General features: G+C 47.2%; 1 protein-coding gene across 2 annotated transcripts; it reads right to left on the bottom strand.

Moving 5' to 3' along the window:
- Positions 1-20,027: 20,027 nt before the first annotated feature.
- On the bottom strand, positions 20,028-65,609 carry TUNAR (TCL1 upstream neural differentiation-associated RNA). 2 transcript variants are annotated; one of them, XM_064486411.1, is made up of 2 exons: positions 65,444-65,609; positions 20,028-22,423 (listed from the first exon to the last, which is right to left on the bottom strand). In XM_064486411.1, exons 1-2 carry the CDS (start codon positions 65,453-65,455, stop codon positions 22,238-22,240), a joined length of 198 nt encoding a protein of 65 aa, XP_064342481.1. In that variant the 5' UTR covers positions 65,456-65,609; the 3' UTR covers positions 20,028-22,237. The 2 variants fall into 2 exon arrangements, with proteins under 2 accessions (XP_064342481.1, XP_064342482.1); XM_064486412.1 differs by lacking the exon at positions 65,444-65,609 and adding an exon at positions 49,589-49,620.
- Between the last annotated feature and the right edge of the window lie 6,480 nt (positions 65,610-72,089).

Below are 72,089 nucleotides of genomic sequence, written 5' to 3'. Positions count from 1 at the left end.
ATTTCTCTCAGGCATTGTTTCAAATCAATTCCATTCAGTTAACATTTACTAAGCACCTACTAGGTGGCAGGCACTGTGCTGGGCACTGAGGGCCACAGAGGGAAGTTGAGGTGGCTGTGCCGACAGGGACCTCAGTCTAATGGAAACCAGAGTAGTCCTAAAGTCCTGATAGACCAAGGCATATGTACCACTGCCCCCACCAAGGCATACAACATGATCAGAGGTGGGTGTCAAGGACAACAGCCTGGGGTGGAGACCAGCATGGAGTGGGTGGGGAGAGACTGGAAATGGCAAGGCCAGTTGACAGCCCCAGGAGCAGGGTGGTCGATGAATGTGTACTCCAGGGTCATTTGACTCAGATTCAAATCCAGTTCCACCAAAAATTAGCCGTGTGACTTTTAGTGACTCTCTTAACTTTTCTGTGCCTCAGTTTCTCTATCTGTAAAATAGGGATAATAGCAGCACCAATTTCATACAGTTGTTAGGAAAACCAGTTGGAGCAACGTTCCTGAAAATACCTGGCACCTATGCTCACTTGGCAACTGTTGGCTCTCAGTATGATCACCTGTGGAGTGCCTGAGATGTGACAGGCATTGGGGAAAAATGTGGAAAGACAGACACAGTCACTGGCCATGGTTCCTGGGAGAGAGAGCTCAGTAACCTTGTCTGACTAACATCTGTCAATTACTTATCACTATCCAAAACTCTAACATGCTTTATTTATCTCAGCATCCTATGAGCTGGATACTATTACTTACCTGCAAGGCAGAAATGAGGAAACTGAGGCACACAGAAGTCAAAAAATCAGCTAAGGTCACAGAGTTAGGAGTGGAGGCAGATTTCATCCCAGGTCTGTTCTGACTCCAGAGCCCAATTCATTTTTTTAATTAATTAATTTTTTAATTGAAGTATAGTCAGTTTACAATGTTATGACAATTTCTGGTGTACAGCATCATGTTTCAGTCATATATATACATCTATACACACACACACATATTCCTTTTTATATTCTTTTTCATTATAGGTTACTACAAGATATTGGATATAGTTCCTTGTGCTATATAGTAGAAACTTGTTTATCTATTCAGAGCCTAATTCTTAATCATTGCATTGGCGCAGAGGGCTGTGTTTGCACAAAGGAGGGTCCCCGGTAGGGGCTGGGAGCAGGGGAGGTTTCTCAGAGGACGTGGTATTTTGCTCAAATTTGCATCCATTCTAAGTGACTCGTTTCCCCACGTTACAACTTCTCCAGATTAGGGGTGCATCTATAAATGATGGCGTGTGATAAGTAACGGGCAGCTTTTTTTTCTTTCTAGGAGGCACATAAAATGATGCTGCCTAGAAATACTGGCCCAGTGGGTAGGGGTGCAGGTGGGAGAGGAGAGGGGGATGAGCTTCAGATGAAGGAGGAGCTTAAGCAAAGGCCCTGAGGAGGCGAGAACTGGGCCCCACAGGAGGGGCTCTACAGACACCCCTCTCATGCCCAGGGCTGGAGGCTTCTCATTCTGTTACAGACCAAGCCAGCACTAACTTGAGCTTCCACATCAATAAATTCTGCTGAGTTGGGAAAAAGGGAGGGTTACTCTTGGAACCCCAATATAGACTGGCAATGAGAGGGCCTGGGCTGCCTATAGTGATTGTCATTCTCTCTCCGAATGGGTTTACAACACTTCCCCACCCCACACCTCTGCTCCCTGCCCTCCCCATCCTGCCCTGCAATCCTTATTCCCCTCTGTGGCCCGCATCTCTGTCTGCCTCAATGTACATTTATTCCCCTACTGTAGACAGATCCCTTGGGAGTTGGGGGCTCAATCTTATTCATTATTATGACCCCCCTACCTGGCCCTGCACTGTGATGCATAATACCTTGCATACAGTCAGTGCTAAATAAATGTTTGCTTCACTGAATCAGATCAAAGGAAACCTGAAATCCTATTCTGGGTCACTTCACTTTACAGTGAATCTTCACACTGACAGTTATGAACAACCTGGTTCAGGGGAGTCCTAATCATGACGAAGCCATTGTGGTTAATTGACTTTATTTTCTCAGCCTTCCTTCATTCCTGTACTCAGAACCTGGGGAATTATAAAAAATTTCTCGGATCCCACCTCAGAATTGGAGATATCATCATTTCTATGAATACAGCTGTGAAATAATAATAATAATGATAATAATAATGATAAGAAGAAGAAGAAGAAGAGGAAGAGGAAGAAGAAGAAGAGGAAGAAGAAGAAGAGGAAGAAGAAGAAGAGGAAGAAGAGGAAGAAGAGGAAGAAGAAGAAATTCATTGAAAATTGCCTTAAAGAAATTTATTAGTTCTTGTAAATGAAAATCAGAAGTTCACTGTCATCAGGTATGGTTGGATCAGGGGGCTCAAATAAGGTCATTTCCAGTAGGCTTCCTTCACACAGTGCCCCTTCTTTAAATTTAAAGGGTCTTGAATGAGACACTGTAACAGGTGTTACTCGCTTCCAACCTGCAGGAAACCCATTTTACTCTCTGAGACATTTCCTTGAAGGCCATCTTTAGAAGTAAAGGGGGAGACATTCCCTGATCTCCACGTCCTTTCCAAAGAAACTGCAAGCCCTTCTCCAAACTCCAGACTTGACTGTTTTATACCCTCAGTGTAAGCAAGGGGCTATCTCAGCACGCATTTTGACATCTAATGTCTGTTGCATCTTGGTGCTTCAGTCAAAGCTATTGGATGTTCCATTATATAATTTCTGTGCAGCTCTAGGGAAAAGTTGGAAATGGAAACCAACTTTAAGAGCCTGACCGCATCGCTTTGCTGTACACCTGAAACTAACATTGTAAATCAACTACACTTCAATAAAAAACAAAATTAAAAAAGGAAATATAATATAATACAATGTCATATGTCAATTATACTTATATATAAATGCAATTGTGTGTGTGTATACACACACACAAAAGATAGCTTGATCTCAAAACTAAGATAACTTAGGATCAGGGTGAATGATGGAGACTTGGAATGTCTGCTCATGGGATTGAGAGCAAGGATATCTCATTCCTGAGTCCCTGTTTTCTCACCAATATGCCTTCAAAAGCACTTCTCAGGGGGGTGATTGAGATTGAATGAGGCAGTGAGTTGCACAGAGCTATAGCAGCTCCTTGATCATAACAGTGAATCACTGTTCTTGGTTATTCACACATATGAAAACTCACTCACTTCTTACAACAAGCTTATCTGACAGGTGGTGTTAACACTCCCATTTCACATGGAAGATCATTAAAGCACAAAGTTGAGGAACTTGCCAAGGTCTTCTGGTTAGTAAGTAGTAAAGACAGGATTTGAACCTAGGACCTTGGTCTTCATCATTGTACCATCCTGATAAGTCATAGCTCCCTTGCCCCTGCCCCTTGAATTGAACTCAGCTTGCTTTGTGCCAGTCTTCCCTGCCATGTTGTCCACACCTAGTTCCATCTCCATTGTAACTTGACAAGTTACACAGGCCTATGGGGTCAACTGTGCCAAAAATTTGGAGTTATAGTCTAAGAATGGATGTTTGGAAGAGTTTGCACAAATCTGGGTTTTGGAACAAATTCGGTTCTTTATATATGTGACAGTCTGAGAGCCAGATTTATGAAGCCAATATATATTCTCCATTTGGATGCGGATTCTCAGGGTATAAAACCTAGTGGCTGGCTGTTAACAAAGAAAACAAATATATCACATTTCTTGGCAGGAAAGAGTGCTATACTTCCAAATGACATCAGGAAAATGGGCTGTGTCTTTTTCCTACTGGCAGGCAACCACACTCTCTACAGAGGTAGCCAGTCTGTAGCCCAAAGCAGCCTGTAAGGCAGGAGACATGTCAGGTCAGGCCCTCCACCCTGTGTCATTAGGGACATATGCAGCTCTCATCTGGTCATGACACCTCCTCAGAGTCTGACTTTGGGCAAATGACTCCCCCTTCCTGAGCCTGTCTCCCCACCTTAAAACAGAAAGAGGGGTGAACTAGAGGATGCCAGAGGTCCCCCTGGCCATGTTTGATTGTCAATTCATGGATCCATACATATCGTACAGTGAGGGGTTCGGATGCTGAGGATGGTCCACAGGACATCAAGCAGAATGGTAATCAGCATTTTGTAATCATATGTAAAGGATGTTATGGAGGGGAAGTGATGTTTGGGTTCTCAGGATCTCAGAATAGGTTTATATATTTTCTTACTCCTATCCCGTTGCACACAGATGCTGACAGAGTGTGAGAACAGATTCTGGGCTGTAGTCTGGAGTTGGGTTCTTTTGATTTCTAGTGACAGGTAACACAGGCTTTTTTTAAGTTCCCAGGGCCACAGCCTAGGGAGGGAAGTGATGCACCTGGGCCTGAGGGACTCCCACTTATCTCTGTGTCTTAATGGGTGGAGGCTTCACTCTCTCAGACCAGCTTCCTCCCACAGCTGGAAATCAAACAAGCACTGTCGAGTCGTGGTTAAGCATGCCAGTCTGCCTGGGCTCCAACTGCAGGACGTTTACTTATTAGCTCCATCCCAGCAGGAGGTCTGTTAACCTCTCCAAGCCACAGTGTTCCCACCTGTAAAACGTGGATGACCTCAGAAACTACTCCACACAGTGTTGCAAATGCTATTGAGAGTTCACTAATTCTGGCTGTGATGATAACGATGGTGATGACGATGGTGATGATGATGATGACAATGTCACAGTTTTGCCATTCAAGGGGCTGATACGCTTCCTAATCTTTAGTCTAATTGTCCCAGCTTGGTTCCAGTGACTATTCAATGCTGGCCATGTGGGAGGTTACTCTGATTGACTCACCCATGAGCCAATCAAGACTAAGGAGGAGTGCAGAGATGTAGGATCTAAAAGAACATGGCAGCTCCTGTTTAGAATCATGTCATCTAAGAGAAGATCACCAGGCAGAAGAATGAGTTCTGTTTTTGCAAATAAGATTGTAGGCGTTCATTCCAAGATCCAGTAGCAGATTCCCCCTGAACTATCAAAGCCAACATTTCCAGACCTCTCAGATCTGAACTTGCTTTTTACAAGGGTAGGACACTAGCAAATGTTCACAAGGTCATATGTTTTGGTAAAAGTGAGATATTTTAACCACAATTGGTTAATACCTCTGTGTCTTTCCAATCTGATTTCCCCTCTGTCACACCTTACTCTGTGGCAAGTGACATTGGAGTGACTGTGAGCATCTTCAGAATCTGGCTAAAGGCATGTTGAATTAGAGACACATTTATTTTTAGTTTTGTGGAATAAATTTATGTTATTCAGTTCCCTTCATACATAGTTAAGCTATTGCTAGCTCACCCAGTGCAGGAAGAGCATCCAGGAAAATTTTCACTCATTTAACTGATTTAACTGGCATTATGACCAAAAGTACAAGGTCAGAGATGGATTCCTAAGATGAATATGATCTATAGCACCCAGCACCAGAAATGTGTGCTTGACAGAGGAGGAGAAATAAGACTTGAAATATGCAAGGGAGAAGCATATCTGGAAAATTTCTGATTTCCTTCAAGCTTCCAGAGTCTCATAGTTGGATGGTTTCAAGCACACATGACAACTTGGATTTTAGACTAGAAGCAATATGAGAAGATGTGCACATTATAAAACTATTTAAGCCTTGCACTGTGAATGACTTCTTAAAGAGCCTAGCAAATATTTTGGAGACTCGGAAGACACAAGATGCAAAGACTTTGAATGTGGGTGTGTAGTTGGCATTTAAAATTTTCATTTTCCTGATGATTAATGAAGTTTTCATATGGCTATTGGCCATTTGTACCTCTTCCTTTGTGAAATTGCTGTTCAAGAGTTTTGCTCATTTAAAAAATATTGGTTGTCTTTCTTTTTGTTATTGAGCTGCGTAAGATCTTTGTGTGTTCTGATAACAAGTCCTTTACCAGATAAATGTATCACGAATATTTTCTTCCAGTCTGTGTCGGTTTTTCTAATAATGACTTTTGATGAATAAAAGTTTTAAATTTTATGGAGTCTAATTTATCAGTTTATTGTTTCCTTTTTTTAAAAAATTTTTTTAGTGAATTATAGTCAGTTTACAATATTGTGTCACAATTTCCAGTGTAGAGCACAATTTTTCAGTTATACGTGAACATACATATATTCATTGTCACATTCTTTTTTGCTGTGAGCTACCACAAGATCTTGTATATATTTCCCTGTGCTATACAGTATAATCTTGTTTGTCTATTCTACATATGCCTGTCAGTATCTACAAATTTCAAACTCCCGGTCTGTCCCTTCCCACCCCCTCCCCCTTGGCAACCACAAGTTTGTATTCTTTGTCTATGAGTCTGTTTCTGTTTTGTATTTATTTTATTTTATTTTATTTTATTTTATTTTATTTTACTTTATTTTATTTTATTTTATTTTATTTTATTTTATTTTATTTTATTTTATTTTATTTTATTACTCTTTCTCTTTCTGACTTACTTCCCTTAGAATGACATTCTCCAGGGACATCCATGTTGCTGCAAATGGCATTATGTTGTCTTTTTTTATGGCTGAATAGCATTCTATTGTATAAATATGCCACATCTTCTTTATCCAGTCATCTGTCGATGGACATTTAAGCTGTTTCCATGTCTTGGCTATTGTAAATAGTGTTGCTATGAATGCTGGGGTGCAGGTGTCTTTTTGAAGTAGGGTTCCTTCTGGATATATGCCCAGGAGTGTGATTACTGAGTCATATGGTAAGTCTATTTTCAGTCTTTTGAGGAATCTCCATACTATTTTCCACAGTGGCTGCACCAAACTTCATTCCCACCAGCAGTGTAGGAGGGTTCCCTTTTCTCTACAACCTCTCCAGCATTTGTCATTTGTGGACTTTTGAATGATGGCCATTCTGGCTGGTGTGAGGTGATACCTCATTGTAGTTTTGATTTGCATTTCTCTGATAATTAGTGATATTGGGCATTTTTTCATGTGCCTATTGATCATTTGTATTTCTTCCTTGGAAAATTGCTTGTTCCGGGCTTCTGCCCATTTTTGGATTGGGTTGTTTGTTTTTTTCTTATTAAGTTGTATGAGCTGCTTATATATTCTAGAGATCAAGCCTTTGTCAGTTTCATCTTTGGCAAAAATTTTCTCCCATTCCGTAGGTTGTCATTTTGTTTTGCTTATGGTTTCCTTTGCTGCACAGAAGCTCATAAGTTTAATTAGGTCCCAATTTAATGTTTCCTAATGAGTGTTTTCTGTGTCCCATCTATGTCATGTTTGCTTATCCTAAGGTTGAGTAAATATTCCCTTGTGTTTTCTTATAGAAGCTTTATAGATTTAGCTTTTACATTGGTCTTTGACTCTGTCAAATTACTTTTGTATAATTTGTATGAGACAGGAAGTAAAGGTTTAGTTTTTTTTCATATGAATATTCAACTGTTTGAGCAGTATTTATTGAAAAGATTTAAATTTCCCCATTAAATTGCACTAGAACTTTTGTAAAAAATCAATTGTCCTATGCGGTATGCGTTTATCTTCTGGCTTTTCTATTATGTTCCATCGACCCCTTTGTGACTTTTTACACCAAATAGTACAACATCTTTTTAATTGCAGCTTCAGAGTGAGCCTTGAAATTAAGTGATACAAATTCTCAAATTTGTTCTTTAAAAAAATTTGGTTTTTATATGTCCTTTGAATTTCTATATAAATTTTAGAATCAGTTTGTCAGTTACCACCCAGAAAATCTACTGAAATTTGATGGAGACTGATGCATACATCAAACCTAGGGAAACTGAAATCTTAACAATATTAGCTTCTGAGTCCATGAAAGTACAATATCTCTCTGTTTATTTAGAGCTTTAAAATATCTCTTAGCAAATATCAATAGCTTTGGTGCACAGATCTTACACATAATTAAAAATTTATTCTCAGTGATGTCATATTTTTTGCATTGGTATTTCAGTCCAGTTTTAGTGGGGAAAGCATTCAGTTTTTCACCATTAAGATAATTTTAGCTATAGTTTTTCTGTTTAGATATTCTTTAGCACAGTGAGAAAGTTTCCCTACACTCCTAGTTTGCCCCCCCCCCTTTTTTTTTTACCATGAATGGGTATTAAATTTTGTCAAATGCTTTTTCTGCATCTGCTGAGATGAGATGATCTTATGTTTTTCCTCCTTTTTTTCTGTTAGTATGGTGAGCCACACTGATTGCTTTTCTAGGATCAGCCTCACTTTATCATAGCATATTATTCTTTTATGTATTGCTAAATATGATTTGCTAATTCTAAAAGGATTTTTTTTAATCTATGTCTGCAAGAGATAATGGTGTGTAGGGTGCGTTTTTGTTGTTGTTTAAACGTTTTTTTCTGATTTTGGTATGAGGGAAAGGTTGGCTTCATATAATGAGATGGTAACTGTTCCCATCTACTTTATATTCTGAAAGCTTTTGCATAGTTTTTCTTTTTTTCTTTGTATCTTTGACAAAATTTACCAGAGAAGCTATCCAGGCCAGAAGTTTTATTGGTGGAGAAGTTTCTAATTTCAAATTAAAAATTCTTAATAGATATAAGCCTTTTAGGTTTTTTTTTTCTTCTTCTTCTTGAGTCAGGTTTGATAACTTATGTCCCTTGGGGAATTTGTGTATTTCATCTAAGTTGTTAAATTTCTTGACATGTAATTGTTCATAATATGCTACTATTATCATTTAAATTTCTCTAGGATATATAATATCCCCTCTCTCATTCCTGATACTGGTAAACTGTGTCTTCTCTCTTTTTTTCTTAATCAGTCTTGCTAGAGATTTATAATTTTGTTGATCTTTTCATAGAGCCAGCTCTAGCTTCATTGACTTTGTTTCCTATTTTTCTGTTCTCTATCTCATTGACTTTGCTTTTACATTTACTGTTTCTTTCTCTCTACTTACCTAGATTTTTAAGATGCTCTGCTTTGTATAGTTTCTTAATGTGGATACTTATATTATGTGAGAGCTTAGATTTTCTATAGAAGCTTATTTTATGTTTTCTGATGCAAACGTTAATGTTATGTTTAATGTCATTTTCCGTTTGTTCACTTCTAGCCTATAAAAGAAAATTTATGTTTGCACATTGACGTTACATTCCATAACTTTGTTAAATTCAGTCATTAGTTCTAATAGATATTTTGTGAATTCCTTACTAGTTATATTGTGAATACACGATAGTAATATTTGTGAATAAAGATGGTTTTACTTTTTCTGATCTAATTTTTCTAACTTTTATTTGTCTTTCCTTATTGCACTGGCTAGTACCTCCAGTACAATGCTGAATAGAATTGGTGAGAGCAGATGTTCTTGTATCATTTCCAATCATAGTGGAAACACAGTCCATCTTTTACCATTAAACAGTATTTGGCTTTCAGTTTTCCTTAGATGTGCTATCTAATGTTGAGGACTTTCCCTTTAGTTTCTATTTTTATGAAATAGAAATAGGGTTTTTTTAATGCCTTCTTTTGAATTGAGTATTTTTGTAGTATTTTATTACATTTCATTTATTGGCTTTTTGTCTATATCTGTTTTTAAAGAAAAATTTTTGAGGTTGTTCTAGGAATTAAAATCTGCATCTTTAACTTATCACAGGTTATCATGTATTAATATTACACCACTTTACATGCAATGTAAGAACCTTACAACAGTGTACTTCCATTTAACCCTCCACATTCTTCATGTATTTTATTTCTACCTGTGTTATAATCATCTCACTATATAGTTATTATATTTGATTTAAATCGTCCATTATATTTGAAAAGATTAAGAAAGGGAAATTTTTTAAAAAATATACTTATCCTATATTTACTATTTATGGAATTCTTCATTCCTTCATGTGGGACAGTTTCCATCTGGGATAATTTTCCTTCAGTCTGAAAGGGTTTCTTTAACATTTTTTTGGTGTAATGTAGTTTTCTGATAGGATTCTGATGAACTCTCTCAGCTTTTGACTTTCTAAAAAGTCTTGATTTTTGTCTTGAATTTTGAAGGACATCTTTGCTAGACATGGAATTTGAGGTTACCAGTCTTTGCTTCTTCTTTCAGCATTTTAAAGATATAATTCATTGTCTTCTCTCTTTTATTCTTTAATAAGAGAAGTTAATGGTATTTTTTATTATTATTTCTTTGCAGGAATGTATGTGTTCTCTCTTGCAACCCCCAGTTGCTTGAAAATGTTTTCTTTTATCACTGACTTTCAGCAATTTGATTATGATAAATCTTGGTGTGGTTTTGTGTTTGATCTGGTTATGATTTTCTGAGATTTTGGGATCTTGGAGCTGAATATTTTCACATAAAATGGGAAATATTTTTGGCCATTACTTAAATTTTTTTGTGCCAAACTTTCTCTCTTCTCCTCCTGTGACCCCAATTATCTGTATGCTGGAATGCTTCGTTTTGTCCTCAGTGAGGCTCTGCCATTATTTCTAAGCCATTTTTCTCTTTATATATCAGTTTGTATAGTTTCTATGGCTTTGTTTCCAAGTTTAGTGATCTTATATATGTTCAAACTGCTGTTAACTGTATTCAGTGAATTACTTTTATTTTAGACATTGTATTTGCAATTGGATTTTTAAGAATAACTTCTACTTTTCTACTGAGATACCTCATCTGTTCACTCATTACATCTGTCTTTTCCTTTAAATTCTCAAATGTATTTACATAACATCTGCTTTGAAGTCTTTTCCTACCAATTCCAAAATCTCTGTTATCTTGGGGCTGTTTTCTTTTTTGGGGAGGGATCATGTTTTCTTGTTTTATATTTGTAGCAATATTTTATTGTGTATTGGAAATTGTGAATGCTACTTTGTTAGGAGTCTAAATTTTATTGGCACACCTTATATATACATATATTTATTTATTTTATTGATATATATTTACAGGGTGTTATGTTTTGTTCTATCTGGCAGTTAATTTACTGGCAGAGTGGTATGATTTGTTTTTACAGGCTTGTTTTTAAGCTTTGCTTGGGGGTTAGAGCAGTCTTAATCCTATGCCATGAGTTTTTGGTCCTCAACTGAATTCCTGATGCATTTAGTAAAGTCTGTCTACTCTGGGCAACAGGAATTCCTATACATCTCAGCTCTATTTGACAGACAGGGTTTCTGTTCAGCTCACAAATTCCCAGTAGTGGCCAGACGCTCTGTTAGTCATCAGAGAATCTCACCCTCCCCATGCATGGCATATTATCTGACAAAGACAAAAGGGGACCTCCATGCAGATTTCTGGAGCTCTTTCCCTGGACAATTTCCCTTTCTCCAAGTCCTGTATAGCAGATTCCAGGTACCTCAGCATTCCCAAACTCTGGTTTCCGCCTCGTCAGCTCAGTGAGATTACCGTACTATGCCTCAGCTCTTCCTCCCACACTATAGTCTATAGTCCAAATAATTCCTACAGGCAGAAAACCAGAGAGATCTTGGGACTCATCTCATATGTTTCCTTTCTCTGGGAATTGAAGTCATATGCTGCCTGTTGACTAATGATGTTGAAAACAGTAGCTTCAAATTGTTTGTCTAGAGTTTAGTAGTTTATGGCAAGCAGGGAGCTCTGGTATGAATTACTCCACCACGGCCAGAAATGAATTCTGCTCAGATTTTTAAAATCCAGTAATTTGTTGTGATTTTTTCTTTTATTATAAATAAGGAATCACTTTCGTACGTAATTTGCATTCATAATTTTGTATTCTTTTTCTTAAGGAGGGTCCCAAATTGTAAAAACTGTAGACCCTACAAGACTGAATCTGTCTCGTGAGAAGACTACTTTTTGAATAAAAATAAGAGTTTATTGCACAAACAAAAAAGCTTCACAGAAACAGGAAAGGAAGAATAAGAACACTGCTGGATTCAGGAAAACTCAAATTTAGAAGTGTTAGAAATTGAAGTTTCTCCCTATCATGAAATTTTCACCTCACTTTGCCTGTATTAGTCAGCTATTCCTGGAAAACAGCCATAGAATTTCAGTGGTATACAGCAATAACAATTTATTTCTCATTCACACATCTCCAGGTTGAGAAGGGGCTCAGGCTGCAGGTGTGGGCTGGCTGAGGAAACTCTGATCCTGGTGGCTCATTTTCAGACTCAGGCTGCAGTGGTGTGCTCATGATTATGTCAGAAGCTCAAGAGGGAAAACCCAAAGGCAGAAGCACATTCCAAACCTCTCATTGCAACATGTTCACTAGCATTCCTTTAGCGAAAATAAGTTATGTAGCCAAACTCAAAATAAAGGCTGGGGAATTAACCACAGGAGATGGGAAGAGGGAGGAGAATATACACCACTCTTATACAGGAGTTAAAAATTAGAATCAATAATTCAATCTACCACACTGTCTATACACTTTATTTGCCTCTTCTGTTCACTGTCCTCAAGCCTTCAGGCTGGGCATGAACCTTAAGATTTTCCCAGCCATCATGGAAGCTCTCAATATATTTATCCTTCTGACCTAGATTCTTCCTGAAAATTTCTATTTACATCTCCTAAAAATTGAATTGGCCCGGTCCACCTCTTTGCGTGAGGCTACATATATCAAGGTCCTTGGCCTGTCCATGGAATGGGCACCCTTGGGTCAATCCCTGGACCAAACAGTGAGCTAAGAAGAGTCAGTACTGCTTTCCTGCAGAGCGCTATTCAGCTAGAAGAGGAATTTAGGAATGGACAGTATTATAACTGGCATCTCTTGTGATAGGGAGCAATGGTGGTGGGTAAATCATAAGAACTCCTGCAGCAGTGTTTGTCTCAAAGATTCTTCCACCTGGCAGGAAGCAGGGAAAGTGATGGGGGCTGATAGATGTTGAGGGGTAGTGGTGGAGGATGTAGCAAAGGAAGGAGTACACTGACCTCTTCTAGGAAGCCTGGGGATAAGGTAATAGATGGAGGAAAAGTTTTATTCAAAATATCTACTCATCTGTATGGTATGGGAACTAGCTAATGAGAATGGGGTACCAACCATGTTAAGGCTGAACAGGTGTCAGACTTAACAGCATGGATGTCAGCTAGTACATTCACGCTGGTGTCTACCAGCTAATGACCAGCTCTGGAAGGAGGAGAAGAAACAGGAGGGAGGGTCTAAGATGAGACTCCCAAATCATCCTGCATCCAAATTATTGGAGACATAGTTAGAATTTCATAAAATATAACTGAAGTATTTTAAATTTAAAGAGGAACACTAAGTCTTAGTATGTTACTATCCATCCCTGGAGATTCAATTCAGATATCATTGTCTAAGAAAAAAAAGTGCTCAGACAAGTAATTTGTCTCAGGCCATACAACTAGTAAGTAACAGAACCCTTCACTCCTTACACTTTCCAATGCCAGATCACTTAGCAAGAGGGGTCTAGAATGTCATGTTGGAAGAGGTGGTTGTTAAGGCTGATTTCAAAGGAGCTGAGTGGAGCCCCTTACTCCTATGTCTTAGGGAAATAATGATAATAACTTCCACTCAGTAAGAACCTTCTATGTACCAAGCACCATGCTAGGCATAGGACCTGCATGATCTGCAAATCCTTACCAACTTTTTGCAAGGTAGCACCCTGCTTTACAGATAAGAAAGCTGAGGCTCACAGAAATGATGTATCTCAGAAATATAAATGCCATCTGCTGTAGGAGAGTAACAGAGACCAAGAGCAGTACGGTGATGTCTTCCAGCAGCCATGACTACAGCTCTGTCTTCTGAAAGATTGAAGAGGCAGCACAGGGCACATGAGCACTGGCCTGGGAGCTCAGGAAGGATGCAGTAATTCCCAATTGTGACTGGTGATTGGTCTCCATCGGCTTCATCCATGCCACAAAGATTCTTCAGAGGATCACCTGGAATACACCGGGTTAAAGCACATGGCAAGTTCTGTCTACGTGGAGGACTCTTAAAATTTCCCGTCCTGCTTTTTTATTCCCAACACACACAAACATCTTTGTCTTCCTCATAAACATTTCTCTTTTCATTTTCTTTGTGAGCAGAAGACAGAACTAAAATTTCAAATTACTGATGAAGATCTCATTGTGCTCACATGTCAACAGGGAGCTACTGCCAAGTCCCTAATATTTAGTTTTCCAAATAAACAGACCTTTGACACAATCCCAGGTGAAGCGGCACACTTAACTTTGTCAGTAAAAAGATTCTGAAACACCATAAGCTCTGATTCTTGTATCCTTATTGTTACTGGTTAAGTGGAAAAAAAAATTTGAAACTCACACTTTTTAATTGCTGTTATTAATAACTAATGGAAGCATCCATTTCTTAGTTCCCAAAATGCTATTTCATAAAAATGTAATCTATATACCTACACTGAGAAGCCAGATTTATTAAGTTCATGAAATGAGAATGAAATGTTCTTTCAAGATTATTGAGGATCTTGTCCAAGATCAATAGCTAATCAGTGACAGAATTGGGACTTGAACACAGATTTTCTGGTTTTTAACCCTGTCCCCATTTTTGGATGACTTCCTGGTCCCCCCCAAAATAGCATGAAGGTGGTCAGCAGTGAGGAGAGAGTGATGGACTTTCTGCACATGCTTATTGCCCAGAGACTCACAGGCAATGGAATTATCCAACTCTCCTTGGGGAAAGTGTGGGAGGAAAGAACCATCGCCCAGCTTGGGTGGCCAAGCCAACATCAAAACAGAACGCCACACTGAAGCTGAGTTCACATGTCCCTTTAATATGGAGGCAGTCTTTAGAACTTCAGAACCCAAAGCTCTACAGCGGAGTCTTCAGAACTAAAAAACACTAAAGTGGACTCTTTAGAGCAGAAAACAAAGTTACCAAGGAAAAAACGTGGCCAATCTTGTCAGGTAATGACCTCAGAAGCCGGGACAGTAGGGGCTCAGATGGCGAGAAGCGGGGTGGGTGATACAACCAGGAGAAAGACAATCACACTGCCTGGTTCTTGTTCCAAGAATTATAAATATGAGTCTCTGGGAACTGGACAAGGGATTAGATAAGCTAACCATGTACAGACTTCAGTGGAACCTATAAGCATATTCTGGAATATGCAGTTTGTGTGGAAGTGTCTGAGGTCCATCTTTCCTGGGCTGGAGGTCCCAGAGATTCAGTGACCTGCGGGCATCTCAGCAGCTTTGGTTTGTGGCTGGTCCGCACCAATGGATCATCAGTCCACGCCTTTGACCTTTCATGGTAGAAGTGGCCTCCTCCTGATTACGAGGAAGATGTCAGCTTATGGGTCAGTGATATTTCAGGAGCAACCTTTGAATCTTGCTAGAATTAAGGCTGATTCACCTCTGCTTGATCTCACTTTGAGTCCTTTAGTCCCAGTGAGACAGATACTAGTTAAAAACATTGTCCTTTGCTGCTTACTAGCTACAATGCTTAGGACTGTTCAGCTGTTACACCTTGGCTTCCTGCCTTCAGCTGGGGGGAGGGGGGAAGTGGGATGCCTCTACTTTCTGAACAGAACATTGGGTAGTCCTGTCCTCCAGTGATTAGGGGCAGGTGACAGAGTTGAACGTCCAGCTTTGGAGCCAAGTCTCTGTATACCTTGCAGGCTGCTGTCCCAGGTAGGGAGAGGTGTGACCGTTTATCACCTTGCTGTAGAAACATCTGATCATAAGTCTCATCGCATTCTGCAAATGTTTCCCCATTATTCGGAGACATAGACAGAGTAAAGCAGCATGTCCCTTAACGAAGTCTTGTAGTGGAAAATTTAGATATTACACGGTCTTATTTCTTATGGCAATATGCAGCTCTTCTGTGAAGAGTATACACAATTTCGTATAACTTGTTTACAAACAAGAGGAAATATTGTCTGCTCATTCCACCTGCTTCCCATGAGAGGGTAGAATCATTACAAAGTGATGTCAGAGGGTATCCCAGCCCTCAAGGAGATTCTTCACTTAGCAGGTGGGGGCCACAGGGTCTTCTAGGAGAGTTCTCTCAGGAGAGAAAGCAGGAATTTGGCCTCTGGAACTCCCTCTTCCCAGTGTGTGACATTATCAAGCCAGTCTGTGCTCCTGAAGTAGCTATTAGGAAAGTGCTTACATGGCCAATGGGAATATTTCTGTGAAGACGACAAGGAGGTAGATGGGCTTTCTGATGTCCTGCAGGCAGTTGATGTGAAAAGAGCCCCAAGTCTAAGCACGGGGATGGCAACAGTAAGGGAAGGGAGAGTGAGCTGGGGCCTTGGGGCTTAGAGGAGAGAGAGGGAGAAAAGGATGGAGGAAGGGAGAGCAGGAAATATGGGAGAAAGAGACAGACAGACAGACAGGTAAGAATTGTTCCCATATTAGATATACACAGGTGTTTCTTAGAAGCAATATGAAAAAAGTTTTGGCCCAATGTTTCTTCAGTAAGCAGTGTGTAATGCATGTAGCGAACTGTTGATCAGACATGTAACTCCAGTGTCTCTACCGGCTCCTTGCCCCTGCACTGAGCAGAGTTCTGGTGGTGAATGGAGGAGCCAGCTAACCATCTGTGATCTTGCCACCCAGCGATGTACACAGCTTTCTGCCGGGAGCTGTCTCTGCCTTGCCTCAACTGACTTTCATAATGACCTGTGATCCAGACGTTACGATCAGCTTTTTATAGATGAGGAAACCCAGGTGAAAAGGGATGAAGTGACCCGCCCAAAATCAGCACAACCACAAGGGTCCCAGAGCCTCAAATCAGGGTCTGAGCCCAGGTGGTTATCCTGGGTTCATCTGGATTAAGATCTCCAAATACGCCTGGTCACCTAGGAGACTTGTTCAAAAGACCCCAGGCCAGGCTCCACTCCAGAGCTACTAACCAGAGATCGGGGGAGAGACCTGAGAGAATGCATTCTTTTTTTTTTTTTTAATTTTTTAAATTGAAGTCTAGTTCATTTACAACGCTGTGACAGTTTCTGGTGTGCAGCATAGTCATTCAGTTATATATGTCTATCCTTTTTCATATTCTTTTTCATTATAGGTCATTACAAGATATTGAATATATTTCCCAGTGCTATACAGTAGGTCCCCGTTGTTGATCTATTTTATATATAGTAGTTCGTATCTGCTTATCCCAGACTCCTAATTTATCCCTCCTCCCCTTTACCTTTGGTAACCATAGTTTGTTTTCTATGTCTGTGAGTCTCTTTGTTTTGTAAATAAGTTCATTCGTGTTATTTTTTTATATTCTACATATAAGTGATATCATAAGATATTTGTCTTTGTCTGACTTACTTCACTTAGTATGATCATCTCTAGGTCCATCCATGTTGCTGCTAATGGTATTATGTCATTCTTTTTTTTATAGATGAGTGACAGTCCATTGTGTGTATGTTTGTGTGGATATGTGTGTGTGTGTATATATATTCCACATCTTCTTTATCCAGTCATCTCTCAATGGACATTTAAGTTGCTTCCATGTCTTGGCTATTGTAAATACTGCTGCTATGAACACTGGGGGGCATGTATCTCTTCTAATTAGAGTTCTGTCCGGATATATACCCAGGAGTGGGATTGCTGGATCATATGGTAACTCTATTTTTTACTTTTTAAAAGGAATTTCCATACTGTTTTCCATAGTGGCTGTGAGAATGTGCATTCTTAAAAAGGATTCAAGTGATTCCCACCTTCAGTTTGGTTTGGGAGACAATGACTTACCGGGTACCGCCCTTGAAGACTATTGTAAGGGGTACTGCCTCAGACCGCTCTAAGGGGTCCTGGGGAAGGTAAGGGATGCTTTAAAGAGCAAGGCTGAGTGGTTCACAGCAAACACAGACAACCACCTAAAGGCCCAACAGTGAGAGAAGGGGGAGATGTGTGTACATCTAACCATGAAGTACCACACGGCCCTTACAGTGGCCTGCTTACATAGACCGATGAATGTGGAAGCTAATTCACAGCTGTTAATGAAAAAGTACCTGAGAGCAATGTTCACAGCATGCAACCATCTGTGTACATGATGATATTCAACCTACTGTTTATGGGGAAATGTCTAGAATGTCTTTGGGTCCAGTAACAGAAACAAGGGAAGCTGTCCACTGTCACAGGAAATGTGAGGACAGTAACCTAAAGAGTGGGTCCTGCCTAAAGGCAATGGAATTTCAAAATTTCAGGGAAAATGATCTCACCAGACACATCTGCAGGCCACCTGGTCTATAGTTTCCTTGCCAAATACTAACTGTGGTTGCCTCTAGGTGGCGGTGTTTGAGGATTCTTTTAATTCCACAGAACTTAATTCTTTTAATTCTGTAGAATTTTTTAATTGTAATTTTTTTCAACTGTAACTATGCATGTGTGATTTATGAAAAGACAAGTCAGGATGGGAGAGAGTTGCTGTGTCCAGCAGCCCCTAGTCGTTGGCATAAAAGGCCTCTCTCTGGCCCCCTTGCAGGAAAGGCACCCCTAAACTATGCTCTTTGGGGTCAGCCTACCACATTCCTGACAGTGACGCAGGGGCAGAGTGCTGGATTCTTTGAGAGGACATTTGCTTTGCACAGAAATCCCAGAAACAAGCAATGGAAAAGGCCTCGTGGTCCAGCCCCCAGTAACCAGAAGCCCTTTTTATTAAAATAAATTTCTATGCATTTCCCTTTCCCAGGCTACCTTTGAGACCCCCGGACTACTGAGCTATGTGACTTTGGGACTTGATCTTGTTAGGGCCTCAGCTGGTTATTGGTGAATTAAAAGGAAAAGAAAATCATAGAAAAAGGGTCTCTCTGCCCTGTCCTCACCCCATCCTGTAGAATCACAGGGTCCCTAAGCTCCCTTTTACCTTCCTACAGTCCAGGTCCCTCGCACTGAACTTGAAAGTCTCTGAGGTATCCTGTTCCCCAACCACCCTCATCCCCATGCTGGAACTCAGGCCCCCTGGAGATCTTTATTTGGGGGCTTAAGTTGGGCTGCAAAGGTGAAGGCAGCTCCTGGAACCCAGGCCCGATACCCCACCACATGACTTCATGGTCCCAGGGCCTCTGCTAAGTCAACTCACCTTTCCAGGTCACTCTTTTCTGTAACAGTTAAATGAGCCAAAGATACCTACCTGATGGAACTGGGGGCTATTATCACACCCCATTTACAGATAAGGAAAACCAAGGCTCACAGAGCTGGTGTGAAACGCATGTGGTCACCTAGACCATACGAGGCAGAGATGGGATTCAGGCCTGGGCTGTTTCCAGCCATCAGCAAGCATCTGGCAGCCGCAAGCCCCCAGGCCACACTGCCATGCATGCCTGGCCCTCCCCTGCCAGACCCCTGGCTTTCTGAGTCCCTTTCCAGGGTAGAAGTTAAAAGCATCAGTTCAGCTGTGCTGACCAGGCCAGGTGCGTTGTGATCAAGAAGAGGCAGGCTCGGCGGGAAGCTGTGTGCTGTGACTGAACTAGCCAGACGGCTTCGACAGAGCTCAGACCCACAGCCTGGACCACACAAGGTGTGGGCGGCACACGGACACGGAGCCAGAAGGTCTGATTCTGCTGGTTTCCAGCTGCGCGACCTTGGAAAAGTCAATGAGTCTTTTTGAGCCTTTCCTCCTCATCTTGTAAGATGCGGAGAGGCACATGCATCTCATGGGGTTGTTGTGAGGGCCCTGCAGGATGGGTGGGAAGTACCCAGCCCTCGTGTTGTTTTGGGTATTGCTCTTGGTGCCAAGGCTGGGCTGGGTGCACTTGGACTCTGAAGACCCAGGGTCATGGGCAGCCTATTCCTTCCATGTGCCCTCAAAGATGCCTTAGGATTCTGGGGGAAGCCATGAGTTTGCCCAGTGCGGGCTTGCAGGCTGTGTTAAATTAGAACAGAAATAAGACTCTCTCTGTGGGAGGGAGCACTGCCACTTTGGTTGGCAGTCATAGAACGGGCAGCTTTATTTCCAGGCTGTGGATTAGGACAACCTATATGAACCATCAGGGAGCTGTTGAGAGGATCGGAAAGGCAGTTTTTCCCCTCAATAAATTTCAAATTAGTACACTTGAAAAATCACTGGGGCTTCTACCGTCCAAACAAAACAGTTTCAGTTTAACAGAGTCACATTCAGTTTTGTACGTGTGCGTGTGTTTAATAAAGTAAAAATATGTTTAGGTAAACAAAGGACGCAGAAGTTTTAAAACACCAGAAGACTGGGGGGGAAGAAAGGATATCAATATTTTTTTTCCATCGCACCTTTATTGTTTGTTCATTGTTCAGAATTTTCATACAATCTTTCTAGAACCACACAGAAGCTGTGAGACAGCCCCCTCACCCGACAGTCCATTACATTCCTAACCAGTCTCCTTCCTGTGCCTCGTCCTCATGTCTATGGCCTCCTGCCCGTGTGCAAGGAGTTCCCAGGGATTGTTCATTTCTTAAGAGGGAGGGTAGGAAGGTGTGCAGAGGCCAGCAAAGCCGTGGATTTGTATCTGACCCCCAAGGGCCCTCTCCTGGACCGTCCTCACCTCTCCACCTCCTCTTTCCCCAGCATTTACCAACCCTCACTAGGCCAGAGAATCAGAGAGATCGGGGGTTTGCATCTTGACTCACCACTAGTAGCCACCTGACCACAGGAAAGTTTCTGGATCTCTCTAAGCCCTCCTTTCTCTTCTACAATGTAGGGCAAAAACTCCCTATCTCACTTACCATGAGAATTCAATGACTTAAAGAATAGAGTGTCTGGCACACAGTGTGCCCTGAATGCACATCAGCCTCCTTCCTTCTGGTGGGGAAGACACCTGATGAGAGCCAGGTTCTCAGGGCATTTACTGCATAAAAGAGCCTGGTCCCTTAGAAGAGCCCAAGAAATGACTCTCTAATGGTGGAATTTCAGACACCACAACATCAGGAGGGAGAGATCTGGCAGGAGAGACATCCTGGGCAACCTTTGAATCCAACTAAGAAGACTGCTGCTTCTTTGGCCCACAGGCAAGGCTGGCGCTGGCAGAAGGAATTCTAACCCTCTTTCTAAGGCCACGCCACTGCAGCCAGTCAAAGGCCCGTCTCAGGGAGCCAGGAGCACAGGGCAAATTCAGATTTATTGAACTGTCCCTGCCAGAGAGGAAGTAGCAGGTGAGTATAAACCAGGAGCTTTAAGAAACACAGCAGTCTTTGAGGGTGATCATTGCGTCCCCTTCTAGTGACCTTGAAAAGTCACCTGTCACAGGGGTGTTCTCATAGCCTGAAACACCCAGGTGAGCTCTTACAGTGGGGAGTCCTTGTGCCATTTGCACCCCACCTACTTTGGAAAGGATCCCAAGTGGCTTGCTAAGGATGGAACTAGGCACCTAATGCTGAGCTTCCCCCCTGTTCTCATCTCTCACGGTATGCGGCCATTAAAATCAAATCTGCTCAACAAATGATCACAAGAATGAAATAATAATGTTGCTGTTAAGAATACTCCATCCTACAGTTGATCTACAAAGGTAGCTGCGCTCTTCCTCCACGGTAGTCCTTGTAAAAATTTTTTAAAGCTGATCTATCTCTCAGCCCTTGTTCATGCATCATTCTTAGTAAGGATACAGTGCATCCAAGGTCCACATGCCCACGATCGTTTGGTATCTCCGGTATAACAACAAAAAGCCGCTCAATGGACAATCTTGAAACATGCACCAACCAAGATCCTGGCTGGTATATTACAGAAAAACATCCTCCAGACCGAAAAGAGCAAGGAGAGAGGAGGTAAAGGATTCAAGAGGAGCGAATCAGGACGAGAGTGATTTCACAACGTTCGTCTGCAGTCTAGGGGTTTAAGCAGGTAAAACCAAGGAAAGCTCTATGGATCCGGGGGTGCCTCCCCAAGTATTTGGTTCATGCTAAAAAATAGAGCACATTTATTAAAAATATATATTTATAAACCTTGATATGAACAGATACACACGTCAAGCCAATGAAAAAAGAAAAATAAGTTATCTCCCCGGTATCAAATAGTCAGACACTTTTGATGAATGGGATGCTTGTCAAAGGATTGTCCCTGTGGTTTTTTGTACTAAACAGCTCATCGGATTAGGAGGAAACGCGTGTCCTGGGAGACATGGTGAGCTGCATCCACTTTGTTCCTCTCTTTGAATACGTGACATGTGTCAGCGATCTGGGATAACGAATCTCTGCACCCATCCGCTCCCCGATGGCGTCAAAGGCTGGTCTTCCAGGCGTTCTTTCGGGCCCCCTACCAGCGACGTTGAGTTCCTTGCTGGGTGAATGAGTTTTGTTGGATTCATTGTGCTTTAGTGTCTGCTCCTTGTGTAGCAGGATCGGTTTATTTTGGTGACCCTTTATCAAGTTTGAAGGTGCATTTGACTGAGCGGAGTATGTAGGTCAAGGTCGCTTGTTGGTACAGCGTCCAGTCACTGATCTGCCGACAAGCAGGACTCCTGTCCTTCGGCCATCCCGAGGCCATTCAGAGAGTGGTGTATATGTATACAAATATGATGACGATTAGGTTCAGAATGGTCCCAATAATCCCCAGCATCGCCAAGACACTCTCCTCTTTACTCTCTTTTTCTTGGCCTCCTCTGTCCTCATCATTTCCACTCGTGATTACCATCTTGGTTGCAAATGTCTTTATCTTCCTCCCCAGGCTAACCTGTAATTGGAAAGAGGCACAAAAGATGATGGTTTATAAGCATCCTCTCCACAGCCGGGCAGATCAAGTTGGGCAGTGATTTCATGCCTGGGGACTCGATCTCGATTGGGAGTGAAAAATCACCCATGGAGCCAATCTTGGGACACACTGCTCTTGGCCGTGGAGAAATGGCAGAGCATGACTGATCAATTTCAAGGATGAATGTCCTGACATTGGTATAAAGAGATTAGCCCAGGAGTCCAGCCTGGGCACCACTCACTCTACTGAGCTTGTTTTAGATCTTTTCCTTGAAGCAGAAATGGAGACAGCTGCACAGTAGTCAAACCAAACACATGGGCTCTCCCGCGGCAGCAGGGATTTGACACACGTTCACGTGCTGGATCCTGCCCTAGAAAAGTGCTGTCCTGCACGTACACACAGTGGGTAGGAGGGCATCACAATCACACCGTGAGCAGGGTGAACTGAACCCAGGGGAGGCGATTTACTGAGACCAGAGAGGATGCGGGGTGGGGAGAGCATCATAAGAAACCTGCATCACCTCCAGCAGGAGCATAAATTGGTATAATCATTCTGCAAAGTTCCTTGACATTCCCTACAAAAGCAAAGAGACATCTCTTCTAGAATTGGGCTGAGCATCTGATCTCCAAGGTGTCCATCCTAGAGAAATCCCTGCATCTCTGCACCTGGAGGGGACAGGAATGCTCCTTTGAGCTTTGTTTGTGACAGCAGAGGACTGGAAGCAACCCAGATGTTCACCAAGAGTAGGACAGACAGACACGTGGAGATGGCCCCTACGATGGTCCCATCCACATGAGAAAATACTGTACAGCAGGGAAATGAATGCACTGAGACTACACGTGACAATGTGGATGAGACCCTAACCCCTCATATAGAGTAAAAAAGCATGTTGCAGAGAATATTGACAGCATGCATCAATTCATGAAGGCTCAAAACAGGCAAAACCAAACCAATACATTGTTTAGAGACATATACTTATGAAAGGCAAGAGAATGATGAACATGAAATTCAGGAGAGGGGCATCTTATAGGGAAGGACAGACTGAGGAGCCACTGGGAGGAGCAAGAAAGGCCTTCAACGTACTGGTTATTTTCCGTTTGTTAAGCTGGGTGGGGAGTACTCATGGGTTCATTTTTATCCTTACCCTTTCAACTGTTTCAGAGATTCTTTTGTACATATGATGTATTTTGCAATAATTGAAATCGTTTCTTTTTACTCCTTAAGGTGATAAACATGGCCATCCAGGGGGCCTGGCAGGCAGCTGAAGCCTTCTTTTCCACTGATTACTAATCCAAACAATATGGAAGGAATGACCAATGTATGTGAGGTGGCTACAGCCTGTCTACTTGATGGGATGTGACACGGACCAGGCCAGGGCCCCCAGCTGCAGCTCTTCCATTAGAGAGCTCTGCTGTTAGGGCTGGAAGGCTTTTCATACTCCAGAGTGTGACAGTTAATTTTATATGTCAACTCGACTGAATCATAAGGTGCTCAGACCCTTGTCAAACAGGATTCTGGGTGTGTCTGTGAGGATGTTTCTGGGTGAGATTAACATTCGAATTGGTAGACCAGGTGAAGCAGATTGCCCTCCCCAGTTGGGTGGGCCTCATCTAATCAGTTGAAGGCCAGAATAGAAGAAAAGGGCTGAGTAAGAGGGAATTCCTCCTGCCTGCCTGCCTTTAAGCTGGGACATCAGCTTTTCCCTGCTCTCGAATTCAAACTGAAACATTGACTCTTCTTGGGTCTTGACCCTACTGGTCTTTATATTGAAAGGAAACCATCAACTCTCCTGAGTCTCCTGTTTGCTGACTCACCCTGCAGATCCCAAGACTTGCCAGCCTCCATATGACATGAGCCAATTTCTTATCATAAATTATCTATCTATCTATCTATCTATCTATCTATCTATCTATCTATCTATCATTGGTTCTGTTGCCCTGGAGAACCCTGACTAACTAATTCAGGGGTCAAAGGATATCTCAGGACAAATACGTGGGAAGAGTCCCAGAAAGGAATCCAGGAAAGGGAGGAGTGTTGCTGCAAGGGGAAGCATCTGCATGCCTCTTCCTCTGGGCACATTGATCCCTGTAAGGGCCAGGTCATGCCTTGCAGATCAAGTCTGGATTGGGAACACAGTGCGTGTGGATAGACATCTGTGTGAAGGAGAAACAGGCAGTGAGGACTAGGGGAGTTGATGCAACAGGAATGTGTGCACAAATGAACAAACAAACGTCTTAGAGGGAAGTTTCATGCCCTTCACAACTTTGGTTTACTTGATAGGCTTAGAGTGGGCTCCTACCTGCAAAGCTCAGCTAGGCAAAGCTGTTAGTTAGCTCTGTTTGGTTTTCTTCCTTTTTTCTTCCTAGTGCAGTTTTTAAATGATGTATAATACACATACAGAAAAATGCACACTTTAAGTAGACAGCTTGATAAGTTTTTGCATCTGCTTAGCTATCACCAAGATCAAGAAACAGAACCTTCCAGTCTCCAGGAGGTCTCTGGCTCCCTACCTCACTCACAATCCTTTCTTCCTTCTCGTTGAAAAACCATTACCCTAACTTTTAACATTCTAGGTGCATTTTGTCTGTTCATGAATTTTGTAGAAATAGAATCACATAGTATGTCTTCTTCTGAGTCTGTTTTTTTTTTCCCCAGTGTGATGTTGGTGAGATTCTCTGGTGTTGTGCATAGCTATGACTCAGTCATCCTCACTGTGAACAGTATCCCATACACTGCAAATATTATTACACGTCCCCTGAAATACTGCAGCATGCATGTATTAACTAGAGTTCAATATTTGTCCAAAATGCTTTCTTTTGATGTAGAATTTATATGTGTGCCGTTTCCTCCTGGCTACCTACACCCCGGAGGAGAATCTGCATGTGAAAGTGATTGTCTCCGCTTGCTTGTCTGCGACTACTAGATTGGTCCCCTCTTTTATTTTGGTGATTTCATGGCCAAGCCCTTGCATGAAGTCACAAGAAGGCACAGGTGCTTTAGAAACCCATTCCCTTTTCTGCCTTGGCCAGACATCTACCCGGTTAACTCTTTAATGGGTCTCTTGTTCCTTGCAGTCTCCTCAGCTAGACTCCAAGCCTTGAGAAGGCGAGCTTTTGAATCTCCACCTCCAAGCACAGAGCTTGACAGGGACCAGGCACTTCGGATAAGCATGCTGAATGAATGAGTGGGGACCGCGGAGGGATCTAGCAGCCCCCTGTCTCTGCAGGGCAAGGAAGAGATCACCAAGGTCGGCCTAAAGAGATGCAATTAGTGCTGCTCTTAAAAATCAAAGACCCATCATCACAGTCACTCAAGCAAAACAAAGTGCCTGTCACGGAGGCTGCTTGGTTTCAAGGCTTAATTTAGCCTCTTCCCTGAGTTAACCCGAGATAGCTCTGACTCAGGAGGAAGCGGAGAAGAATAATCAGGTCGACTGTGTTTACTTTCTGAGAACTCTGCAGCAAATCAAGAGCCCAGAAGAGGCCTCCTCCGACTCACAAAAGAGACGCATCCCACAAGTTTGTTTCCAAGATGCTTGAGTCATCAGCCTGAATTTCCCCAGAGGAACAGTGTTGGGAGTTGCAACTGGCTTCCCAAGGGAGCGACTGAGGGCTTCCTAGGAGAGAACCTTGAACATTGTTTTCTTTGGAAAAAGTTAGCTGGCCAAGAGAGTAGAGGGTAAGGCGCAGTGGAGGAGAATGAAAGAGGCTGGAGACCAGCTTTAGGGCAGTAAAAGGGATGGGAGGGGAAAATAAAACCAAAATAAAACAAAAAGCAAAAGCTGGCTTGGGCGATGTCTTACAGGAAGCCCACTGCACAGTCATAAATTCATTCACTCACCCACTCATTCCTCCTTGCCAGGAGCTGGGAGTAGGGGGCAGTGGGAGTAACTGCTATGGGAAAGATGTCTCTTTGGGGGAATGATAAAAATGTTCTAAATGTAGATATTGGTGATGGTTACCCAACTCTGCATATACAAAAACCACTGAATTGTATGCTTGGAATAGGTGAATTTTGTGCTTTGTGGATTCTCTCTCAATAAAGATGCTGATTTTAAAAAGACAGCACTTGGAATAATATCTGAAATATAAATTATCTAGAAATTGAACACAAATGTGTAAAACCTTTATAAGGAAAATTAGAAAAGTTTACTAACAGACATAAGGGTACACCTACGTAAAAAGAAAGACAGACCAGCTTCAAGGAGCGTGAGAGTCACTATCCAGAGAACAGGAGTTTTTCCTAAGGTGATCTACGTAGATTTATCGCAGCCAACGTTTCCGCAGGGTTTTTGGTGCTACTGGATAAGCTGATTCTAAAATGTGTATCGAAGTGCAAAGGGATGGTAATAGCCAAGTTATTTACTGAAGAAGAATAAGATGGGAGAGCTTGCCTAAGACATCATGAATTATTACACAGGTTCGGCAGTTAAGCTTCAGACTATTAGGCCAAAAGAACAGACTGGAGCTACACATACATGGACACCGCTGATCCCTGGGGGAAACGGGCCTTTGGAGAAACAGCTGAAATAACTGAGTATCCATATGGAAAAATAAATGAAATCAAACCAGTGTTTCACAATTCCAGATGGATTCCAGACAATTGTGAAAGGGAAAACTTAAGGACTTTTATAAGACAACATAGGGAATATCTTTATGACCTTGGGGTAGAGGATACCTTAGTAAGACATAAAAGTTCAAACTATAAAGGAACATATTAATAAATTCAACAACACTAAATTCAATGCCTCTGTTTTCAAAGAATGTCATAAAAAAGTAAAGAGTTAAGCCACAAGCTGGAATATATATATATGTGTGTGTGTGTGTATGTATATATACATACGTATTGTGTGTCTATCATATATATGTTATATACGCTATATGTATATATCATACATATTATGTTAGTGTCAAGGCAGTAAGAAAATAATGAACAATAAAGAAAACTGGGCAGGGGAAAGGTGTAACTCATTGGTAGAGCGTGTGCTTAGCATGCGCAAGGTCCTGGGTTCAATCCCCAGTACCTCCATTAAAAAAAATAATACAGACATAAATAAATAAAGAAACATAATTACCTACCCCCCCACCCCCAGAAAAAAAGAAAACTGGGCAAAAGCCATGTCCAGGCACTTCTCGAAAGAGAAAACAGCCATAAAGAAGCTAAACGTCAGGAATCAGAGAAACGGCCACTAAAGCACGAGTTACTGCCCACCAGCCATCTGACTGGCAAGAGCTAAAAAAACTCGAAGAAATCACTCAACACTGACAAAGGCTGCGGAGCAACAGGGACTCATACACCAGCCGCAGGAGCACTACTTGGTTGCTGCCACTTTGGAAAACAGGATGATATCAACTTACGAAGATGAACATACCCAGACCCTGGTGACCTGCTATCCCGCCCGTGGGCACACACCTGGATGCACCTATGTTGGCGTCCTGAGGTCTGCAGCCAAGAATGCGGACGGACGGCAATGTCAGTGTCGGCGACATGCTGGAAACAACATGAATGTCCACCCAGGGTGGCCTGGATCTGCTGTCATATATTCATACACTGCAATTCTGCACAGTGTGAAAGGGGACAATAACGCGTGAATGAATCGCTAATACATTGCATGAAAAAGCAGGCCGCCAAGGAGGACATGAAGGATGTTTCCATCTGTATGAAGCTTAGAAATGGGGAAAAACCTAACAATATGTTGTTGAGAGATAGAAATGTGATCAAACTACAAAAGAGCAAGAGAACAAGAAACCCCAAAGTCAGGGGAGCGGTTACTACTAAGTGGGGAGGGGAGTGGGTGGGCCGGGGTGGGGGCACTCCGGGAACCCCTGAAGTACTGGTGATACTTCTCAAGCCAGGGTGGTAGGTGCATGGGCGCCTTTTCTTTATACCTTATATTTTCTAAATAAGCTTCTGTTCTCCATCCAATAATTAATACATCAATTAATAAATAATTATTACAACTGAATACTTAATAAATGGTGCTGACAATAAAAATAAATTAATAATTTATTAAAACTACTTTTAAAAAAGAACTACAGGGTTCTAAAAACTAGGGAGATGGCGTGCAATGCTAAATGCCAGGAGGAGCCCTGTGCTGGGTAACCAGGAAGAGGGCCACCCTTTCTGCAAGGACGGAGCATCCCTAGAGTGCCAAGGTGATGGACAACTCGGTTTTGAACATGGTTCTCAGCAAACTGGTCCTCGGCTGGGCTGCTTCCAATAAACACGCTTGAGAGTTTTTAATAGTTTGCCTATTGGGATGGATGTCTTGGAAAATTAGCCCTATGGGTACAGAGTGCTGGGTGTGGCCTGGGTTAGTGGTTGCAGGACAGGTGGGCAGAGCCTTGGACAGAAGTCAGGGCTCAGCGTGGCTCCTGGAGTCGCAGCGGCTCAAGGCTACCGGGCACCCAGGTCACTGCCCAGCGCCCATGCCCCGGGTCTGAGCCTTTTTCAGCATCAGTGTCTCAAGTTCCCGCTGGAAAAAACCTCCTAATGGATGCTGTCAATCAGGGCATCAAGGAGATGGGCTTGGATCCAGGTCAGCCCTGAGTCTTAGGTGAGGTGACAGAGGGCAGGGTAACTCTAGACGCTGATCATCACGGCCACGGCACTGGATGAGAGCCTCTTAGCTGCCGCCACCTGGGTGCCTGGAGCCAGCCTGACTTCTGCCCTTCTTCTGCTTTGTTCGCCACTTCCTTCCACCCCCTGAACCCCACATCCCTGCAGTGTGCTTTTGCTTAAGGCAGTCAGAGCTTGCTTCGTTGCCACACCTGCTGCTTACAATCACAGGTCCTTTACTCGTACAGAAGAGACATTCATGTTTATTTTGTTTGCTTCCTCATTTGACCTTTGAATTCCCCCAGAAGAACCCTACTGCTCACCGAGCCTCCTCTTCAATCCTTCTTGTCATTCTGGAACTTCCCACCAGTCCGGACGGCTTATTCCACCTGCTGACAGACCAGTCAGGAAAGTTCTTCTTTCCTTTAGAACAAAATATTCTTGTAGCTTGCATCCCCTGGAACTACTCCCACAGCCAGGGACCAGCAGAAGTAAGTCCTTGTCATCTTCTGCAAGGCAACACTTCAGTTCTTGAAAAATTGATATTCAGTGGGAAGAAATGATGACTCTGGCCTCAAACACATCTGACATCCAATGTCGGTGGTGTGGTTACACTCGCTGTGTGACTTGGGCAAGCCACCTCACCTCTCTCAGACTCAGTTTCCTTATCTGTAAAGTGGGGGCGATGCTTAGCTTGTAGGATTAAATATAATGGTTGTGGATTGCCTAGCTCAAGGGCTGGCCACTACTATGATTACATGATAACAAGGCTGATGATGATTGAGGCTTATTCTCATAGCCCCATGAGCCTCCTTTTCCCCCGCTAGGCACCCCCTGTTCCCTACATGTCCATATAGCCCCCCCACCGAATCATAATCCTTCTCCTGGAAAGGCCCATCCTAAAATCACAGCATTTACATGAAAAACATTATTCCAGGAAAGCTTTTCCCAGCCCAGATGGGGCCGGACTGTCTCCTCCCCCATGCTGAGGCAGCACACCCATTAATGCCACCCAGAACCACACTGGCCTTGGGTCCACCTCACTGTGCTGTGGATTCATGATGCTGCGGAGCCACATTGACTCCTTCTTGTTAGAGGGAAGTGAGTGTTGTGAACCCAAAGACAGGACCGAGTATTTGGACTGCGTTCCATGTCAGCGGGCTGATGTCTGCCCACAGTGCCACCTCCTGAGGTCACCCCAGCTCTGAGATGGTCCCTTCCTCCTACACGGTCATTCTCCAACGTCAGATCATCCACAAACGATGTGCACACCCTCCGTGCTGTTGTCTGCGTGACTCACTTCCCAATTTGTGACTAGGTTTCCAGGTTAATGCAAACTCCTTACCAAGCACTAGGAGTTGTTCGCCTTCTATTGTTTGCCTTCTCCCCCTGCCCACGTTTCTCCATCTTTTCTACAAAGTACCACAAAGTTCAGCTAAGATTTCTAGGTCTATAGCCAGGGACCTTGCCAGGGCATGCAGCCCTAGGGACCTAGGCAGGGTGCCCTCTGCCCCCTCGGCTCACCCGCAGAGTCTCCCTCTCTACACCAAGTTCTCAGAACTGTTTACTAAGAGTCACCGATTTCCTTCAACAGCCCCTCAGGGATAACAAGAGGGAATGAAAGAAACCGCAGGAGCACGACCCCCTGGAACACCACACAGCAGTCAGAAATGACGATGAAATGACCAGGTGGCCTGAAGGAAGATGCCCAGGCTATTAAAGGGAAAAAACACAGAATATTACAATTCAGCTTTACCTAGGATTGCAAATAATAGTTTTAAAACCTCACTAGAACAGGGCAAAAAAAATGCCTGGAGGAGAATATTCAGAAATTTTCTGTAATGCAGTTGATTACATTCTTCTACTTTTATCTTCAGAAACACACATGGACATAAATAAAACCATGAAGACTCCACGTGCTTCTGTTTTCCTACAAGCCTGGGAGCATCTCACCACCCAGGTGACAAGAGCAAAGCATTTGATGCCAGCATGCAAGTGGCCACCTCTGTGACAGCAGTTTCTCTCTGCTGGGGACGGCGGAGATTGGGGGGTGGCAGAATTCTTGCTGGGAAAGGGGCGTGGCTGCATGCGAGAACGACAGATGACAAAGGTTCTGGCAGCCTTTCTGTTACAGCAGAGCTATTCGGGCTGAACGGAGTTGGCTCCAGGACCCTTTAATTCTAGCAGAAACTTGTTTTTCAAAATAACGCCGGTCTTGGGACTAAATCTGTGCTCCCTGTGCTGAAAGGTTCTACACATTCAAGACAAGGAGGGGAGGGACTATTTCATCCAAATTCTTTCCGTGAGTCGCTCGCTGACTGCCTTCTCTGGAGTGGCTCTGGCTCAACCGTCCTTCCGAATGTTTCTCCATCTCCAGAACATTTCGATATTGTGGGGTGCGGAAGATTCATTCTGATCCTATTTGTAAATAAGACAAGCCCCTGTCTGGAAATTCAGAGACGCTGGGTGACAAATCCAGTGGATGTTGCTGGAGCATTAAGGAGACGAGAGCTCAGCGGTCACTTAAAACACAGCGTCCCGAGGGAACCCGAGGCCCAGGTTCCTAACGAGTATTCCCCAAGCAGCCCCACACAGAGCAACGTGCGCCTGCCAGGGGAAGACGAGGCCTCTGGGCCTCTAGCATCTCGTGGCCCAGGGCGGGGAGACACAAACACCACTGTGACGATGTGAGTGAGCCCAGGGCACCAGGGGAGCTCGGGGAAGGCGGGCCAGACGTGCCTGGGAGAGCAGGCAGGGGATCTTCCCTGGAACATTCCAGGTAGGGGAGGAAGTGGGGGCTAAGCTGAGACCTGAAAGACTAGCAGGACGAACTCAACCAAAGTTAGGAGAGGACTAGGTGTTCGGAGACTGACAGGTGCAGAGAAAAAGTGAACGTGTGGATGGCTGCACGCGGCGAGTCTGGGTGGCGAGGCTTCACGCTGAGTGTGGTGAGAGATGCGGCCGCGGAGGAAGAAGGGGCCAGAATAGGGGCTCTCGTAAACCACTCAAAAGAGTTTCAGAGTTTATTCAGAAGCTACAACGAGTACATGGAAGTTCACTTCATATTTATTTTCTTAACCATACACATACACTATTTATACACGAGGTACTTCATAATAAATTAAAAAACCCATTTAACTCCTGAGATCAGACGCCAGTAAGTCAAAGCTGGTAACTTGCTCTCCAAGATGAATTGTCTGGACCAGGTGGCCTTGAGTTCTGACAACATTCCATAGAGATCCTCACCTTCCGAGGCCTCGGGAGATCCCCTGGGAGCCTTTCTCCCGGTGACAGACACGCAGCCGAGGCTGCGCAAGAGTTCTCCGAAGGACAAGCTCCTCCCCAGGTGCCCACGCCCAGCCCAGGTGGCCACAGAAGGGCCTAGGTTTCGTTAGATGCTGCTGGAGGGAGATGGCAGCCCAAACATGCCTGTGAATTTACCCCAGGAGTTCCCAAGAGCCACTGGAGAGAGAGCATCCATAAAGCGTTTAATCGGCTCAAAGAAAGCTTATTATTATTCTTATTATTACTGTTAACAAGTAGAGTGCTGTCCCTTATTAACTGCCCAGCTATTGTTAGATCCAGCTTTGCACAAGAGACCTGTCATGATGTGACTGGTAACCACCCCGCCAGCTACCCATGATGACAGCAATCATAGCTGCGAATCAGTGAGTACAAGGTATGGGCCAGCTGTATTGTCAGCCAGCAGCCAGCCACTCGACAAACATCTACTGAGCACCTACTGTATGCCAAGCCCTACTCTGGAATACTAGGTCGCAGTAGCGGCAGCACAGACAGACAGTAGTGCTGGTCCCCACTGAGGAATAAGGAATAGAGCCTCCGAATAGTTACTGACCGCCTACCACGTGCCAGGCATGGTCGGAGGTCCTAGGGGTACAGCAGTGAATAAAATAAAGAGCTCATCAAAAACTGGGTCAGGATGGAAACTGGCAGCCGATGTACCGCCCACCTCCCGCCTCCTTCTCATGCCCCCTCACTCCAGTCCTGCAGCCCCACCCCCAACTCCCGCTGTGTTCTCTAAGCACAGCGCACCTGCTCACTGTCTCCTCCTGGATTGGACAACTGCCCCTCATCTTTCCACGCTCAGCTCACCTGGCAGCATCTCTGAGGACCCCTTCTTAATGTCAGGAGGCCCACTGCAGGCCGTGTCTGAGCATCTCCAGCCCTATTCTGTAAGCATCCCTCTGTCTGGGTCCTTTCCCCACTAAACTGAATTCTTGGTGGGGTGCAGGGCTGGGTCTCATTCATCTCCATGTCCCCCAGCCCCACACCTGGCCTGGAGAACCAATGGTGCTCAGTGTATGGAGAAGGCAAGTGAATGAATGAAAAGATGGACCTCGAGGGAGCCTGGGGAAGTCAAGCTTCCTGGTTAAGGGAGGAAAAGTCAGGGACACAGCTGAATGGGTGATGGGGACAGTCCAGCCCAGCCCGCCTGGCTGGACCTCAGTCTAAAGAGACAGGTGATGAGGAGAATCTGTGTCAAATGAGCAGGCCATCTTTCCCGACTCTCCAAGTAGGGGCTGGCTGGGGCTGACGGGGCAGAGACACATGGTGGGGAGAGTGAGTGGTCATCAGCCCTGAGGCCAAGTCAGCAAGGTCACCCCTCCTGCTCCAGGCATCTTCCTTCTCCTGTCCGCCGTCTACAAATGGCGACACCATCTGCACTTAGAGTGAGCACTGCACAGACAGGAACAGGCCTCCTGCCTGCTCCTACCTGGGGAAGAGCCTGGGGAACCCTCCCCAGGCTCAGCTTGTCCACATGACCAAGGAGAGTGTGGGCCCAGATGACAAGGGAGGGGGACCCTTGACAGACGTGCTTGTTTTCTGTCCCACTTTGAAGTCTGATGAAAGGGAGGCTACTTTACTGTGTGTGGAGTAAGAAAAGTTTCAGTACTGATAAGAAGAGAAAAAAACAGCTCCCTGTACTAACACAGTGGTAAATTAATCAGTATTTCTATTGCTCAGATGAGAGTACATGTTTCAGTTATGAGAAAGATTAATTATATTAGCCTAGGCTCCCCCGAGGAACACATCATTAGGCAGCACTGTGGCAAGACTGCTTAAACTCAGCGGCGGAAACGAGGCACAGGTGTGGTCCTCCAGCAACATCACATCTGCCTGCCTGCTGCTTCCGCTGGGTCATGCACCCCCACCTGGCTGTGGACCCCACTTGCCAGAAGACCCCACCTCCAGTTCCCAGGAGCAGCAGGATGTCGGGAAAGAGGCTGGGCCTCTGCTGAGCTGGACTGGAGTTTCAGCTTGGCCCCCAGGGAGCTGTGTCACTTTAAACACATCACCCCCATCTCCAGTCCTCATTAGTAATTGACTCACAATGGACACAAACCTTGACTTTCAAGAAACAAATATTTTCCAACAGTTGACGGCAAAGCTTACTGGAAGAAAGCTGGCAACACCTAGCAGAACCACAGGTGCACCGCCAAGCTGGCAAGCTTATTTCTTTGGACATTGCTCTGAAAATAACCCCAGCACTACAAAAATACACAGGCAGGTTTATTCACTGAAGCATCATTTGAAAACGCAAAAATATGACAAGCAGCCTAAATGCCCAGGCACAGGAGAGGGGCTGAATGACTCTGGGACAGCCACACAGGGGAGTACTATCCAGCTGTAAAGGAGGAGGGCGAAGAGTGATATGAACTAATTTGGAGATCATTCCAGGGGGACTGAGTTAGGAAATCAAAGAGTGAACAGCACTTAGGGAATGCTACAATTCATGAAAGAAAGGGGCTATAAAATGTACAACCTGCTCATCTGTACAAAAGCAGGACAGGAAGATTAAATTAGAAATAAGAGACTGGCTGCCTATAGGAGGTGAGCAAGAAAAGGGGTGGAGAGAGGGCGGGATGGGATCAGGCTGGCAGGAACGAGGAGGCAGCGACATGGGTCTGAATGTATCTCCTGGTACAGATCTGACGGAGAAGCACTGTAATGTTTCACATGCCCTTCATATACACATAAAAAAGCAACTAAAAACCACCAAGATGTGAGGGAAATCCCAAACAGAATGTAAACACTCTGCATTTGGACCAAACTATTACAAATAAATAACAGGAGGTGACAAAGAAGAGAATTAACATAGTGACTTTTAATGAATAGTGTAAGAACTGAAGATGAAAAGTCAGTACACAAATGCTGTCATCACTTAGAAAGGTGTTTCTCACAGGGATGTGGGTGAGCAATTCTGAAACTACTCTATACTGGAGTTAAATAAATATATCTGAGCTAATGAGAACTGGGTTTCTCACTGCTGGAAAAAGAAATTACAAATAAGAGAAGGAGAGAAGGTTAAATGAATCTTGTGCTGTTGAAGTGGAATTAAAGATATCAGTACAGACTTACGTTTTTTAAAACACATACAGGTAGGTGGATACAGAAAGGTAGATGAGTTCACACTGTGTGTATCAGTGCATATCCATGTAATTCCCACTGTGTCCCTGAGAGGGTCTAAAAGCAAAGACGCCCCAGTGACAATGAGCACACCCAACCCCCAGATCTTGGTTTCTATACACCATTCTCCAGTGAAAGGAACCAGGACCACGTGAAAGAACGGTTGATTGCAGAGTTGGGGAAGGGAAAATACAAGATGAGCTTTGAGCATCTTGTGATTTGAAAAAGAAAGGAAGTGCTCAAAAAAAGAAAAAATGATGGAGGCTGGTCAAAAGCACAAGTTTTACACTTGTAAAGCTGAAGGTGCTCTTAATATCAGGTCAAGGCTGGAACAACCCGAGCAAGAAAACAGATAATCACAGTATCAGATTATAACTCACAGAATAATACAAATACCCAGGAGTCTGTACTGATACAAATAATCACATATATGAATAAATGGGGAGAAGAGACAATTCTTTCTTACAGCAGAATTCCAAGTAATAAATGTAGAAAGAGGGAAATAGGAAGTTACCACTAGACAAACATCACAGTAGTAACTGCCGTAGAAAAGATCCGTGAACAGGTGCCAGAGTTGCTGGGTGAAAGGTCAAGGAGAAACAGAATTTACATGATCTCTCAGGTAAAGCGCCTCCGACAAGACATCTATTAATTAGAAAGGAAAGATAGGAACTTGACAGTGGAGAAGCCTGGCCGATGCCACCTTAACCAAGTGACCAAGGTCAACGTCACCAGTGATGAGACAAGGACACCATGGACCCCGGGTACGAGGCCCCGAGCAGGACACATCGCCTCTGTGGGATTCTTGCCCAAATGTACAACCTCGGTCCAACCCTGACGTAACACCAGACAAACCCAAATTGAGGGCTCCAAAAGAACTTTTTTTACTTTTTCAAAGTGCCAGGATCATGAAAGACAAGGAGAGACCAAGGAACTGCTACAGACTGGAGGGGACTAAGAAACCAGGGCAACTGAAGTGATCTGGGGTCCCAGCGGGATGCTGGAATGGGATGAGGACCCTCGTGGAAAACCTGGTGATGCTGAGTAAGGCCTGAGGTTTAATCAGTAGCAGCATAAGATTTTCACTGCCTGGGTCTGCTCACTGCACTCTAGCCCTGCAAGATGTGAGCGTGAGGGGAAGCTGAGTGAGGGGAACTCTCTGTACTATTTCTGCAAATTTCCTGTAAGTTTAACTTAGTTTTAAAGCAGTAGTGCTTAGAGTCATCAATTATTTCACAAACGCTTCTGTCAGCTCACCAGGCCTTTGCCTTCCATAACGGTCTGCTGAAGCGTACATCACTCTGTGGGGCTGGGAGAGGGCCAGATGCTAAGGGGTCAGTCCTTGGTTACAAGGGGCTTCAGAATGGACTAGAGCTTGTGGAATATTCTGCCCAGTGTCCTCAGACGGGGCTGGAGTCCCGAGGAGCAGGGGTCTACAGTCAGGCCCTGCAGGGTTGCCAGACTGGATACCCCTCTGCAGACCCTACCCAGCCCGGTTCTCTGGAGCAATCAGGACCCAAGGCCACCGCCTCTCAGGGCCCGAGTCTCAGGTCTCTGGCTCCCAGTCACTTCAGACTCTGTATTTCAGGGCTGATACAGGGCCTGGCAGGCATGTACCTGTGGTGCACTTCTCAGGACCAGGCCTCTGGCCAAGGGCAGGCTTCCAGTTCCTGTATGAGGAGCCCGCTTGGCCACCCCGGCTCTGGGCCACTGACTTTCACGTCTGTCTCCATCCTTCAGGCACATCCTCTGGAGTGTTCTGCTCCAGAACTGACCTGGTGGCCGAAGCTGTGCTCCTGAGGCTTGAGGGTCAGGCTGCCGGCCTTCCTGAGTCCCGCCCATGCCCATCTCCCTCTCCCCTCCCTGCTCTTAGCACTACCCATCTTATGGTGCGTTCCCCACTGCTCAATGTCCCACAGACCCCAGTGACACCTGCTTACTGGGCCTCAGTCTGTCTGCCAGACTGACTTCCCAGCTCCCCAAAGAGGCAGGTCCTGACCACCCAGGCCAAGCGGCCTGTCTCCAGGGGTGTCAGGCAAGGCCCCAGATCTATTCTTAGAGAACTGGCAGGACCCTGGTTCCATGGAAGTGAGCCGTCAGACCCCACGGCCCCTGCCGCAGCCCTCCTCCCTGCCGTGGTGGATTCCAGATGACCACAAATTCTCTGACACTCTCTCCACTAGAGAGGCGGGCGTCTGTGTTCCCTCCCCTTGGGTGACAGCACACCACGGCAGTGACCTGGCGCCGGTTCCTAGGTCTAGCCTTAAGAGACTGATGGCTTCCACTTCCTGGCCCTTGGAATAATCCACTCGGAGGAAAGCCAGGTGCCCTGTAAGAAGTCCAGCTACCCTAGGGGTGCCTGCTGAGAAGCCCCAGCCTGTCTCCCGGAGAGGAGTGAGGAGGGAGGGGCCTAACAGCCCCTCTGTGCCAACTACCAGCCCAGGTGTCAAATGTCCGAGTGGAGGAGCCGTCAAAGGCACGTGACTCCAACACAGGAGAGCCCCCCAGGTGGGAACGGCCCAGCGAGCCCAGTCCACCCACAGAGCCTTGAGAGATAACAACTTTTGTTTCAAACCACTAAGTTTTGGGTCAGCTTGTTATGCACCAATAGATAACACTGGCTGAAAGAGGCTTCTGTTTGCGATCCCTAAGGAAAAGGTTTTTCTTCTTCAAGCACAGCAAGTGCTTCTAGCAGAATCTGACAGGTAAACCGGCAGACTGAGCCTTCTGGGGGAACAACAAAGATGATGAACATCGACTTTCTCATCTGTAAAGTGAGAGTCAGAATCCACTGTGCAATCAGATGAGACCCGTGTGAGCGGGATATCCATGGACCACGATGGCTGCATCTGTGATCTGTGTCCGATGTGTGTCACTGAGAGTGTGGGGAGGGTGCTCCTTCTGGAATTGTGGACCTTCATCCTCACAGGTCCAGGGATCTGGCAGGAACTCTGGGCACTGGGTCTGGTTGCCCCTCACACAGACATTCCCACTTAGCTAAGCCATCGTCTCTCACAGCCTGTTAGCCGAAGGGTCCTGGACCCACTGAGAGGAGTCAGTGGAGCCCGGGGGTTACTGAGCACTAGATTTCCAGGGGCCAAGCAGTGTTTGGAGCACTTTCTATCCACAGACAATTGTAATCCTCGCCACAGCCGAAGAGGGGGAAGAGCTAGCATCACATTTCATAAGTGAGCAACGTCGGGGCAGCGAGGGGAAGGGGCAACCCAAGGCAGGTGCCACAACTGGTAGGTGTGAGAGAGCCAGTCTCGACCCACACATCTGGTCGCAAGCCTACACTCCCAAGTGCCTGGTTATATTGCTTCCCCTGCAAAGGACCACAAACTTCCCTTCCTTCTTTCACCTCTGAGCCTCAGTTTCCTTGGGTACAAAATGCAACGATAAAACCTCCCTGATGACTGTTACACGGATTAAATGAGAACATCCCCCCCGCGCCCAGCACACATCCCTCCCTCTCTCCTCACTGCCACTCGTTATGGTTCAAGGCTGCAAATGAAGACTATTTACTGAGAAAACATACGTTCCTTTTCTGTCCCAAACCCACAAAGGAAAGGGCAATCCTTTTAAGGAAACCCAGCTTGAAGATCTTGACCAGACAAGAAACAGAAGAAGCTGAAATGATGCCCCCTCGGTCCAAGCTGCGAAGTTTAACTGGAATATGAAAGGGATGTGGCCAGAAAGTCTTTTTAAGAAGGGGGCTCCCCCACACATCTCATGATTATCCAGCACTTGCATGTCCCCATTTCTAAGTGCCCCTGGGGAGATCCCAGGGTTTCCGAAGGGCGCAGCACCGAAGAGTGCTTATAATTAAGATTTCTCCGTGCTCAGGTCTTGCTGAGCAAACAGCTCGGCCAGCTAGCTGTGGTTCAACAGCCCGTATTTCATGAATATTTTTCTTTGGAGGGCTGCACCCATCAACATTTCACTTTCTCAGGAGCATTTGCATTTTAATGTGATTTTTTTTTTTTTTGACACAACCAGACAGCTGGGTGGGTTTTACTATCTACTGAGATATAAAAATCCCATCTCTGCATGTGGGCCTCTCCAAGGGTGTTTGCGTCCTGGCTGGAAATAGCAACTGCTATTGACATGCAGAGAAAAGTCAGAGTTACAGTTGTGATCCAATATTTGTCCAAAACTAATGGGGGAAAAATTTTTTAATGGATTTTGCTATAAGGTGTCATCCTCCCCAAAATATACATGATGCAGCTCCTGCCGACCTGTCCAAATTCCTCCTGCTCTCCTGCTCAGCCATTCTTGTACCAACTACACTAGCACACTCAACCTTGTTTGAAACCACCACCCCAGGGCCTTTGCACTTGCTGTTTCCTCTATCAGAATATACTTTGCCCAAACTTTTCTGCTGACTTGCTCTCTCACAGCATTCAGGTTTTGCTCAGATATCTTGCCATCAGAAGTCTTCCTGGCTACCCTGTCCTCACTCTTCTCTATCCACCTGCTTACTTTATTTTCCCTCAAAGTACTGATCACTACTTGAAAGTATATTATCTTTCCATTTCTCCTCCTCACTTTGAAGATAAGCCAGGTGACAGCAGGCTTGTACTCCACTGGAGTCCCAGTGCCAAGAACAATGTCAAGCATACCGCAAAGACTCAATAAATTGTTTTGAATGAATGTGCAAGTACCTACTTTCCAGAAGAGGAAGTTGTGGATCACTGAAGGTAAGTGATTTGTCCACGAAGGCACTGAGAGGACCCAAAGGCATCAATCTTCACACTGTCATGAGCCCAGATCTATCGGATTAATTCCTACATTCGACTTTTGCATAATTTATACTTCCTGACTCAGTCCCAGCACACTGGCTCCCCGACATCTCTCCTACCATCAACCTGGGGCGTGGTGCCCAGAAGATGCTCAGAAAACATTTGCAGAAGGAGGTCTGAACATGTGAGCAGAACCCCCTGCCCCTGGCTCTCATGGGGGGACGGGAACATTAAGATTCTCCCCATCTGACCACTCACTGAACACCCAATCCCTTTCTAATAATTTCCCTGCATGGCTGCCCAGATTTCTGTTGGAGCATCTCCAGGCTGCAGGCATCACCACCTCCCACGAGCAATCGCTCTTGTTAGTGCCAGTCAGAAGTCCTCCCACCGAGCCAGACGGCAGCTCGTGCTCATTTCTCTGCTAAGCACACGTCTTCTGGAGCTATTCCTTGGATGGCGTCCTACCCATCTTAAACATTATGTTAGAAAATAAAAGAGAGAATCAATAAACGATCATTGAAGATAAAAGGCTGGGGGAAATACGCTCTTAAAAAAAATAAAGAAGGCAAAAAAAAAAAAAAGGAATCAAAAAGCATTTATAAACCACATGCAGTATTGTCTGCCTTGTCTCACTGCACATAAATGGGCCTGATTTTCCCTCCACGAGCCTCTGTTTGCCTGTCCGTATAATGGGGATTTGGGCCAGGTGGGTCCACCGCTTTTAAAGGCTTGCATTTCCCGTTTTTTCCTGCTGCTTATTCTGAGAGTACCCAGAAATCCAGCACCATCTGTCCTCTGGAACTATTCTCTCCTTGGGGCCCTTAACCTCCTTGTTATATACAATAGCAGTGAATAAGGATTGAGTACTTACCGTGTACCGGGCACTGTGCCCTCTGCCTGTCCAGGTCTGCCACTCACTCCTCAGTGCAGCCCTGTGCACAAGGCAGGTTCTGTGCCCTCCATCCAACAGGACACCCAAGCCTCCATTCCAGTGGGGAAGCCCTCCATTGCCCTGGGCTCAGGCTGGGTGGGCTCCACCACCCTGAAACAGGCCTCACCCTTCGGCACCTCTGGCCCCTGGCTCTTCCTCTGTCCTCAACCACGTCCTGCCATCCTCACAGGCGGCACCTAATGACATTCAACTCACACTGCGTGCAGAGACTGAGACTCGCGCTGCGGGCAAGGACTGACCCGTCCCCACTCCTTGTAATTAGCACAACTTTATGCTTCCAGAAAGACTTGGCTGGATAAATGAAAACCATCAAGGAATGTCTAAGATCTCCCAGGAAGTGCTTCCACCTTGGACCCTGCGTGATTTGAGAAACTTCCTGAAGCTGGAAGACTGGTGTGAATTTCCTTTAAGTGATTTTGCTGTTTCCTCTTTGCAAGTCAGAACATTCAGAGGAGAAAATTCTCAGCAGCAGAAGATGAGGGTAAAATGAACTAAAATACCAATGGTTACTGTTTATTCCACATTTTCCTAATTTTCCACATTATTTGGACTCACAACCCCCCTTGAATTCTTCCCTAGGCAGGTGGAAGAGCCGGGGGCCTTAGGAGTCCCTCTAGGGGGCGCTGTTCCTCAGGCAGCTGGTGGCTACAAAGGGGCCCCTCCTGGCATCCCCAGTTGGAGGGTCTCCTGTCCTGAGAAGAAGGGTCTTTCCTGGGGGTGGTGGGGGCCCTGGAAGTTGACACTGTAGGCCTTGCCTTTGACAAAGGACACCTGGCAGGGAGGAGTAACCAGCCCAGGATTGAGTTGCGCGTCCCGACAACCACGGAACTCAAGCTGACTTCCTGTTAGGGCAGCCAGAAACGGCAAATCTGACACCAGTCAGAAAGGAAATTTGAGAAAAGGAGGAAAAAATGAGGGTCTGCACCTGTGTGGAAAGAGTGCTGGCTGTGCACTGGGTCTGTCACCGGCCAGCTGTGTGACTTCAGGCAGGCCACGCCTCCTTTGTGGGTCTTACTGTCCCCATCCTTAAATTGTGGGGTAGACAAGATACCAGACAATCTCCAGGGTTGCTTCCAGCTCCTACATCTCAGTATTCAATAGCCTAAGTTGAAAAATACACAAGAGAGTAGACTGGGATCAGAAAGCCAGGCGTCCACTGACGCCACCAGCAACAACGAGCAGAAATAAGTCTCCCTCCTGTGCAAAGAAGCTGGGCCAACTGCTTTCCCCTGGTATTGCACAGAGCACGCTGCATCTCACTGATGCTCTGACTACCCTCGGCCTCTTCTGCTGCACTTTGCAGAGTGAGAAACATGTCTTACTCCTTCTTGGATTCCCAGCACCTAGCACGGTGCCTGGCACATCATAGGCATGCGATGCGGGACGGATGGGTGGGGCTCCAGCAGATCTCTCCGGGACGGCTCACAACACCTGCTCAGGTGGAGACTGCTAACTGTCCCACCAAACCCACGTTCCACTCTTCCCTGACACACAGCCAGGCTTCATTTCCCATCTGCCTTGCAGTTAGGTGTGGCCACGTGACTGAGGTCTCACTAAATGGATGTGAGCAAAGTGATGTGTGCCAGGGCTTTGGGAGGCTGAGCTGCTCTCTCTGTCAGCCCTCCAGCTTGGTACAAATGGTGACAAAGCCCTAGACGATGGCAGAGCCTCGAGATGGGGAAGCTGGGTCCCTGCATCACTGCATGGAGGATAGTTGTCCACCAGCCAGGGACACCCACTGGGATGATTTATGCATAAGAATTAAGCTTCTATTGTGCCTGAGCCAGCACCTTTGGGGCCATTTGTTACAGTTCTTCACCTGCCCTAATATTATCTTTGCCCTTTTAAAAATGGAAAAAGAAAACTGTTGAATTGCAAAAGGGGAAGGTGACAGAAAAGCTGATGTATTTGCAATTTTTTCCTTTGGAACTGCTGTTTCTAAGGCTCTGAGGATCAAATTGCTTGTCCTCTCATTGACACAACGATGCCACCCTCCTCCCACACCTACTATGAGCAGAAAATGCCACTGTTCTGACCAATGGTCAGCAAAGTGGATGCGTCTGGGCCTCAAAATCTGCCTAAAACCAATCAAATTTTTGGAAAACAGGCCCCGAAGGCCTACTAGGTAAAAAGTGCTGGGGTGGATGCTCTGCATCTGTTGTCTGTTTTTCCAAACCCTAAATCAGTCTTCTCGGTCTGAGAAGCACCGTATAATCAGCGCAGTCAGGGGCAGCAGAAGAGAGTAACTGACAGACAGTCCCAGAACCTCGAAGACGTCCGGAAGCCAGAGGGCAGCTATCCAGACGTGAAGGATCTAGGCCCTTTTACAGGTGAGGGGGGGTGGTGAGCCATGTAGAGAAGACAGTAACACCCAGCTACGGAGAAGCAGGCTTGCAGAGAAGAGCAGATCGGGATCCAGAGGGCTGAGGCTCCCCACGGTGCCCGTCCTCTGTGTCTGACCTTGGCCGGATTCGATCTTTCTGCGTCTGTCTGATTGAAGAAACTCACAGCAGCCGAGGCGCCAGACTTTTCTCAAAGCCGGAGGAACAAGCACGTGAGGAAACGAGCAACATGAAAAGAAAGATCCATCCAGGCGAACAAATGCAAAAACTGACTTTAGAGGAGAGAGAAACAACTCTTGGATTAGAGCGAAGAAACCAATAAGAAGTGCCAATTAATATTCCACCCCTCAGTATATTAACAGCTGTAAAACAAAAATCAGTTCAGAAAAAGGAACAATCAGAGAATAAGAAAAAGCTCTCTCTTAGGAATTAAAAATACTAGTGCCAAAATGTTTTCTATAAATATTTTTCTAAATGGGCTGGAAGATGAAGCCAATATGATCTAGAATAAGTAGCAAGAAGACAAAGAAATATGGAAATATGAGAAGAAAGCTAGAAGTACCTTGACCTAACCAGCTGGATGGTTTAAGATAAATAAATAGGGGGGGCTCAGAAATGCAGAATGGAAAAACTTGGGGATTCAAACAAAATCAAATACATTAGAGTCTCTCAGATCTAAAAGACAAGGCTTCAGACTACAGGAGTTCATTACGTGCCCAGAAGGGTGAATGAATGCAGAGCATCCTCATGTAATGCCTGAACACTAAGGATGAAAAAAAATTCCTAAAATCTGCCAGGAAAGAAAATCAGAAAACAGAAAATTTACAAAGGACCCAGCATCAGACTTCTCATCGCAACATGGAAAGCTCTAAAATCTTTAAAATTCTGAAGGAAAACAACCTTCAACCTGGAAATGTGCCCTCAGTGTGAGTATAACATTCAGACACTTTCAGACAGTTTACTTCCCATGTAGCTTTTCTTAGGAGGCTCCAACTCAGGAAAGAAAGGAAGGGGAGCCCAGGATGACGTGCAGGGAGCAGGTGTGTAGAGGAAGCAGTACAGCTTGGTGCAGGAACAGATATCTTCCTGAGAGGACCAGAAAAATAAAAAATAAAAACAAAAACAAAAAAACTAGGGAAGGGCTCAACAGAACAGGTGGTATAAAAAAAGGGAAAGCATAAAAAAAAAAAGATATGATAAAGACAGATAAAGTATGAAGGAAAAAAGAAAGGCAATGAGAAATTTCAGTGGAGGGGAAAAATGAAAAACAAAATCCTGCAAAATAAGGTCATGAGCTAACCATGAAACAGACTAAAACATGGCATGATTGCAAGCGATGGATGGAGTACAAAAGAGAGCCCATTTGAATCTGTTATTGGACCAACTTCCCTGATCGATCCAGGGTTTGGGAAGCTGATCTCTGGAGGAAGAGTGATAATTGTATCAATGTCTCCAGCTGTTTTCGATTTTTAGAGTCAATCTATGGACAAAGCATATGGCAGAGAATACAGGACAGGAGGCAAATATAAACAAACCCAACACAACATCAACCCTAATGTGAGAGGGAAGGCAGGTGAAGTGGCAGGACACTGACAACCTCATCTTCCAAGATGAGGAAGACAGGTGCACAGCGAAAGGATGATGGGGAAAGACATTGACTTAAAGATGAAAAAGGAACTGATACAAGTACTTTAATAAAGACAGATAAGAATGGGCAGGGGGGGGAGTCAAATCTTCTTTCTCACTTTAGGATGTCCACAGCTATGGCCCCGAGGTGATAAACCCACTGTCTGGATCTGAATCCTGGCTCGTGTAGACAATGAAAAGAGTCTAGGTGAGGATTAATCGAGTTTAAATGAATGGCATGCCCAGGACAGTGTCTGCCACAAAATCAGCACTCAGAATAGAGAAAGCATGTTGCTGTATCCCTGCCTACACAATTCGATTTGTTACAATGTCCATGTGTCAATTAAAAAAGAGTTTTGAAATGTTAAATTAAAAGACACGCCAAGCAGAGCTCTTTGAAGCCACAAACGCAAGAGAGAACTCGAATCAGGGGATAGGTGTAAAGGACTATTTTAAAGGCTGCTTAATAAGCCGGGCAAGGCGGCTCATGCTGGGAACTAATGAGGGGCCCGGAAAATATGGGGGGAGGGCTTTGGTGAGGAAGGCCTCCCGGAGAGAAGCGTGAAGAAGACACTGCTCTTTGTGCTCCAGAACTGTCTTCAAACTGTAGAGACCTCCACCGCTGCACTGTATCAACGTAAACTAGTAGTATTTTTTTTTTCAAAATAATAGAGACACAAAATAAGTCTGTACACCTTTTGAGGAGCCTGGGGACTTTTAAATATTTGCAAATGGGATTCAATCAGCTACTCTGCTGCTTACATTATTTGCAGAGTTAGGCAAATGCTGCACAGGTCTTTCTGTTTTCATGAAAAGAGAAACAGCTGGGGCTTAGAACGGCCTCCAGATTTCAGGAGGGCGTGAAGTAACCCCTGGCTCGACTCTAGCCCACCCCAGCCCCTTCCTGGAAGTCCTAGCTTTATTCTGAACCAAACAGGGCAGGAGTTACCTCATCCCAAGAGATGGGGTTGGAATGAAACTTGTTGCCAAAAATGCAGCCTCCAGGGGGCTCAGAGGGAGGCCTGCGCATGTCCCCGACTTGGAGGGATGGGCCCAACCTCTGTTTCTAGGCTCTGCCTCAGTCTCCCACCAAACTTGAACGCTTAGGCCTTGACACCCTGCCTGGCTGACGCCAGCCCCCTCCTTCCATGAGACGGGACTCTGAGTTAGGCAGGCAGAGGCTGGGTGGTGCTGGGGGACCCACAAAGTTGTGGGATCAAAGAGAAAACCAGCCTTGAAGGCCAGCTCTGCCACTCGCCAGCAGTAGGACCTTGGGAACATTTCTTAAATCTCACGGGTCTTTGGATTTCTCAATAATTCATGAATTTATTCAACAAATACTTTACTAAGCGCCCACCTGGGGCCGGGTACCATGCTAGGTGCACAGGCATGATGCAGGCATGCAAGGAACTTAGCAAGAAAAAGGCACATGGTGGTGACGCTGAGAGGAGCATGGGCTTTGCACCAGAAGAGCCCTGATGAGGGAGCCACGGGCTGCGGGGGAGCGGCCAAGGTCAGGGAGGAGGGGCTCCCTGAAGCGGGGCCTGCGTCAAGATCTCAAGGAGCAACAGAAGCAGAAAAGTGTTCCAGAGGGTGAAACAGTGGGTGCAATGGCTGAAAGGAAGGAAAAATGGACCGGAAGGAAGATCCAAAGGACTGGGGCACAGAGTAGCAGTGGTGAGGGAAGGTTCCAGAAAACTCTGCCAGGAAGATCAGAGGCTAAGTCCCTGACCATACCTTGTCAGGATTCTAAACCAATGCCAAAATGTGATGGTAATTCCCACCTTGTGGAAATGTCGCGAGGCTTAGTGACCCATGGCTCTGGGGTGGAGGCTGACCCCTGGGACCTAGCATTTTTCTGTACAGGGAGCCACTCAGGAAAGCAGAGTTAATTGGCTGACTTGATCACCCCATGGCTTGGATTTTGGCTTGCCTCACTCTACAACTCTCCCCTCCCCTGACCCCTACACACATGAACATACAGGCACCAAATACAGGCCCACAGGCCTGCTCTGCTGGAAGCCAGCTCTGTGGACACTGAGCTCAGCTGGGGTCCCAGCACTTCTTCCATCAAACAAAACCAGCATCCAGCTCCTCCCACGGGCCCAAGCCGAGTCTGAGCACATCTAGCCTAGGGCACTGCCCTCCCCCTGTTAGGACACGGCTCAGAAGTCCCCTCCCCTAGAAGCCCCTCTGATGACCCACTTCTGGTTTCAGTGATGGTCCACGCTCCCTGCTCTTACCTGGCAGGCAGTATTTGTCACCATCCTCTAGGGACACCGCTGTCTGACCTGACCCCTGCAGCGGTTAGTCTGCCTAATCTGTCTCTGCCCTCAGCTCCAACCCGGTGCCAGTGGAGAGGAGGTGCTTGGCAGAGGTACACAGGGGTGAACAGTCCACCCAATGGGGGTGCCACGCAGCACCCTAGCCACTCCAACAGAGCCCTCTGGACGAGGATGCTTCGAGCCTCTGGATCCTCCCGCCATCCTCCCCGTAACTACGTCCACACCTTCGCCCCGCATCCCTCCAGTCCTGTCTGCTGCTTGCTGAGGGGCCAGCAGGCTCCTTTTTCCATCTCTCAAAGCTCTGCAATGGTGCAGAGAAAGCAGGTCGACTGGTAGAGAAGTTTGTTCTTTCAGGCACGGCCTTAGGGATTTTTTTTTTTAATGTAAAAAGCTAACAATCTATAGACCGACAGCTCAGCACCTGCAGAAAGTCACGGGCCTGATTCCAAGTCTTCTTTCCTCTGTCAACTGGGAACAGTTTATACCAAGGAAAAAAATGTTTCAATGAGCATGAAGGCCACCAAGGGCCCCGCAAGCCCTGTCCCTCTCCAGCCTCCAGCCCGATCCGCTGGAATGCCCCTCTCCCTCCCCTGCTCCCCACCGCCCTGGGCTAGAGGGGGCGGGGCAGGGCCTATCTGTCTCATTCACTCCAGGCTCCCTGGCCCCTGTGGCCCCTTGCACAGATGCGGCCCACTGCGTGTGTCCCACGACAGCTCGTTAGTGGGAACTGCACTGCCTCGTCCCCAAGGAGAGAAGTGCTGACCAAATGATATTTGTTTCACCCAAAAAGGACACCAAGTCCAAGAAGATGAGCTCTTCCCTCCAACATTCTCTCGTCCCACTGGCCCTTGAACCAGGGCCTACAGCCACTAACCCAGCTCAGAACCATCTGGCACCGGCCGACTGTCTTCCCTCTTCCAGAGACCTGCCGTTTCCCTGAGCAGCATGTGCCAAGATGGCACATGGCAAAAATTGGCTCCCTGCTTTGCATCAACAGGAGCAAGGGTGTCTGTGTACCAGGCACTGTGCTCAACCCACCACAAGCATCCCGTCTGCAAGGCGGGGCCTCCAGCAGTTAAGGAAGGATGAGACAGGCCCAGCGATCTTCCCTGACAGCGCATCTGAGCCCTGGAGACACTGCCAGTGGGGAGCTTTCAAACGGACTGGTATCCAGGCCCCACCTCAGACCAGATGCATCATAATGCAAAGGTGGGGGGCAGGTATCAGCATTTTCCAAAAGATCCCCAGGGAGATTACCCTCCAAGGTGGCCACGGCTGGGGGCCTGCACTTGAACACGCCGCCTCGAGGGGCAGGTCTCAGCTCTGCACACCTTCTATGCGCTTGGAGCCTTGTTGGCTGCTGGGGGAGCCGGGGGACTTTCAGAAGCAGCCTCTGCCCCCCAGGAGCGTTCGGGCAGCTTTGAGCATCACAGCCACGCACAGAGCGTGAGGACAGACCCAAGCCCTCAGAGCTGTAAGCAGCTGGCAAGGCTGGTCCCTGCCCGCCGGGGCCTGGGCCACTTTGGATTCTTCTTTGCAGCGAACTTTTCCTTAAAGGGCCAGGAAGTCAGTATTTTCAGGTTTCCCAGCCCCATGGCCACCCAAGTTGCCCCAGGCTCCCGTCTCCTAAGACCCTGAATGTCCATCTTCTGAAACTAAACATCCCAGGCTGCCCTCTGCCCCAGCAATTAGGACAGACTGCTGCTGCCCAAACTCGCATGCTGTCCCAGCCCCTGCCACTGCCTCCGGCTCCTTCTGAGTGTCCTCTAGGCCCTTGGTAGGAGACCCCAGATAGAGCCCTCTACAGGGCCCCTGCCTATTCTCTTCTCTCTGGTCCCCTCTAGGGACAGAATTTTCCCACCCCATGGGCCACCGGTGCTGCAGACTTGATAGACCTAGAGTATAACTCATCTTCCTGCTTCCACTTGCAAATGCAGTAAGTTTTTCCAGGGGGTCTCCTTCCTGGTCCAAAGCCACCATCCTTTCCTATGATATGTTCCTGCCGGAACCACCCATGCCTGCGGCCAGACAACGAGGGGCCATATTTGACTACGCTCTGTTGTTCAGTCAGATCCTGCAACTACCTCCTTAAACATCCCCTGGATTATAACCAGAGCTGACATTTCTCGAGTGCGTGGTTTTAATGAACATACACTATCTTATCAAATCCCACAGCAGCCCCGCAGTGACCACCAAGTGAAGACACTCACCCAGGGGTATCTTGGGGCCCCCAAGTGCCTGCCACGTGGTGACTGAATCTGTAAACACGTGGCAGCTCCCATGCATCCAAAACTCTGTTGGAGAGAAAACAGAGATGGTCAGACATACATGCCCTAGAGATGTGCGTGCTCTGGCTGGGGAACCAGACTAGCTCGAATGTCTAAGTTCTGTGCCACCCTTCCAAACACAGATGCCCCTTGGCTGCCCTGAAGTCAGAATGATACCCAGATGCGGCAATATGCCACGTGCTGCTGGGAGCCCTGATGAAGGATGCCATAGCCAGTGGGGGGCTGCCCTGCTCCCCAGAACACAAAATGTGCCCACGCCGCCACCCACTCACTGCCTCCAGGCTTTGGCAGCATCCCAAGCAGATGCCAAAGCAAGACAACCCGTCCCCATGAGCTCTAAGCCAGCAGCAGCTGCCTTCATGCCCTGTCCTGGCAGTGGGGCCAGAGGACCCAGGGGCCTCCTGGGGTCACGTGCAGAGTCAGCCTGAGAAGGGGACAGGTGAGATCCCCATGGGCTGAAGAGAAGTGACCACTCAAAGAATCTCCTGGTTGAGGACACGGTCCACTAGAGACCCCACCACCCAGGCTGTCTCTCAGTGTAATGGGTTGAATTGCATCCTCCAAAAGATATGTTCAAGTCCAAGCCACTGGTGCCCTTGACCTTATGTGAGTCTGCAGATGTAATCAAGTTATGATAAGGTCATACTGGATTAGGGTGGATCCTAAATCCAATACCTGGTGTCTTTATAATAGGAAAGAGGGGACATTTGGATGTAGAGACACATGACACACAGGGAGGCCGGCATGCAAAGATGGAGGCAGAGATGGGAGGGCTGCAGCTGTACAGCAAGGACTGTCAGCAACCAAGAGAAGCCTGGAGGAGGCAAGGCATAGGCTTTCCCCTGGAACCTTCAAAGGAACCTGCTGACACCTTGATTTCGGACTTCTGGCCTCCAGAATGCATTTCCATTGTTTAAGCCACCCAGCTTGCTACTGCAGCCCAGGAAACGAAGCACTCAGCAAGGACAAGGGAGAGTCAAGATCAGAAGACCCCTCCCACCTGCAGGTGTTGTGCATAATAACCGGACTATGAACTTGGTGTGACTCGTGAGTACAGAGACCCTGGTCCACATTCCTGCTCCCACCGTGTGACCCTGGGCTTGCCCCCAAGGCAGTCTGAGCCTTTTTTGTTATTTTGGGCCATTAAGGCCCGCCCACCCACCCACAGAGCTGCTAAATTCGACTGTGCCAGAGATGGGCTTTATAAACAAAATCGTTGTGTGAATTACGAGACTCTCGTGGAAGAAGGCGAAGTTGCTCTAACAGCCAGTGGTCTTCCTCAAGAAGGGAATTAACATTCAAAGCTGAGGTCACTCTCAGGGCTGCTCCAGGGGAAGTGGAACCTTGGTATAGCTTCCAAACCAGAATGCATTTTCAGAAATCAGATCATTTGAGTCTATCTGCATACACCAAACACTTGTTCTGTTTAAACGTGTTTTCCAGCACAGATTCCTAATCTGCAAATGTTGGTCCAACCTCCATGTTGCCAATAAGGCTGTCTTTCTAAATCACAGACTGGCTGGTGCTGCTTCTCTGCACCCCACGCTTGGTCGGCTCCGACTGTGGCATCCAGCCTGGGCTCTCCACACTCTCCCAGAGCTCCATCCTCACATGCTTCTGTGTCCATCCCGCATCATCTCCATCGCACAAGGTGGAGACAGTAACAATGCCTGTAGGAGACTCGGGATGAAACAGTGCATGTCAGGCTCTGAGCCCAGTGCCGGCACAGGTCAGTGTTCTGTTATTATCATTAAGTGATCTGTGTGGGCTCCTTAATGCCCACAGGTCCCTGATGTGGATCCACAGACCAGATAAGGTCTATGACCAGAGTCTTAGTTCTCTCCGGCAAAATGTAAAAACCAAGAATAATGCGTGTGGATTGGTTAATTAATGAGACTTAATTAATCAAATTAATTACTTTTTGAAAATTCCAATATTAGGGGCTTCCTATTTTTCTTATTATTTATCACACGATGGTGGTAACAGAAGGCAGAATTTGGCAGTCTCTGATGGACCTGGAGATCGTCATTCTGAGTGAAGTAAGCCAGAAAGAGAAAGAAAAGTACCATATGCTATCACTCATATGTGGAATCTAAAAAAAAAAAAAAAAAAAAAAACAGACACAAACGAACTTATTTACAAAACAGAAACAGACTCACAGACATAGAAAACAAATTTATGGTTACCGGGGGAAAGGGAGTGGGAAGGGATAAACTGGGAGTTTGAGATTTACGGATACCAACTACTATATATAAAATAGATGAACAACAAGTTTCTACTGTGTAGCACAGGGAACTATATTTAATGTCTTGTAGTGACCTATAATGAAAAAGAATATGAAAAGGAATATATATGTGTATATGTGTGACTGAAGCATTATGCTATACACCAGAAATTGACACAACATTGTAAGCTGGCTATACATCAATTTAAAAAATTCAAAAAAAAAATTGGCAATCTCATGCCAACTTCCTGATTAAACAAATTTCCCTACCTGCGTACATCAAAAGGCTGGCGACTGGAACCCTAAACCATGAACTGGTTTTGAGGTAGTGAAGGTGTCACTTCTTTCCTCTCACCCTTCCTCCCCTTCCAGGGGAACAGTCCCAATTAACAGCCCAAGAGAGGCAGCTCTCCTGACCACGTGACCCCACCCACCCAGCCACAGCTGCTTAGACCAGAAGCCCCCCCCCCCAAGCCAGGCCACTCAGCTTTCCTCCTGGGAATCTAGGTCCCCAAGGAGACGGAGTGAGTTGCGAGGTTATGCAGATGTAGGGTGGAGGATGCCTTTTGGGGTGACCATTATTGAGCCGTGTGCTCAGAGGAGTGGGAAGAGAGAGCCAAAGCTGAGAGATGGGGGAAGAGGGCAGTGCCAGATGGTGAAACCTGGGGCTCTACACAGAGAGGGAAGGAGATGTCCTGACAGCGACGATGATTTTTCTGTGACCATTTCTCCTCTTTGTAGCCAGACCGCATGTCTTGCTTTGGTTTCCATGACATGCGGATTCCTTATCCACAGTCTCCTAGTGCTTACTAATGGGCTGATTTTTCTTTCTGCCCCTCTGGGTTCCATGAGAATGGAGACTGGGTGGGTCTTGTTGGCACAGAGCTGCTGCTCAATAAAAAGTCTCTGGATGGATGAAAGGATGGTGATAAGCCTGCTGGGGGTGGGGGTGGGGGTCTGATTCTTGCCACCCCGTGTGCCAATCAAGATGCAGGACTTCCAGCAACAGCCCTGAGAGAAGTCATCTCTCTGTGCTGCCCGCCCTCTAAAGCTTTCAGGGAAACAAGAAGTGAGAAAGCCAGAAACCAGAACCAGAACCAGAAACCAGAACCAGACAGGGGTGACTGCTCAGGGGTTTCCACAAGGAGGGTCCATTCCCAGTGAAGGGCCAGGGGAAAGAGGTGGCCAGAGTCACTGGAAACATTCTATCCCCAGTTTGGAACCTAGCCCCAGGGGATACAGACAAGAACCTGGTGGCTCGGAGTCCAGGAGAGAAGCATGGCCTGCTGAGTGGGGAAGAGTCAAGAGTGAAGTAGTGCAGGTGAGGGGAGGATGGGGGGGAGGGGGCAGGGAGGGCGGGGGGGGAGGGGGCCAGAGAGAAAGGAGGCAGGGTAGGGGAGGTGCAGGCAGGCCTGACATCTCCATCAGATGTGGTGGGCACAGGGCCTAGACCCATAAAAACGTTTCCATTTCTTTTAAAATCAGAAGAAATAAAAGAATGCAATTAGAAAAAATGCCTTAATAGATAATATTAAACTATCCATCTTGATATCAACTCAGTCATGAGATGTAACTTTTGATACTTTTTTACGCAGAAAGGCCCACAGAGGTAAAAGCCAAGAGTCCGAGACACGGAGCACCAGGCCCTGGTGTGGGGCAGGGAGGTGAGGGCACGGAAGGGGAGGAGTGGCTACAAAAGAGCAGACAGCGGACTCTTAGCAGCTTAGTTTGCTTCTTTGGGGAGGATGAGGAGGATGCCTGAAAGCTGGACAGGAGGGTACAGGGGTTTAGGGAGCTCCACTTTCCCACAGAGCAAGGTGGTCAGCGTTTTAAAATGTCAGCTGGGTGACAGGATGTGTTCAGGATCCCCCTGTCTGGGTCACACCCTACTCTGCCGGCTACCAAAGACCACCCCCTGTACAAGCCACCTAAGTGCTCCACAGTGGCTTAAAACGTGCCCCAAATTCCTCAACGCTCTTCCCATCAACATGGGCTCCAATGCAGACAGCCTCAGTGATCTGATTCTAAGGAACATAAAATGTCAGAAGTGATGCTGGGTGATCTCTGAGGCTTGGCCATAAAAGGAGATACAGGCAGCCCTCCCACCCCTCCCCTCCTTCTTGGGACATGCAAACTGGAGCCCAGAGCCACAATGGAGGAAATCTGGCTGGCCTGGCCCACCATACAGGAGACCACGTGAAGAGGACATGAGATCCCCAGCAGTGCCAGATCCCCCTCCCCTAGGCTGTGTGCATCTTCCTGGCCGAGGTGCCAGACATGAGAGAGGAAGCTTTCTGGATGATTCTAGCCCCAGCAACAGCCCAACTGTGATCTCACATGAGGCCTTCAGCAAGAACCACCTCACTGAACCCAGGCAGCCCCTGAGCTTGTGAGCACGGTAAGGGATGAGCAGTGTTTGAAGTCACTATTTGGAGGTGTTTTATATGCAGCAATAAATACTCTCTAAGCCTTAGTTTCTTCATCTGTAAAATGGGAATAATATAAACATAGCTGCCTGATTGAGCTGTTGCTCAGATTAAATGAAATAGCTCATGAAAAGTACTTAATTAGCACAGTCTCCACCCAGAGTAAGCACCTAGTACGTAAAAGCAATGATTATTGTTAATTGTTATTATTATGGCCATTGGACAGAAGAGAAAACAGGGCTCAAAAAGACTAAAGCAAATTGTCCGATAATCTCACGGCAAGTTAGATGCATCATGGTTTGACCCAGAGAACAGTTTCAACTAAAATGTGCATGCTCCCTAGAAGGTGCTGTGATGGTAATCACGATCTCACTGAAGACCTGCCGTTCCCTTCTGGGAGATGATAGGTCCTTGATGAGAAAAACAGAGGGACCGAGGTCAGACCCTCAAACCATCTTCATAATGTCCACTCTGCCTAACTGCATGGCATCCGTGCATGTTCCAAAACATTTAGTCTCCGACCCTGTGAGAATAATATTTTTTAGCTCTACCCTCCTCTTTCTCTAAAAATCAGTGTAAGTAACTGGACCACTATGCTGCACACCAGAAACTAACACAACATTGTAAATCGACTATAACTTCAATAAAAGAAGATAAGTGTAAATGGGGTGGTGAAACCTATGAAATTTGCCAGCACATAGATTACTTCTGTCCCAAACTGTAATAACGTACAGGCCTCCCAAGATTATTTATCTAATACATATATTTACTGAGTTTGGGGGTAATAACCTGGGAAAGTTTGCAAACAATTCCTTGGGGCTGTGACGGACGCATTTTACGAACGGGAACTGTACTTATATATCTGCCTAATAAAGCCTTGAAGGTTTTACTGTTTTGAAGTCAGCCAGCAGGATTGCCATCAATCAGCTTCTCATGCATTTGGGAGAACCTCCTTGATAAGGCGCAACAGAGCTGGGAGAGCCAGGCTGCTTCCGAAGCTCAGCTGGGTTCCCGGCAAACAAGACCCTTTGCACAGGGCAACCCGTTACTCAGCCACTAAGAGACGTGGAGCCACTCCTAGCGCTAAGCAAGCTCTGTCCCTGGTGCTGAAGGTGCAGGAATGGACAGTTAAGACAGAGACACCGATGGGGATGCTGAGGGCGGTTTGGGCTAAACTCTGGGACGTCCAAGGAGCTTCCAGAGCCTGGGTGACAGATTTCCCTGGATAACTGATGGCTCTTTTTATGATACCCAGGACTCCAAACAGACCTCAGACTCAGTTCTTCCCATGCCCAGACCCTGAGAACCATTCTAATCTGCTCTGATGTGGCTCTCTCCTTGCATCAAACATTGGGACACAAACTTCAGAAACAGAAGGAATGACAAAAGGGCCCATGTCATGCCCAGCCCCCTCCAACCCTGGTTGCCCAAGACCCTAGCTCTGGGCCTGGCTTCCAAGAGGAAAGGCAAAGGAACAAGGAGAAAGCCACATACTCCATGCTTGGCTGGGGGCAAGGTGGTGTGAGTACAAACTGTCCATTTCCACATGGACTTCAGCCAACACTGGGCACTGGCCAAACTCAAAGATCATGACCGACTCCAGAGTGATTTGATGTCCTGCTTGGCTCCAATCCCACTGTGTGACCTTGGGCCAGTTGCTTCATCTCTCTGGGCCTCTATTTGTTGACCTACATAAATGGAGCCATTGAGAGGGTGGAGATGAGACCACATTCTGGTGCAGTGAGCTCTCTGGTGGGCGGCATCTCTTCCAACTGCTGGGGATGCTTTGCCCTTGGCATGATTTGGCAGTCAGCCTGTCCTGAACAAGGCTCTTTGCCAGGGCCAAACTCCCCAGAAACAGTTAAGCATCTGCCCACTGGCCTATGGAACATGTTTTTTTGTTTGTTTTTCTTGTTTTGTTTTTTTTTTAATTTCCCTCTCCTTCCCTTAGCAATGAGAAGATGGAAGACAGAGGCAGTATAATCACTCATGACCCCTGGGACATTCTTCTGGTGTCCTGTCTGCCCTGCTGGCTCTGCAGAAGTCACCCATCCTGCTGAGCATGTTGATTTCAAAGCTAACCATCTAAATGGCACACACTTTGGTTCCTGACACTGACCACTCTCCTGCCCATGAAGCCCATGGCTGGGGGAAGCTCGGGCAAGCTGGCTGGTGAATGCATGCCCTAGATTCTCTCAGCTGTGGATGTAGGTCTGGGAGCATTGTTTTTAGGCCAGGAGCAGCCTGAATGCGTTTGCAGAGGCGCAGGGAGACCCATGGCTCGGTGAATCAGGCTGGGACACTGCCTGCTCCATTTCCTGTTGGCCAGAGTCCACGGTGGCAGGGCAGCAAATGCCAGAGCCAGTGGCTACATCGCTTTCCCTCTGAGTCCAGCAGGGTCGGTGGAGCTGGGGGTCTGGGCAAGCGGGGCCTGGAGGATACCTCAACAGGCACAGACCAGTGGAGACAGTGCGATCAGAGAAACAGGGCCTGGAGGTCACCATCCGACCATGTCTTCTTTTCATACACTTATACATCTTTGTATACATTTATGAGTTTTACACATCTTCACTATGATAGAGATGGCACAGGGGGAGCATGAAACAGGACCACCAGTTCTCTTGTTAAAACCCACACCCTTGCTCAAACACTTCCCCTGACTCCCCATCACCTGTGAGACACGACACACTCCTTACCCCTGCACTCAAGACCCACTCCCTACGGAGATAGGATGGACGCGGCTGTGCTTCCGCAGCCCAGTGCTACAGCCCTACCCACCTGTTCACCTACCCCCAACTGTCCAGCCTCTGCACCTTAGCTCATGCTTTCCCTCCTGACTCGAATGCCCTTCCGCCTCATCTCGGCCTGATACTTTCCTACTCATCTCTCAAGGCTCCTGGCAAATGCCCCTACCCGCCTCCCTCCAGACCCATCATTCCCACCTCTGTCTCTTAAGGCACTTCAGCTGCTCTAATCAGCTACAGGTCGTTACATAACACATTTCTCAGACTGTCTCTGGGTCCTCGGGAGACAGGAAGCTTCTTGTTTACCCCCATCCCCACACCATCCTGCCTGATGGCCTCTCAGTGACGGCCTGGTCCATGTGTCCACTGCAGGAATCTGCGTGACAGATGCTAAGTATGAAAATGCTTCCTTCCGTATGATTCAAGAAGTGGGCAGGACCCTGAAAGGTCGGGGTGTGAACTTTTCATGGCCCTTCTCACGCGGATATACTGCTGGGCAGACTGGCTTCAAGGGAACTCAAACTGGTGCCATGTGTTGACCGCTAAGAGCCTATTTATATCTTCTATCTCTATACCAGGCTACGCACTCAGCTCTCCTTGGAGGCAAATCTCACGAAATGGCCCATCTCTCCCTCCTACTCACCACACAATCAATATTACTGAGTGCGGTTTGCTTCACCTGGGCTCCTAATAAACAGGCTAGAACTCCTCTTCCCTGGTGGGAGAAGACAGAGGCCAGGGACTATTGTCCAGGCCTCACTGTCCCATGTGCACAGAGGGAGATGAAACCAAACAGACCCCAGAGCTGTGGCGTCTCCCATGTCTGGCAGCCTGCAATGGTGCCCAGATATGGCTGGTGCTCTGAGAATGTTTGTGGAAGAGGAGGAGGATGGCACGGCCCCTGGGGTTAATGGTGGTAGAAGAAACATCCAGACAAGGGACAGGATCAGTCTCTTTCTAGAAAATTCTGGAAGAGCTCTCTAGGCCCACTTTGACAATCCCATCCAGTGATGAGTCACCCCCTAAGATGGTGCCCAGAATTCAAGGGCTGCCCTAAGACAGCTTGTACTTGGTGGAGACAGCTTGTACAGCCTGGAAGCCGAGACTGGCCCTAGAGACTAAAAGAGCATCCGTCTGTGCGTGGTTGCAGAGCAGCGGTGGGACAGAGAGCGGCAGCTCCTCAGGGCCGGCTGTTCCCCGCCCTTTCTCATCTGTCCCCAGGTCCCACGGGCTCTCGGAGAGTGACAGGGCTCTCGGGCAGCTGTGTGGGTTTTAGGAGCAGCACAGAAGCCAGTGTGGCTAGAAGGAGCAAAGCAAGAGGAGACGATGGGAGTGGAGGCCGGACCCAGGGCCAGGTGGTGTAGGGCCCTGCAGGCCTGCCCAGAGTCGCTGGTCACTGCTCTTGGGGACACACAGAGCACTGGCAAGCTCCATGAGCAGATAAGGCTGGGATCTTTTAGAAGGCTCCCTCTGGGGGCCTGCTGGAAAGCAAACTGTAGAGGGCAGTTGGGAAGCAGAAAGAGTGTGTAGGAGAGAAATGAGGATGGCTTGGGTGAGGTGGAGAGAGTGGCCAGCATGGAGGGCGCCATATCTGGAGCATTTTGACGAGGAAAGGGCATTAGTGATCAACAACTTGTAAGAATTAGTGGTTCTTGAATTTTTATTGCTCCTGCGATAAGAATTACTTGGAGGCTGTTAAAATGCAGGTGCTGAGGCCCCGCCCTCAGAGGTTCTGACTCAATGCGTAGGAGCAAGGCCCAGGAATCCGTATTTTAGTAAGCTCCCCAGAGGCTTTCCTGGAACTGGTCCCTGCATCCTGCTTGGAAAAACACTGCAATGGCCCAGTCCTTGCACTTGACCACCAGGGAAGCCAATGGAGGGCCGGAGTCAGGTGGAGGCTCATCCTCAAGTGTCCAGGTGAGACAAGCGGGAAGGCAGGTCTGACAAGCAGGCCCCTTGACTCCCAGCCTGGGCTCTCCTTCCTGGCCTCCTTGCTCCACTGCAGATTTTGAATGGACCCTGAAGGGCAGGAGGACCATCCCAGGCCTGCGGGAACAGAAGCCATGTATGAACACACTGCAGCTGTCTTTGGGCCATCACTGCAGCCCCAGTGCCCAGCAGTGCTCAGAACACAGCTGGTATTCAATGGATTTTTATTCAGCTGTTGTCAATCCACACCTGTCAGACGGAAGAAGGATGGCAGTGGATTCCAGTGATCAGGCAGGACCAGAGAGGCACACCCAGTGGAGGAGACGGCATCATGCCCGAACAGATGGACAGAGCATCTCTCCAATGCCACAGGGATGTCCTGGAGCAGGCCTAGGACAGCCAGCCCTCGTGGAGAGCCAGCCTCTGTATCTATGGGAATTTCCAGACCAATGTTGATCTTGTTAGTAAAACTAAGTGAGGAAAGTCTCAACGTTCCCTTTTAGGGAATAAGTGTGCTCTACACTCCTGCTTTCCAGGTGGAGGGCTCAGGCCTCCCTTCCCACCTTTAGCGTTTAACACAGCAAAGCCAGGCTTACTTCTTTAGAAGTACTCAATACAGCCCTCTCAGCAAGTTAATGGGACGGTGTGCATTCATACATCATTTTAAGCACATGCATTATGCTCTCAAAGCACATTCCCTCTGTTTAAAAACAGAAGCCTTGTCAATATCAATCAACAAAAGAAGATGACTGTCATTATCATCCATTTTCTTAATGAAAAGGAATCAAGAATCTTTCGGGGGGGGGGTCCCATCGAGGCCAATGTGACTGAATGGTTTATCTGTGGCAGGACGAAATGAAATGGTGTGCTGGTCAGAGTCGAAGGCTATTATTAGCAGATAGAGGCGGAAAACCTGGGATGATGGAAAAACAGGAGGCTCTGGGCATCCCTGGTGCGCTCTGCTGCTTGGGGATGCTGACGAGGCACACAGAGCCGCTCAGCACTGTGTACTAAGGAGCAGCATGTACTAAGAAGCAAGGAGAATACACGGACCCTCCCGAACACCCCACCTGCCCTTGTGACTCTGGTTTCAATGACGCTGATTGCAGATACAAAGGCATGACCTCACAGTCCACCAGGAGGGCTTACAAAGTTGTGGGCTATGAACCCTGTGTAAAGTCTCCTTTACACCTGTCATAAGCCACATACGAAGGCAGCATGGACACATCTAAGATTCTTCAGTAAATTTATTTGGTGATTCTCGATGCTGGAAATGGAGGCTGAATCACTTCTACTAACCATGCCCCAAATAACGGTTCACAGGAATCACAACGCAGAGGCCCGGGACTTCATCGCCTTCCTGCCCTTCCCTCGGTGCCTCTGTGTGGCTGCTTTTGCATTTTCTGCCATTTGAATAGCCATAAATACAAAAAATCTGACCCAGAGCTGCCATGATCTCAAGGTTTGGGGGCAAAAGGTACAAACTTTTTGGGTCTCACTGGGGACAGGCAACGTAATTTCTCATTCACCAAATCGAAAAGTTGTTCTGGCTGCTAAGGTGCCTTGGTATTTTACAGATGACAGATGAATCACAATTGAGTTTTTCAACTCATTCTGCCTGCTTTCTCTTGTTAATCACCTATCACGAGAAGCCTGAAGCTCTTGGCACATGAGCCACTTAGTCATCCAGAAAAGGTGGAGGGAGGGTCCTGTTTGTTAAGACATCACTCCTATGATGTGGGCAAGGCCAGCATCAGTGCTGGAAGGATTTAAACTGCTGGCAAAGAGAGCCACTCGAGGATCATTACTAGAACAGAAGGACGGGTGATTTCAATGACTCCCTTTTACTCCCTGTAAATTCTGTGTTGCAGCTGGGATTCTGGAATCTCCTGCCGTGGGGAAGGATGACACTCAGCCAGATCTGTAGAGCTACCAGCACAGAACAGCAGCAGCTCTACTAACATGAGTGGACTTCCGCAGACCCCACGAAATATTCGCTGTGACTACATCTCTAGTCAGTGGCTTGAAAAGTTCTCCAAAACTGACGTTTCCTCTTCTAAGTCCTGCACATTCATAAGAGCTGTAAGTGAACCTTTAAGTTCTTGTATTTGTTTCTCTAATTTCCTTCTCTGGTTGGTAGTTTGGGGGAAGATTAACCCATGCGGCATCCTGGTGGAGGAGCCACATTCTTTTCGGAAGCTTCTGTTATATAACTTTAATTCTGTGTCCCTTTTCAAGAGATATAGGCTGGCCACATCTTCCAAAGTGTCCCCTGTGCCAGCTTGTGATCCCTTCCCACAGAACCCAGGTGACATGGGTCCTAAAGGAGCAATTTCAGCTCCCCAACCCCTGAAGAACTACTAACACTAACCCTTGAAGTGTGACACTTGGCTTATTTCTGAATATCTTGTGAATCGAATACATTTGACACAGAGTTCAAAGAACTCTAACGCCTCGGATTCAGATGTCTCTCAAAAGCCAAATCTCCCCCACATGTTACTGACGTCGGAAGTTCTCTCTCTGCGCCACGGTGTTATTTAGGAAAGAGGAAGGACATGATTTGGTTTCCAGACACACTGCAGCATCAGTGCGAACGAAGTGTGGCAGCAAGAGGGTGGTTTCAACCCTGGCAGAGTGTATCTGCAGTCGTACTCGGTTCTGCCTTTCAACACCTATGCGAGTCTGAGCAACATACTCGGCTCTCTGAGCCCGGGTTCTGCCTCTAGGAAAGGGATTCGTTAAGATCTACTTCGCAGAGTCGTGAGGACAAAATGTTTAGAGACTGGTGGTTCCTTTCTTCCATCACCTCCTCTCCACTCTCTTTATCTGGTAATGACTGTAGCTTCGCAAGAAACCTGACCTCTGACCGCAGACTATTTAGTGTTACAAGCGAAGCTGCAGAGAACCCGGCAAAAACGCCACTGCCAAATCTCCGAACTCCTCACCATTTTTCAGCTTCAGCTGCATTCAAGGCTCTAATTAAAGTACTTTCCATTTTCAAAACAACAACAAACAGTAATTACATCCTTCCCCTCCTACCTTCCAGGAATGGCCAGAGACTAAGGCGAAACCTCCACGTCCCCTGCACCTCGATCTATATAGCTAGAAGGTCACCTTCCTCTTACCCCACTGACCCAAATTACATAGTGACTCCTGCCACACGGACCCTAGAGAGGGTCACGGCTCACCCTGGCCCTCTCCACGTGTGCCAAGCCTCCACAGCACAATGGAGCCCTGATGGGGAAGCTGGCAGCATCGCCTTTAAGATGAAAGTTCTATCATTACACATTCAGGGTGGGGTCCCTGCTTAGGGTAAGCAATACAATTTTTTTCTATAATGATAGGTTCCTTACTGTTTATATGAATGTCTAATTGAAAATGTTATGTAACCTTAAAGTATGGAGCATTCTGGAGCTATTAGTAACCAGCTGCATCCCAACTTGGAGGACCCTTCCAGCTCCAAGTTGGAGGGACTCGCCTGGCACCAATACACACACATGCATGTGGACACGGAGACATACAAACATACATACTGGTGCCATAGACGTAAATTAAGACCCAGAGAATGGGGATAACTTGTCCAAGGTTCACAAAGCCAATTAACAATAGAGTCAAGAATGAATCCCAGGTCTCCTGGCCTCCAGAGGCTGCTCCTTTCCGCTCCACCCCTCTACAGGTACCTGTGTACGTCCTTAATGTTGCACGCGAACCAGGTTCTCATAATGTGGGGCTTGTCGGCTCAGATGAGAAGGGTTCCTGATCTAGACTCCTGAGTTAGAAACAGGGTGCCAACCAGGCAAACATCTCAGTGTTGCCATTCATTTAGGATACCTACCCCTCCTGCTCTCTCAAGAGAAACACGAGCCATTACATGTATGGTCTGAAAAAGGTCAGCTTTAGAGATCTTCCAGAAAAGAAATGGGTTTAAGACAAAGCAGAGTAGAAAAGGGAGAATTGGTTCTTGACTGCACATTTTCACGCCTGAGGGTAAAAAAGAGCAAAAACCAAGAGAGAACTGATAACTCAAAAACTAAACATGAGAAAGACGAGTAACATTTTTCTGTGTAATCCAGCTTGGGCTATCAATAGTGTGATGCAGGACATACAAACTATTCTTTCATAATTACATGATCATTTTCAAAAGTAGCTTCATGAAGATCGTTGTTCTGCATTCATTTTTATTCAAAACCTCACCCATTAGTCATAAGCAGCTAAAACACACAATGCTGGGAGATTAATATGCCCACACGAGATGCATTACTTGCCATTCGCAGACCCCAGGAGCTTGTCAAAAATGAAAGCTTTGCTCTGGTTCTGTGAATACCAAACAGTCACCAAACCCACTGGGAGCTTAGTTTCTGGGAAAAAGGTGGGACGTGCCCATTTCATTTGAGATTCAGTAACGTTTTAAAAGGTTCATTAATCCACATCTTTAAAAGACCTATGACAACCCCATTAAAGGCCCATAGGTCAGGTTGATGAATTTAGCTGTAATCAACAGGCAAAGACTTAAGTCAGGATCTAAACATCCTCGTGGCCCACCTTTCTTGTGACAGTCCCTCTGCATTCCAGTTGAGGCTGGCTCCTCAGATCACTAATGTGATCAGCAAACAATGGAGAGAGAGGAGTCTAAAAATCACTTTATTTACTTGCATTAACTGTTTAGGCTGAGAAGGTTTAACCTATGCCACTATGGCGGATTCTTTCTGGAAAGAACGGGAAGGCTTACAAGCTTGTCGCTTTCAAGCTGGCAGGACATCAAGTTGATGTATTATGTTCCATCAATTCTTAGGGGTCAATGTCATCTCTCCAGATGAAATGGCTAACCTGTCCCATAACCCCAATCTGGTACCCTGGGGCATTTCATAGCCACCAAGCTTCAGCCCAATAAATAATCCTCTAAAGCACTGGTCAGGCTTCACCTCCTTGGGGTGGAACCTGAATTCTGCAGCTCCCTCAGTCACCATGTCCTCTTCTTGGAAATCAACAACCTATTCAGTGTGGAGCTGTCTTTCTAAATGCATATGTCTGACCAGCTCACACACTCCAGCTCTGGCCTGTAACCCACTCTTCTCCCACTCATAGAATTGTCTGGTTAGAAGGAATCTGAGAGTTCATCCCATGTGACCCCATCATTTTACCAACAGGGACACCGAGTGCCTTTCCCTGCACTGACATCTACACTGTGCACATCCTGTAGACAACCAAGGCCAACGCTTGGTGACTTAACCTATTAAACGAGCCACGCAGACCAGGATCAAACAATTTTGTGGTGCTTCCCTCTTTAGGATCAACCTATATGCACTTAAGCAAACAGTTAAAAGCTGCAAAATCGGAGAGCTGGGGGCAGGCTAAGGCCTCCCAGCTATGTTAACACCCTCTCTTCTTTTCTTCTGGATTGAGAAGTGTGAAGTTTTGCTGACAAAGAGGGTTGGCAAAAGTGAGCCAGGATAACATTTCTGACAGGGTCGGCTCCTACACCGTGGCCATCTGGGATCAGCCAGGCGCTTGTTAAGTAACCATGTCCATGGCTTATACAACCAGGGGCAGTAGCCTTGGTTAGTCCTCACCTCACAGAAAGGCTTAGGACTTGGTTCCAAGGCCGAGCATGTGTGCTGGGTGCACACAACAAGAAGATGCACACAGGAGGATCCAAACACTGCTATTTCCATCCTTTAAGAGGCCTGGGAGAAAGAGAATCCCAGAAGAGAGAGCACCAGGGGAACACAGTACCCCTCTACCTTAACAGAAGTGGCCTTGCACTTACAGTTCACGTAAGGGTGAGCAGCAGTGTGATGGAGGAACGGACAAAAAATACATGCTACCAGAAACTGATTTCATCGGAGCAGACACTCAACAGCGCAAGTGTTTTCACACAGACAGGCAATGACTCCAGATGGAAGCAGTCAGTAGAAGAAATGGGACAGGTGTGTCTGTTACAAGAGGATCCAGGGAGAGCACCCTGGTTTCCAGTCTGGGTCTTCCTGGTTTGCGCTTCCTGGCCTTGTGACCTTGATTAAGTCATTCAACCTCTCTGGGCCTCAGTTTCCTCCTCTGAGCCACAGAAGAAGGGGAACCTACTTCCTCGGGTGGTTTGAAGACACACACTAGCCAGCAGAGCCTGGACACCCGCTCCGAGATCACTATATGAGAGTCGTCTCCCCCACGACAAATGATGAGTGTCAACCCAGGTTGCATGTATCATTATCTGGAACAAACAGGTCTCCTGCCTGCGTGTCAAGCCCGCATCTGCCTCCCTGATGGCTCAGGAAAGCCCCAGGTCTTGAAGGCGCCTGGGCAGTTTAGCCGCCAGGCAGGGTTTGGGGAATGGGGGAATCCAGGGGTTCAATCGAAAGCCCCGCAGACTCTGGGTGGGGGCCAGGCAGGGGACTCAGTGGTGGCCTCCGGGGCCGTGCGAAGGGGCTTTGTTCCCGAGGCGGAGGGCCTGGCTTACCGAGCAGCGCATCCGGAGGCGGGCGGGGGGCGCGCGGGGCACGCAGCAGAGCCACAGCCCGGCCCGGGCCCGGGGCGCCGGAGTCGGAGAAAGGCGAAGAGGAGGAAGAGGAGAAGAAAGAAGAGGCTGCCACCGGCTCCTGCCTCATTCTCTCGGGCAGCGCCGATACGCGGGCCGCCGCCGGCTGGGGCTGGCCGCCGGGCGCCGGACCCCGTGCGCGCGGCTCATGTCCCCGTCCGCCGCTGGCGAGGTGTGCGCGCCTCCGGGTTGTCTCCGGGCGGCGCCCAGGGGCTCCTCATGCCCCGCGCCGGGCTCGGCAGGAGGATCTCCGGGAGGCAGCGAGGAGGGAAAGAGGAAGAGAGAGCGTGAGAGCGCGCAGAGCTGCGCCCCGCGGGTCCGGGGGCGGCGGGCGCCCAGCAGGACCGCGCCGCCCCACCCACCGCGCCCGCTGCGCCCGGCGCCGCGCGCCCGATGGAGCACCGAGCCCCAGAAACTTTAGCACATGGCCGGTCCGGCGGCCGCAGTGGCGGGAGCTGCTGGCTCTTAGCGCGCCCCCTCCCCACTCCCTCCCCGCCCCAGCCCCGGCCCCCGAGCGCCGCTTACCGGGGGCGACGGCGACCGCGACAGTGGGGAGCCCACCCTGCGGCGCGCAGAGCTGTGCGCGCCGGCTGGAAAGGAGTAAGGGGCTGGCGGCGTCGGGGTCCCTGCAAGGCACGGGCACCTCGGCGGCGGGCGGCTCGGGTTAAGGCATCCTGGGAGGGGGCGGCGTGCGAGCTGAGGTCCGCAGGCCGGGGTGAGGGAGGGTCTGTGCGCCCTCCACCCCCGCTCCCGGCACGGCTGCTGCTGATGCGCGCGGGCTTCCCCGGCCCCGGGTCTGCGGAGCCAGCCCCGTTACCTAGCGACTCGCTCCGGGGAGTCCACGCTGACGCGCGCGACTAGCGGGGCTGCGGCAGCCGAGCGGAGGGGAGGAGAGGGGGAGCTTCCGAGGTGGGGGAGGGCGGGTGGCTGTGGCCGGAGCTCCACCCTCCGCCTCCCCCTCTTCGCTGGGAAAGGGGCAGGGGGAAGACGTTGCTACAGCCTAGCCCTGGAGGATGAGGGGAGAGGAGGAGGAGAAGAGGCCGGCTCTGGCCTGGGGCAGGTGGGAGAGGCACGGAGATGCTCTTTCTCCCTCACTGGAGATGCAGCAGCAGGTGGCGGCCCGGCGCCCCCAGGCTGGCGGATATGGGCCCGGCCGGGGCTGGAGAGCGAGGAACGTGGCAGTGGGCGCGTGGGTGTGTGTGACACGCTCCCACCCACGTGGCGCACTTGGGGACCTGAGGACGCGGGTAGAGGAGGAGCCTCCTCCTTTCCCTGGTCTCCCTCCTGCCTTCATGGACATTTTGCTCCTGCGCTGACTGCCTCTTCATCATGGAAGCCCAGGTCGCTCAGCTCCCGGCTCTGAGCTCCTCCTACCTTCCCGAAAACACAAGGATGGCCCGGAATGTTGGGGGCACCTTCATTGTAATCAAACCAACCCTGGCGGTGGCACTTCCCCACCGCACTTCTGTATCCAGTTGCCCATATAGGGGGCCCTATAATCTGACTTGGGGTCTCTTCCTATTTTGGGATTTGGGGCCTCCCAATTTCCTGCAATATGTAGAATGTGCCTTAAGTTACTTCACATCTTCGGTAAAATAGTATTTGTCTCCAAAGCTGGTAGCTAAGTCCTAACACCTAAGATACCCACACAGATGTGAACATATATCTGCTATAAAGCTGCAGCCTGTCTCCTGATCCTCTGGGACCTCCCCCAAGTACACCCCGAAGCCCAGGAAGGTGGGGCAAGAGTCTATGAAAGTCCTCATAGAGGGCAGGGACCACTGCTTTTCCAGATGACGGAAATGACTTGCCCAGGTCCACTGGGTGCCTCAGCCAAGTGAGCAGGGCCCAGAACCCAGGCCTCCTGGTGCTCAGGCTCCCACACCTCATCCCTGCCCCTTTCAACAGCCAGATGCAGACAGCCTCACTTGTCCACTCCTCAGAAGGCCTCTTACTCCTGCCGCCTGACCCACAGGACCAAACCCACACTCCTTCATCACCTGACTGTCCTCTCCTCCTCTCCTCCTCTCTGCAATATGAATGAGGGAAGAAAGAGGCAGAAGACAGGCCCTCCAGAGAAGGAGGATCTCCCTGCCCAAGAAAGCACCCACATCCTAGCAGTAGGTCTCAACAGAGTAGATCCCATCCCTGAGGGCCTTTGGGAAATACCAGGGACTGAGTGGGTTTTGTTGGCCCGGTGACAGCATTCCTCCTGCTATGATAATGATGATGATTGAGATGCCAGTAACCCTCGTTGAAAAACCCTGCAAACCCATCCAAACAAACACCTGTGTCTTAAGAAACCAGGGCCCAAAGGCATCACTTTTCTGAGAAAAACACTGCATCCAAGCCCATGTGCCACAGCTGAGATCTAACATTTTTTAGTGAAATTGGGAGCAACACTTCTGAATTTCCCAACCAGTTTTGATGGGTGGTGGCAGCCAGGCAGCTGGTCCACAGAAATTCCAGAAGGACTGCTGCCTGGTGCCATATTTGCAGCCAGCTCTTTCTTCAGCCCAGACGTCCCAGTATGCAGGTATAATTGGACATCTGATTCGGTCAGGGAACCCAGCGCTTACAATAATAAGTGAAACCTCAGAGCTTGTGTTCCATGCACAACCAAGATCTGGGCCTGACTGTTCCAGGAATCAGGGAAGCCTGTGGGGAAATATGATTTGACAGCACAAGCATCTCATCACAGAGTTCACAAGGATTTGAAAAATATTGGCTTGTGTCAAAGCCAAAGCCAGCATGCTCATCCTTTACAGGACGTGTACGGGGCCAGGGCAAGGAGGCAGCAGGTAGGACTTCCCCCACATCATGTGGTTATTCTTCTTGCTTTGCTCAGTAGAGGTGAGGATTGTATGAGCACTTGGGAATTACGGAAGCCGAGGAACCCCCAGGACCACAACTTTGCAGGATGTCCATCTGCATTGTCATGGAGGAACATCTTCCCAAATTTGTGAAGAGCATCCACGGAAGTCAGGCACAATGCTAGGCACTGGGGATGCAGAGACGAATTGGATAAGTTCCCATCCTCTGGGTCCCCCCTACGGAGCTTTACAGAGGGTTTAACTCATGCCCTCTAGGGACTCCAGGCACTAAGGGCTTTATCTAAAAGAGCTCACTTTAACCTCATTAACCCTTCTCCGAGGGAAGCTCAAAAAGGTTGTATAGGTTTTTCCTAAAGTCATGTAACTGGCAAATGATGGACTTGGGGGCTGCACCCTCACCCCAAAGGCCACGTTCCTAATTATTTCTCTGTTTTTCCTGCCAGGCTAAAGGAAAACTGAGACAATAATGATACAGAAAATGCCTGCCTGAGGTCTAGGATTACAAATGAGATGTGTGTATAAAGTTGCTAGGATTGCTCCTGGAAGAGTAAACAGTCCATAAAAGCTATGATTATCATCCTTAGACCCTCAGTTCTGTTTTGAGTTGATAAGCTCTGTCTTATAGGGATTACCAAGTACGACTCTTGGAGGCGTAGACAAAAGTGACCGAAGCGCAGACATGTCTGCAGGACTGGAGGTGGCATTTGAGCTGGGTCTCCAGGGGTGGGTAGGTGTGCGTCAGTGGAGAGGGCAGGAGCTGGAAAGGGCTGATCAGGAGGAACATGAAAGGGAAATTGACAGCACAGTGAATGAGCAGCTCATGTGGGCAGGAGTTGAGACCCAAGACAGAAAAGCAAGGGGATGGACAGGAGCTGGGGAGGCCACGGCTTCTGTGGGTGCTGGTCCCCTCCCTGAAGACACAGGCAAGGCCACCTGCTGAGCTGGGGGCTATGGGGTGATGACTGGGGAGGGACAGTGGGGCCGAAGCCAGAGGAGGGGACCCAGCCTCCAAGCAACCACCAGGCGAAGGTTTACTGGCCGTGCTTGACTGGGGCATCTCCCATCATTCAGAGGCGCGATGGGGTCATGTTCCCTGCCAATCTCAGTGCTTTGCAGGGCCACTGTAAGGGACAAAGTCCACCACAGTGTGTGTGAGAGAGGGTTTGGCTACGTGTATCAGGGACATTACATGCACAAGAGGTATGACTAGTTCACCCATTCTCACTATGTTTCTACAACTCATTCATTCATTAATAGATTTTTATTGAGCACTTACTATGTGCCCAGCATTCTGCTGGCTCTGGGCATTCAGCGGTGAACATGCTGTGGTCCCTGCCTTCACTTTACCCATAGTCTAGTAGGGAGAGAGAGACTGGTGTGGCAAGACCTGGCATCAGCACTGTGCAGCCTGCAAGCCATGTGATTGCACAAAACAGAGGTTCCTCCCTGGATTTCGGGGACTGTGGAAGATTCCTTTGGTGGGATGATCCCTCGGTCTCAGAGCTGATACCTGGCAGACCCCACACCTCAAACCTAGGGCTTCCTCCTGGGTGGGCTGGCCCTGATAATTCCTAATAATATTATATTACTTATAATTTATATATACTTTTATGTTATATTACATTATGGCTCATCAAGTACATCCACCTCCCTGAGTCCACTTCACCTGACTGTGTCAGCAGCTCAGCTTCAAGGAAAGACAATGCCAGCCCAGAGAGAGGTGGCACCTACCTGGCAGAGCCCACAGGTCAGCAGGGAGCCTGGAGGGCGACTCACTGGGCTCATCCAGACAGTCTGCAGCCTGGGATGAGCCGTGTTCCTGCTAACAGAACAGCCAGGGTCAAGGGTAGGGCCTGGGTATGTGTGTTGGTGGGGGGAGGTGGCTTAAAGGACAGGTAAAATGAAACACTGTTGTTGCATAGAAAAGGAGGCTTTTGGTCTGAATCCTTCCTTTCCAACCTCCATGTTAAGGTGGTTATCAAAACAAAAGAATTCAGCCAACCACACTCAAAAGGAGGTGAGAAGACAGCTGAATACAGATGAGATCGTGAGAGAAACAAAAACAGATAACTTGGAAGGACGGTATGGTCGACTTCAGATCACTGAAGAATTTTCTTATAGGAAAGGGTAGCATCAGTTCTTATGTGGCCCCAAAAGCTTGAAATAGGCCACCAAGGAGACAATTGCTTTTTTTTTCCTCAGGACAAGGAAGAATAACACTTAGGACAATGATTACTGAACTAAGGCTCCCAGGCCATACCTGGGCCTCTGACCACTTTTATAAATGATGTTTTGTTGGAACGTAGCCTGCCCGTTTTTTTATATATTGTCTCCGGTGCTTTCATGCTGCAGGAGCAGAGTTGATTATTTGCTACAGGGATTGTATGGCCCATTAAAACTAAAGAATTTAGTATCTGGCCTTTTGCAGAAGAGTTTGCCAACCCCTGAATGAGAGCAATCCGGTTGCCAAGTGGGGTGCCTTGTGAGGGAGTGAGCTCCCCATCACTTAAGGTTTTCAGCAAAAGCTGAAGTCCTGATAAGCAGCGATGTTGCAAAGAGCCCAAGTGGTCTTTTTGGTCCCTCTGAGATCATAAGAATTCAGCAGTTAATGACAAGTATTCAAATTTCTTTAGTGCCTGCCAGTCACAACAGTCAGAGCTATCAAAAAATTATCCATCTTCAGAGCAGCCTCAGTAGGACCTCAGGTCTACAGTGTTTCATCTCCAGACCTACAGTCCATCAAAAAGAGCAATGGCCTTCCCTGCCTGTTTAATATAAGATAAATGGTGCACAGATTTAGGTAATCTCAAGGGTGAGCATCTGCTGGAAATCTTTTTATACCCAAGCCTCTCTCACAAGGAAGATGTACTCACACATAAACTCATTGATGAATGATGATGTGGATCATTTTTTGGCCACCAACGTACCCACGAGGCTCAAGCGTTACTGTGTTTGAAAGGGATTAGCTACGGAATACGCAATTTAGCTTTATAAGGTTTCTGTCGGGGTCCCTGGGGATGTCATTCAGCAAACTTGGTGCCAGACCTTGAACTGGGCAGAGCACCTGCCCTTGAAGAGCTGCTGGCCTGGGCTGCAGCTAGCTTGGTCAGAGTGTGATGAGGGTCTGATAGATCCCAAAGGCGAGGAGAGACTTTCTCAGCCAGGTGCATTTATTCAGCAAAGCAACATGCTGCACCGTGCTATTAGCAGAAATCTGTTTTCTTTCCAAGTGGAATTACAAAGAAAAGCAAAATGTTCTCTTCAAAGGGAGGAAAAAAAGTCTGTGGCCATTTTACTATCTTGTCCTCAGCCAGACCGGATACAAACAGGGTCAATTTCCCCACCCGAGTGTCTTGCAAACACCATGATGGACACAAAAGAACATTTTCTCATGAAGCGATAACAGCCTGTGTGCAGAAGCAAAGATTTTTTCCAACCAGAAAAGGAGAACATCCCCTTCTGATGCACATGAGCAAAGGCTAACTTGATTAAATACTGTTCCTTGTGCCCACATGAAGGACTGCTTCTCTGATCCTCACTGGCCTGGTCCAGTTTCCACCAGGGTGAATTCCAGGTACTGATTTTCCTAACGCCTTCATTGCTTTGAGTTTTCATTCCGTTCCCCAGTCAAAGAAAATCAACAGCAGCAACAAACTCATTCCACATTTTCACATCTCATATCTTTCTTGCTGCTGGTTTTGTTTTTAGGTGACAGTTAGATAGATAATCAAGGT

This window comes from Camelus dromedarius, chromosome 5 (genome assembly GCF_036321535.1).
Source record: "Camelus dromedarius isolate mCamDro1 chromosome 5, mCamDro1.pat, whole genome shotgun sequence".
Lineage (NCBI taxonomy): Eukaryota > Metazoa > Chordata > Mammalia > Artiodactyla > Camelidae > Camelus > Camelus dromedarius.
Note: the sequence above shows the minus strand (reverse complement) of the source record. Positions and strands in the feature narration are given on the sequence as shown.